The sequence below is a fragment of the Anguilla rostrata genome, chromosome 1 (assembly GCF_018555375.3).
Source record: "Anguilla rostrata isolate EN2019 chromosome 1, ASM1855537v3, whole genome shotgun sequence".
Taxonomy (NCBI): Eukaryota; Metazoa; Chordata; class Actinopteri; order Anguilliformes; family Anguillidae; genus Anguilla; species Anguilla rostrata.
Genome location: NC_057933.1, coordinates 78,960,556 through 79,032,644, shown reverse-complemented (window position 1 = coordinate 79,032,644; position 72,089 = coordinate 78,960,556). Strand labels below are relative to the sequence as shown.

The following is a 72,089-nucleotide window of genomic DNA, read 5'->3' as shown; positions in this document are numbered from 1 at the left end:
CCATTATTTAATTTAGTAATATTGTTACTCCAACATAAAAAGGTATAGGCTACGACGTCCACCTTAAACCGACAAGCCCACCATAATTTGAAGGTAAATGAACGGATAATTAAATATTAATTCTGAGCATTATAACACATCGTAGTGATAGTAGACAGTACTTGAACTTTTTGAACCAATGTAGTGGCCTCTAAACACAGCTATGGCCATTTTTAACCGTTGTTTTAACATCCGCTTGTCTGATTTGATGACACCTCGGAAAACAACCAAAATCAATGAGCACACATGAACTGTGTCTTTATTCTTAACGCCGTCTTATTTTTAAGTTCGTTTGACGAATTATGCAAACGAAAATAACAACAATTAGAAAACTGCTTACAGGAAATATATTCTGACTGACCTAACGGCGTTACTGACCTTTCGCAATTAGATGAAGTCGTTTACTCATTTAGGATGTACTGGACAGGGACCTGTCTTTCCCCCCTAAAAGACTGTTATTTATAATCCTGTTCGGCGTGTGTGTAAACATAATTTTTTTCCAAATGCATAGGGTAGTAATCGATTTGTTTTCGTTAATATCTCACATTATCTGTGCAACTATATGGCTTCCATGATTTCGCTACATGTGTATTTCTTTCCCCTAAACCAGACGGTAGCCTAACTTACTGCGAACCAATATACCGTATATATGTTTTATTCCATTTGAGTGTAGGGAATTAATTCTTAATTAAAGCCCATGTGCTTCAGCTAAAAAAACGTATTCCCCCACGAAAGTCTTGCATCTGGTTGTCGCTTCTCCTCCGAGCTCACACCTGTTGATCGCTCGCGCATCTCCTTTACCAAAGTTGTAAAAAATTGCACGTGCAGCACTCTGTAACTGCTCTGATATCGCGTTCTGAGATTTGAACTTACATTGTTTGAGTATCCTGTTATGGCGCAAAGTGAGATTAGTGGAGTTATAAAGTGCAAACAGTCCTTAAAATCAATCAGCCAGCACTTTGAAAAACCCTCTCCATTAAAATCTAGCTACGGCACAGTCGTGGATCAACAGTTCGTTTATGTCTGCATCTCCCCTTAAGGTCAAGAAAATAAACTGGAGCAAAAACCGTCATGACAGAGAGAGAAGTTATATTTTGTTAAACACCCTTAAGTAATATTTACCAAGTCCGTGGCGATCAGTCCAACAGGGTCAGGCTGGAAGAAGTTTTCTCACAGGAGTTCGTAAGTTTTGCAAATCAATGCAGAAGTATCTGAGGTGCCGCTTGAAGTTTATAGAAAGTTCTGATCTCATCAAAACGATTCGTCTTGTACGCAAAGTTTAAGATGACAACGTACAGTAGCTAATCGCTTGCAGTTATCGGCTATGTTCGGGAGGTATGCCGTACCAAGGGCTGCGATTCGAGCGAAACGCCTTCAAACACTGTCCTGCGGTCTGCGCTCAAACCGCCTCTTTATTGCAACCAAACCCTTCTACGTGCACATGCGCACCATCCAGCCAGCCCCCATCCAAAAAAGGAGCGCTTTGCTGTAAGATCAAATTTTAACATGGACCCAGAGCCCCCAGACGCAAAGAATTTGCTTAGGTGATGTAAACTGCTATATTTTAAGCAGCTGGTACACTCGTGGGGGGTGGGGTGAGGGGTGGGTTATAATTTCAATTAGACTTGTAAATTAAATTACAGAACGACTGTAACGGTTTATTTAAACTTAGCAACAACTGGCCCAGCGTTCTGCATATTGACATTATTTATAAATTTTCATTTGACAGTAAGTACTATTGAGTAGAATAGGTGCTTGACAAAAATATTTAAGGACAATGTATTTAAGTAAAAAAAAAACTAGTTAAAAAACGATAAATTTGAAACAAAAGTGAAATAAATTAACACAGTCTACCTAACAGTTCAGGCGTATATTTATGGATTTTATGAATAGAAATATTACTCATATTATTTCAGCTAATTGGATAAAATGCAATAAATACATTTTAAAAACCTTCAATCAAAACAATTGTTTATAATCACTGAGAAGTCAGTGTCTTTAACAATTAACAATAGCTTGCATTCACGGCTGTTTGTCAATAGTAGAAGGGATATTTTATCGAATTATTATTATTATCGTTATTATTATTATTATTATTGTTATTGTTATTATTATGCAAGAAAAAGTGTCTGATGGAACTGTCAAACTCTTTCGTCTGGAGGCAAACGTAGAGTCTCCCACGTCTGTTATGAATTGCCCCTATTAACGGGCTTGTGTTACATGAACTTTACAAGACGGGGTGCGAAAATTAAAAGAAATAAACTAGGTACATTCTAACTCGGGGATTTAAGTGAACCGCATTAAAAAAAAAATCCACCAGCCCTCCAGGTTTTCCTGTTAGGAATAGGCTCCCGTACGAGGTGGAAGGCTAACAAATCAACCTTCGCTTTTCTGTAATTAAGGTAAATACACAAACTGCCACTTTCGTTTGGGAACGGGAAGAAAAGAAATGGCGTTCGCGTATTAAAGGTCCAAAAACCATTATTCAATTTGTCACCCTTTGCTAAAATGAAGACAGATCTCGAGCATGTCTTTAATTTTGCATTACTGGGAAAAAAAAAACAAAAAAAAAAAATTTTGAACAGAAAAAAAATGACCGAACGCAGGAATGCACTTGGAGCCAACCATTGATTTTTCGCTGTGGAATATCCGTGCGGATTTCAGTGTTTACAATTTAATTGTATGGGTCACACTTGCATGCACTGTTCTCTGAAATAGATTTGCAAAATACAGTGGAAACATGTTCGTGCGTTACCCATACACGTGGATGCACGCATGCATGTGTAAAATTGATAAAATAAGAATAATCCAAAGTAATACATTTCTTTTTAACATGAGATGTCAATGCATTATTTACTCCAGAACTTTATTTTTGGTTGAAATCGAACATTGTCAGTTACATTTTTCCGAAAGGGGTCCACCCCCTCCCCCATCCCATTTAGAATGGGTAAGACTAGATCAACTGGGCATACTGATTTTATTATTATTATTATTATTATTATTATTATTATTATTATTATTACATTTTTACATGCAGGCCACGACTGTTAGGTTTAGGCTACCTTTTGTATTTCTTTAATGACAGTAACTGTTCATCACTATTATTATAGTGTTCTCGTGCCTTTTTTCAGATGTCTACAATTTGTTAAACTATTAGCGCGGGGACAGGGTTCAGGCAGTATCTGGCAGCCGTGATAAAAATGTACAAAATGTGCCACCTGCTGGACGCCTGGGGTTTTGTTGAATTTCTGTGGGAATTGATATTTATTTATTTATTTATTTATCTATTTATTTATTTATTTATTTATTTTATAATTGTTTTGCGCAACTTGTTCCGTAATATTTTTTTGAGATAACGGTCACAGTGGCGCACGTGTGCCTGTAAATCCAAGCGTATCGAATGCATCCGCGTGCATACGTTCGTATTTACACGAAAAAGCCACACGGAAATGAAACAAAGCCCAGTGCATGTGGTGGCTTACATTAAGCTCTTGGCGCAAAAACACAGTTTTTTGTCTGACCTTTAAATATCGGTCATCGCCCTCTAGTCATTATAAAGCTATGTCTGATGTATAGCGGAGGGAACATTTATTTTGCAAGGTCCTGTGTCACTTTTTGCCACATAAACAAATAGGCCAACGGTTAGTCAGCGCCTATGGGTGGCCTGTCTACCACCCCTGAAAAGTGTGTGTGTGCATGTGCGCACTTGTGTGAAAGAGTGCCCCTGTGTCGGAGGGGGTTGCACGTGCAGACCGAGTGTCCTGTCACAGCCTGCGATGTTTATTTTACCAGAGAATCGCCGGCGCGGGTTTTTTTTTTTTTTTTGCCGATGTTGCATCACCGAGCCAAGTTCAAGAGCGGATTGACCTCGGAATTAATCAGCGATTTCTGCCACAGAAGCACATCAGATATTTTAAGCCTGCGTATAATAAAAAACACAAGCGAGACATAATTTACATTTTTTTCTGGAGGGGAAGGGAAAACAAACTGTAAAGAATGGATTTGGTGCGAGCGCTCATGTGTCTGCAGCCTGCTTTCCGTGTCCTCACACATGACTGACCTCTCTCGGAAGGCCTTCCGCTGCAGCACGTATCAACACAGACCACTTACGTATCCTAACGGAATTATTTACTTAAGATTTCACTCATCCGTGCAGTTAAGTACAGTGCAGTGTCAATATACAGCGGATTTGCTCTATACAAAAACCGTTTGCTGAGCTTCGGAGGGCTGAATAAAGTTGGGGGGTAATTTATTAAAAGCAATTTTAAATTTTTAAACCAGATTTGGTTACAGGTAACCCCTGATTGTATCTTTCTATCAGTCATCTTTCTATCATATATATATATATGTGTGTGTGTGTTTGTGTGTGTGTGTATGTATATATTCTATATATTCTGGGTTTACATGGAGCCTAATATTCCGATTAAAATCGGTTTAAAAGCCCAAGCAGGATGAAAATGCTCCATATAAACACCTTAATCAGAATAAACAGGCCCAAACCGACTGAAATTTCAATCGGTTGCCGGGGGGTAGTTTAAACCTTTTCATAAACCGATCGAAAGAAAAATTGTACCATGTAAACGATGAAACGGATTATTTTCTGGCTCGTAAATGCGTGGTGGCGTACGTTTCTCTCCACTGATCAAACACGTGATGTATTCATCACTTTTGCGCATGTCACGCAGCTGTTCCGATTAAATGCGTCGGCGCATGTGAACACCAGACCGTATTAGATCACATCCCATGTAAACAGTTGAGCGAAATCTTCAACCCGAATGATTTCAATCAGAATGAAATAAAGCGTGCATGTAACCGCAGCTAGTGTTCTTGAAGTCCGTAGCTTTCAAATTCTGGTAGTGATTGTGATGTCAGCATTAGAATATTCAACAGACCCCGATCCTCATTTTAAACGCACGTATGATCTGCTGTCAAAGTTAAAACCACACATCGAGTGCGGCTTGTTGCACAGTGTTTGAGCGCGTTTGCGCTGTCCTGAAAGTGTTGTTATGTATGTCTTGAATGTGTGCCCTCCAGGGGAGGTGAGAGACACATTGACACTGAAGGGGGGGCAACAAAGTCTGGTCTAATCAAAGGGTAACCTAAGCTAATCTTCTCCTCTTAATTTGTGTTTCTCAATCTGAAAAACAGGACAGGCAAAATCATATTTGGTTGAAAACAATCCTTGGAAATTTTAAGTGCAGAGCTAATAGAATATTCGGCCTACTTCATTCCGTGACTGCTCCAATCCCTCAGTGGTATTGTTCCGTGCCCCGCTGCATACTGAACGAGCAGACGTCACGATCTTTGCAATGCAGCGTAGTGAAATTGTAAAGAAAACCGGGTTTATAACTCAAAGGGTGTGTGTCTGAGTCACAGCTGGGACACTGCTGGTGCACCCTGAAGCAGTGTACTTAACCTGGATTGCTACTATAAAAATATCCCGTCATATAAATGGACTGAATGTTAAAAAAAAAATCTGCGTAAGTGGCTCTGCGGTGCTAATGTATGACTGCAACGCTAACTGATGGAACACTGCATGTAACGATGACTGATGTAACATTGCGTGGCATTGCGTGTAACGTTAACTGATGGAACATCGCATGGAATTGCGTGTAATGATAACTGCTGGAATACTGCATTGCACTGAGTGTGACATTACTGCTGGAACATTGCATTGCATGGAGTGTAATTCTAACTGATGGAACTTCGCATGACATTGCGTGCAATGCTGACTGATGGAAACTGAACAGGCTCAGATGTGTGGCAGTAAAACACACATATCATTTTAAAATCAACAGCAGCCTTTTGAACAACTTTCAGCAACCCCACATCTCCTCGGACTCACTGGATGAGTGTGTCAGGTGACTTCACGACCAGACCGCCATTACACAGTCTTTGCTCCTCTTTGCTCCACGCCCCTTCTACCTGTTTTTTTTTTTTTTTTTAAACGATGCTGCGCCCTTCAGACCTTGAATCTGAGAGGGAAAGCTCAGCCGACAGGAGTGCTGATGTAATCGGGGCGCGGTGGAATCTGGTTGGATGTAATTGGGGTGTGGTGGGAGGGGATTGGACATGATTTGGGTACGTTGCGATATGACTGGGGAATGGTAGAATGTGATTGGGGTGCGGTGGGATGTGTTTGGAATGGGATTGGGGCGTGGATGTGATTGGATGTCACTGGAGCACAGTGGGATGTGATTGGGTGTGATTGGGGTACGGTGGGATGTGATTGGATGCGATTGGGGTGTGGGGGGATGTGATTGGATGTGAAGCAGCCTGGCCGCCGGGACACAGATTGCCTCGAGCAGTCTCCTGCTTTTCCTTGTTTGACCTTATTGCAAATGAGATGACTGCAAACCTGCTCAGAGGGCACCTGAGGGAGCACACACTGATGTTTTTTGACAGGTGACAGGTGTGTACATTCCTTTACCTGCATTTCACACGTTAGTCATTTACTTAGCAAGCAAGTCAGAGGTGTTTTTTTTCCCTTATGGCTGCGGAATCAGTGCCATGGTCAGACTACAGGCTCACAGTCCACCACAGTCCAACAAACATCCAATGGCAATGCAGCATAGCTACAGACCCACAATACTCCTGTAACAAGTGCAGCTTCTCACTCTGGATTGCGTCCACACAAATCAGTTTCTTATTGGCAGTCCAGAGATCTATGCAGCCGATGTTATCGTCAGTCGCAGACGTGAAGTGTGTGTTTTCAGTTCATCCTGAGCCAGGGTAAATGAAGCAAAGGCATGCCCTACACCCAAGCTGGCTTTCAACCCAAGCCAGCTGCAAATCAGAGAGCATACACTGTGTTTACGACATTTGGTTTATAAAGTTGTGCTTAGAGCGAACACGGGCCATCGTGCGCACAAACAAATAATATTATGGCTACTTATTTGTTTGGAAATATGTAAAAATACATATTTCCTCTGTACTGACATATGGCACATGTGGTATAGTGGTTGGACACTAGATTACAAAATCTGGTTGCAGCTTGAGCGGCGTTTCTAACATCAAATTTCAGAGTAAATAAACAATTTCATAAAAGACTGGCCTAAGATTTGTGTACACATGTAAGTAACCAAGAACAAATACATGAACATATACATGAATGGACAGAAGTTCAGGTGGATGTATAGATGATGCTTTTCCTGGCGTACTGGGGTTGCATTACCAGTTGTATCTTGCAAATGAAGCATTGAAGAAGGGTGCCCCAAGTGGTCGCCATGAGAATTACAGTTTTCTTATTGGAGGAACACTATTGCAACTTAATGACAACTGACGATCAAATAAAGACGTTTTTTTTGCAGAGTTAGCTGGATGTTTCATATAATTTCCAACATATTTCCAGCATTTTGTCTAAAGTATATAGAACATACAAGGTGAAGCACATGTTCAGTTGTTTCCACACTGAATGTTTTTTTTAAATTGTATTTTTATTTTATTTTTTATTTTTAATTTACCGCAGAATTATTTTAATAGTAAATGTGCTTGTGTTGATGTGGTTGTCTATTTAATTTAAATATTATATTCGATTCAACCATAGAACATTTAAAATCTCCCCTTTAATAAAATCAAAGTATTCACATACATTTTATGTCCTTATCTGTCTGTGAACATGCAAAAATCATTTTCGGTATATAAGGAGAACACCAGAAGGTGTTTTTTTTTTTCGAGCGTAGTCCAAATTCCTATAAGGGCTGGGCGCCCCTAGTGGTTGTTAGATGTATAACACTTGTCATCTAACCACTGAGTGATAAGAGAAAAAAGCCCTCAAACTCCAGATGTCTGCAGGCAAATAAAAATGCAGTAATATAATTAATTCTGTCCCTTCACTGTTATCAATTTAGCTGCATCTCATTCATTGTGCATATGACCTGTGAATACACAAAATAGCTGTTTGCCAAACAGTACTATAGACACGTTATGTATGAACCGTAATGTATCATTTTAATCATGAAAAATTTTTTTTTTCTTTTTTCCATGATACCAAAATATGCGCCTTTTCACCGTTATTAAATGAGGCCAGGTGGTAGATTGGGTGTTCAGTCGTATTGTGAGGTGTCACACCATCACGCTTATAAACTAACCTCCTACCGTGACCACCGAGCACAGAATTCAAACAGCTTCTAGGAAAACACCTGCATATTTTAGAGCCCTGGGAGGCCATCTTGGCTCAAACTTGCCTGTGTCTGTGCCAAGACCCCTGGAGCCTCCGCAGTGTTCAGTCCGTGGCCCGTTCCAGGAAGAGGAATTGTTCTCATCCGATATGAAACACCGCTCCTAAATCTCCCTTGCATTTCTGCGCGATTAATTTTCCTGTATGGCTCTCCGCTTGTCATGTCTGCGAGCGGAAACTGCCAAAGATTAAGTGCATGTACACCGGCGGGTGTTCGTTACTGAATTCCCTTTATCATAAAATCAATTAGGTTTAGCCGTATATTTGAGGGAAAGGGCCTTGACGTAGAGGCAATTTAAGGTCTAGCAAAGAGAAAAATAAAGACGAACGAGGTGAATCAGAGCTTGCAGAGGTACCAAAAAAATATGCACAGGAGAGCAACAGTTGCCAGGAGAGCAACAGCCCCTCTAACATCAACATTTTTGGGTGCTCAGCAGACACTCTTAACTGGAGGAACATGCACAGATCACATTCTTCACAAGCAATCTGTTTACTAGCCTGGACATTTACGTTTCCTATTCAGGATTAAGAACCTTTCTGAAGGGTGCCCAAGCTGGGAAATTAACCGTCAGCCTCTAAGCTTCAAGCCTAGCTCCGAAACCATCATGCTGCTCCACCAGCCCTTATATTACTGCACTCAGTCTTTTTTCATAGCAATAATAATAGTCATAATAGTCCTATAATAACTAAGAAAGGGAGAAGGTTTTTTTTGTTTCCCTTACCAATATTTAATCAGTGTCAGAGGATGAACTCTCATTGCTGCTACGGGACTTTTGGGGCCATTAACGAAAATATTATTGCTCGTGATTAGATTAATGCATGTAATGTATGTTTCTGTGTAATTGACAGGAACGTTAATGAAGTAGTGGGACAGGAACCCCACTACACCCAACCCCCCCCCCCCCCCCCCACCCAGATTGGGCTCGGTTCAGGAACACGACGTGTTTTTGTAAGTCTTGAGGAGAGCTTAAATACAGCGGGCAGGTATTAGCCGCCATTTCCCTGAGTTTAACGGGAAGGTAGAACAATATTACATCCCCGATCAGTACGCAATCTGATACGCAATCATGAGCAAACCCTTGATTGAAGTTATTGTTATTTTTATATTAATCATTGTAATAGATACTATGCTATGTCCTTGCTATGTCCTTTTAATTCTCAAACCCTTTTTGATCAAACACGGCAGATTTGCTGAGAGCTGAGAGAATGCCTCAAGCGTTTCTACGCACTTGTGCGCGAATATGAGTGCGCCCGCATGTTTTCACGTGTCTTCATGTGCATAGATGCGTGCGTGTATGTGTGTGTGTGTGTGTGGGTGTGTGCACTGTTTCTAATGTGCTGTAATGTGTGTTTCTGCGCTAATGTTCATGTGCGCATGCCCGCGTGCATCTCTCGCTCGCCCAGTCCGGTTTCCTGCCGGCGCTCGTGACAGACGGACGGACGCACGTCCCTCGCCGCGTTCCCTCCACGGCGCGGCGTCTCCGTCTCCCGCTCGCGGCGGCAAGCGCTCGCAGAGGCGCTGCGGGATGGCGCGGCGGCGGCGTGCGTAATGCGTTCCATGTGCGGCGCGGCGGCGGCGGCGGCGGCGGCGTGGGACCGACGCTCCAGTTCTGCGGAAGCCTCCGTTGTTTCGTGGAAAGCGTTCCGAGGGGCAGATGGGCTGAGCCTCGCGCCCGCCCCCCCTCCCCCCCCCAACCCCGCCCACGCGCTTTGTTTTTCATTAACCAGCCCCCGCCCCCCGCCCCCGCCCCCGGGCCCGCCGGCGCTCGTCTCCAGGAGGCCTGTAAACATTTTGAACATTTTGGAAGTGGGGGCGGCTCCGGCTCCTCTTTAATCTAAGCCGGGTTTTTATCACCCGCGAGGTGTGATGCGCCTCATTGTGTGTGTGTGTGTGTGTGTGTGTGTGTGTGTGTGTGTGTGTGTCTCGTTGATGTGGTTGAATGTGATTAAGGTGCGTTGGAATGTGATTGGGTGTGATTAGGTTATGGTGGAACGCGATTGGATGTGATTGGGATGTGATTGGGGTGTGGTGGGACGCGATTGGATGTGATTGGGATGTGATTGGGGTGTGGTGGAATGTGATTGGGGTGAGGTGGGATGATATGATTGGTGTGATATGATGGTGCTGTGTGATGTGAGATGTAGGGATTGTGATTGGTGGTGGAGGGTGGTGAATGAATTGGATGTGATTGGGGTGCAGTCGGGTGAATTGTGTGACGAGTGCTTTGGTGTTTGTGATTGGATGTGATTGGATGTGATTGAATATGAAGCAGCCTGCTTCTGCTCTTTCTGGGCTGATCTTATGCAAACTAGATGCCAATAAAGACATATTTGCCTTTGATTGGTTCATTGTGCCACCTTAACCCAAAGGCTTGGAGCCTGCATTAGTAAGCTATTAGGGAAATGTTTATTTATTTGTTTTTATTTGTTTATTTACTAATTATGATTTATATCAACATTTGTAAGATCATTATAAGCTACCATAATCAGTGAAAGACTGTCAGCACAAATAATCAAATACGTCTTAACTTAAATGGAACTGGACTACCTGTTACCTGGTAAACTGCGTGATCTGAACTCAGGTCACCAGTAAACTATGTACAGTATTTGAACTAGTAAAATTGCTGTGCTCTAGCAAAAGACAGCATTTTATTGTTTTGTAATGCAAGACAGCTGTCTATGTACCCCATTGTTTAACTTCACTTTTTTCAGCTAACTTAATAAACAACTTGAGACAGTGTTAAAATGGACATCATTTTGATGTAGATCCCTTACAGATGTTCCACACTCCTCTATATTAGTCTGCTTATGTATTATATGTACTGAGCATTACAAAATAAAAAAGATAAAAAGTTGCAACATAATTATCATATTTCTGGAATAAGTTATGTAAAATGTGAAATCAGTTATGCTTCAGCCAATGTGATCTTTGTGCTGTAATGCACAAATAAAATACAATAACAAGGTCAAGTTCTTAGGTCAGGCACAATTGTCTCAGTTAGCATCTTAGAAGAATTCCTTGCTTCAGTTACTCACAGATCAAAAACATGACACGAGAATATTAAAAAAATGTGTGTGTGTGTGTGTGTGTGTGCTGTATGGATGTGTGCAAGCATGCGTGCGTACGCCTATGTATTGTTTTTAAATTGGAGATACTGACAGCTGAAAGGGTGGCTATGTGGACGACGGTCTAGAGATGGACAAAATCCATTACGTGTGTTTATGACATTATGAGCAGAATTAACAGATTTGCAGGTTGGGAACAAGTCCTCTGATGTCGTTCCAGCATTGGGGCGGGCGGGGGGGTGTGGGGGGGGGGGGGGGTGGGGGGGGGTGTTGAGTTCGGAGAGGAGACAGGGGGCCGCGAGGAGCGACTGCGTTGCGCTGGAAGAGATGGGATAGCCAGCTGGCGCGAGGGCGCTACGCGGAGGGGTCTGCAGTTAGGAAGCGCGCGGTGCAACCGTTGCCTGAAGACGAGTCGGGGATGTGCTGCCCTGACGACTGATTTAAAGGAGGAGAGGACGAGCTGTCCTCGGAGGCAAGACCCTTCAAGACAATTTAATCGATTTAAAATCGAGTGCGCCGAGGCGCTTCCGAACACGAGATTGATGGCGTTGTCCCATGCTGATTCAGGTGGACGTTTTTCGCTTTTTTTGAGTTTAGCGTTCAGATTTTTTTTTTTTTTTGGCTTCTTTAAAAAAAGACGGCGGGACACGTTGCAAACAGGAAGGCCTTGATAATCTTACGTCACGTTTAGCAGTCACTCTCATCCAGAGGGATTTACGCAGAATTGACTGAGCATTTAGCCGAGCGTTCTGTTGAAACAATTTAGATTAAGTACCTCGTTAGAGAACGCAAAGCCAATCCCGCAAACTCATCGATCGGCGATCCCACTTCTGTTTTATCACGTCACGCCACTGTCCCGATAACGTCGGCATAGACGCCTCACTGCCCGTTCCAACACACGGCAAGCTCGCACCAGGGGCAATGTTTATCTTCCCCGTACGCCGTTGACACATTAACGTGATCTCACGGCTGCTTGTTTTTTATGACGTGCTTTCTTAACCCAATCGCTTTCCGTGAAGCCGTAAAGCTGGGATCCCCGAAAGGCAAAGAGCGCACACTTTTCCATATGCTGCGTTACCCTCCGCTTAGCGCTGGATGTTATGTGCGGAAAGTTTTTTTTCTCCCAGCCACGGAGGGATCACGGGATCGAGTCCAATAACCAAAATGTCCACCGAAAGGAGACAGACGGACAGGTAGGCTGTGAGCGCACTAACCAATAAAAAAAAGGGTTAATTTCTGCGCTGATGATGATGATGATGATGATGATGGTAATGGTGATGATAAGGGTGGCGACGATGATTATAGTGGTGAAGGTGAAGATGAGGATGGTGGTGAAGATGCTGATGCTGATGACTCTTTTTCTGATGATGATGAGGATGAGGATGATGATGGTGGCAGTGATGATGCTGATGATTATAATGATTTAAAATGATGATGATGATGATGATGATGATTGTGGTGGCGGAGATTGTGATGCTGATAATTAGCGATGAAAATTATGACGAAGAAGAAGAAGTCAGTGATGACGATCGTAGTGTCTGTGGCTCTTGCATTTTGGCCACGATTTGGCCTGCCGAACAGCATGCTGGGTAAGATGACTTGCAGGTCTGCCTGTGCTGCCGGTCCTTCTGATCTCCCGACTCTCCATAACCCAGGACCTCTCCACCGAGGCCTGCTTTTAATTATTTCATTAGCCTGATTATTCCAGAGGAAACAGCATCCCTAATGCAATCCTCTCCTTCCTTGAACAGTAGTTTCAGGAACAGGAAAAGGCCGATCTCTGGATCTTGTTTCAGGAGATTTCACAAAGCCAAAGTGTTTTTTAAAAAAAAAATTTTAAAGCTGGAAACAGACGATTGGCCCTTGCTAAATTAAAGGAACCAATCACAACCTTCCCCCATCTCTCTTCCTGGTGAAATGCGATGGGTGTGTGCGTGTGCGACACAGATGAGTTATAAAGTCAAACTTCAGTGCAGTTTAGTGGAAACAGAGATGGGACTGCGTCCATTATGGCTGAACACAAATCATTCCAATGTGAATTTTTACAGCGGTTGTATCTGGACTTTCTAGTGGTCAGTAACAGGTGAAAAGTACATTATCCACCCCCAACACACACACGCACACACACACTCCTCACCCCATGACCCCACACTGTGAAAACCAAGCCTCACTGTTATATTGTACTGTAACAAAGCGGTATATGACCCCATCTTGATGCAATTACATCAACAAGACATGGAATTAAATCAAATGGAATTAAACTTAACAGCTAAAACCGATGTTTGAAGTCCAGAGGTGGATTTAGTTTCCCAGGGAACTACTACGCAACCCGATCCAACACATCCGTTATAACGCAGCACACTTTAGATGTTTTTTTTTTTTCCACGTTCACTTAAAATGCGTTATTAGATTATGATGCAGACGAGAGACGAGGGAGCAACAAGCCCCTGAACCGGGAGCTTTTGAGGGGAAGAACACGTTATTTGAGTTCCCCCCATCGCAGGGCAGTTTTTTTGCATCAGCAATGTGGGCTTTTTGGTCAGTTCTGCTTGCCATTGCTGAAGTGGATCAGGCTGATGGGGGTGAGGGGGGGGGGGGGTTCATGACTCCTCTGTGCACAACTTTCTCTTTTTTATGGGGGCGTGGGGAAGTGTGTGCAGGAGGATCAAAGGGATGCTGAGAAGATGGAGGGTGTGTGCACGTGTGTGTGTGTGTGTGTGTGCAGGGTGGGGTGGGTGTGATGATCAGGAGCGGGAGGGTGTGTGCGTGAATGTGTATGTGCGCAGGTGTATGTTATGTGTGTGGTATGTGTACAGGTGTTTGTGTGTGTGTGTGTGTGTGTGTGTGTGTATGTGAGAGAAAGAGTTGGGCATAATCGGAGCAGTGGTTAGGCCAGGGTGGTGCATGTGAGCATGCGAGCATGCCTTATGTATGTGCACAGGTGGATGTGTGTGTGTGTGTGTGTGTGTGTGTGTGTGAGAGAGAGAGAGTTGGGTAGGCCAGGGTGGTGCATGTGAGCATGCGAGCATGCCTTATGTATGTGCCCAGGTGGATGTGTGTGTGTGTGTGAGAGAGAGAGAGTTGGGTAGGCCAGGGTGGTGCGTATGTGCGTGCGTGCATGCCTTATGTATGTGCGCGATGGGAAGGATGAGCTGCCAATTTTTTTAAAACCAATTTTACGAGCGGGGAGAGTATGAAAAATACTCAGTGCTACTCCAGCCCTTGGGGGAGAGGGGGGGTTGATGAGTATTTCAGCTGCTGATAGTGCACACAGAGACACAGACAGTGCAGAATATTCCTGCTTTTATAAGGCTGGGGGGGGGGGGGTCCCGATCCGGTCCCTGGAGATCTACCACCTCAGTAGGTTTTCATTTCAACCCTAATCTAGCACACCCGATTCTACTAATTAGCACCTCAATTAGTTCTCTAGGTGTTTAATTTAAATGCGCTTTGTTAAGGTTGGAGTGAAAACCTGCAGGACAGCAGATCTCCAGGAAGAGGATAGGTTTAGAAGTTTCTCTTTTTTTTCTTACCTTTTGTTAAAACTCCAAGCTTTGCGCCAACAGGTGCAATATCAGCCACTCACCACAGTTGTTTCACATATTTAATGTAGCAAGAACAAGATGGAGCCTGAGAAAGGCCGGCTCACGCCAAACAGCCTCTTCATCCAGCACACACTGCAAACAAAGTCCGTCTTAACATAGTGTTCGAGTCTTGCAATTAGACTTAAGATCTTATTTTTTTCCCTCTGAAGTAGACGATGCTTTTATTTATTTTTTGCTTGTCAAAGTGAAATTGTCTTACCCCACTGGCAAATCTTGGAATAAGTCAAACTGCCTCACCTCAGTGGCAATCTTTTTTGTCTTATTTTGCAAAAATAAAAATAAAAGGAATAGAAATGAGCTTTTCAGTCTAAATACAAGACACAAATTCTTAAGATTGACTTATTTTATGGCCTTTGCAGCCCACATGCCCAGCCAAGCGCAGGCCATCATCTGACACTGTCACACATGTGACCAATTTAACCGTTAGACACGCATCGATCCGCATATTCTCAGAATTCGTCTTCTCAAAATGCTGGGTCTCAATTCTAATAATTCCCCACATTTTCCACAGATGCTCATCACTACACAGAGGTACCGCTTCATTGGCCGTTTGGTCGCTATGACGATACGTATGAGCCAATTAAATACGACGAAGGAAAACGTTTAATGTATACAGTACATACGTTCGAGTGAATATGAATATGGATAAGTCGCTGAATACATCAGTTAGGGTTTTGAAAAGGAAATAGAGAAAGTGTAATAGAAAAATATGTTGTCGCAATAGGCCTTCTTAAGGACTATAATTTTCTTTTTCTTCTTTAATGAAATGGCTTACAAGCACTAGGGGCACATTAAACTATGAACATGCGTTTTACAGTAAGACTTCAGAATCTTCCGGACTCAAGAGCAATCTTTTTTTTTTTTTTGAAGGTTTGGCAGAGTTTCGGTGCGAATGGAGATCCAACAGTTTTAAATTACCTTTTATTAAAATGGTATATCGTATCAGACTTTTAAGGCTTTTGGGACGATTCCTCTGGAGGACTTGTTAGCGGAAATTGCACGACATCGTGTGAGCTCATTAGGAACACATATGTTAAAACGGAGTGGCGGTACGGGGATTTAAACATAAACAGGGTTCAATTTGCCGATCATTAAATCAAAATTATAATCTTCCAGGAAAAATGTCCAAGAAAAATTCTGTCACTGCCACCCAAAGCCTCGGGGTTTTCCGGAAAGCCGGGCGCTTCACGACCTGTCTGGTGAAGTCAGCAGAACGTTGGCCCTTTTTTACGATTCGAGGAGATTCAAAGAATCTGGAAGCAAAAAAAAAAAAAAAAAAAAAAAAACTGAAGGCAGACATTTATTTATTTGAAAGAAAAGCAACTCATTGTTTCGCGCAGCTGTTCGTGTTCCGCGGCGGTTTCGTCCGCTTGGTTAACAAAATAATATAAATTACGGAGGCTGGAGCCGTTTTAGAGTCGGGATTCATTTGGCCTCGTTTCTGAAACATCATTGGACGGGACAAGCGTAGCTTAAATGGAACATGTTGATATCTTTATTTAAGGGGAGGAGTAGCCCACATGAAATACCCTGTGGCCAGCAAAAATAAAAGATTAAAAAAACGCACACACACACACACGCACACACACACATGCACACAATGTCTAAAATCACACAAATCACAAAATGAACTCATCAAAACTTTATCACAGCATTTAAGAATCATCTCAATTTAGAGCAGATTGCCTTGATTTACATATAGGAAACAAACATATTTCACCTCTTTTAAGAGTATGTTTTTCTGGTATTCTCAATGTTTGTTTTTTGTCCTCATACGTCTAAGTCAGTGTTCTAGAACTCCGCTGCTTTCAGTTACCAGCAGTGATTGTGACATCAGCATTAGAATGTTCCATTGAGAACATTCTGATCACATATTTGTGATCTCACACCTCAAAGGGTTAATCCCTGTCTAATGCATTCCGACCTGTCACTCAGGAGTGCATAGCAAATTTGGTCCCACAAAACTAAATCCATGTAAATTTAATCCGTTCACTGCCATAGCAATATGTGATGAATTTATGATTTTAAATGCAGTTCAACATATGAATATGTGATGCTTAAGAACTGTACAGTTACACAAAATGATTTGGTTTGAGAAACAAGACCACCAACACCCAAAACAGAGGAAGGCCAAATCATACTTATGCACATGCTTGGTTCTGTGTTTTTCTGAGGTCATGCTAGGTCATGTAACCACCCTTTTTAAACGCTAGCAACACATAAAAACCTGTGAGTTACCTCACTAGTTGCTATATCTGAGAAAGTAATACAAGACATTATTCTGATAAAAAAAAATTTTTAAATGTAGGAGTGTTGGTACTGGGCTAAATGTAACCTAAGGGGTGTGTTTCACAGTTACTCATTTGATTCCATGAATTTACTGGAGCTCCAAATACATAACTCGCCACCCCACCATAAGGAGAGGGAACTCTAGCATTTTCATTACAGAACGCACTTAACCTAATTTGTGTTCAAATGATATACGGACGATCACAGACGACCTTGAAACTACGACTGCACACATTTATGTGCAAAGTTACACGGCTGAAATGCTTTCAGTGAAGTGCGCTTGCATGTTGTTTCTCTTCTTTTTTTTTTTTGCTTCGTAACCGGTGTCAGTTGGCCAACTCCGACGTGTGCACCAACCTCCTCCTCCCCCCCCCCCAGGGCTGTTTCTGCCTCATCTGGAGGCCAATGCAATTTAACTGATTCTGGGGTTCAAACTGCCCGGTTGAACCCTTTCTCCCGCTGTAGTAGACCTGAGAGAAAGGACTGACACAATTTTTCTGATGCCGCGCTCCCATCTTTTCCGATCGATGTAAAAAAAAATGTTTTTTTTTTTTTTAAAGAGACGGGAGACCTTGTGATATACGATCCGGGCATTCCTAAACGGCACCAGGTCTTCAGGACAGACCTTCCCCTCTACTGTGCAGAGGGAGCCTTTATGGGGGACTGTCTGAAGCGCAGAAAGACCCGGACCGAGGAGAGACAATCTGTTACCTTTCGGCACTACCGTAGAGAGACCATCCTTCACCACAGCCAGGAGAGCATTGCTTTGTGCAGATTAAGCGGAGAGGTGTTGTCTTGCTGCAGAGATTTCAGACAAATTATCCGTTTCAGAAGCATTTATCCATTCAGGAAACATTTCCATAAATAAGAATAAATACATAAATGATATAAATATGATCAAAATGGTAAAAGAAATGGAATGGGAAAAATATGGCTGGTCTCAAGCCAAGAGAATATGAAAAATGAAGACAGGTTCAGCACCCCTGTAGAGACAGGAGAGGATACGAAAAAGCTTCCTGTTCTACAGAATCTGAATAGTTTCAGAACAATCGGGGGGGGGGGGGGGGATGGGGGGTGTCTGGTTTTAGCTGTTCTTGGGATGTATTTATGTGTTTTAAAGGGGATTATGGGTGTTTGATTGTTGTAGAGGGGCATTTTGGTGTTGTAGAGGGGCATTTGGGTGTTGTAGATGGGTATTTTGGTCTGTGGTTATTGCTGTTACAGAGAGGCATTTTAATGTCTGGTTGGTATTGTGGCTATGAAAGGGTGTTTTCTGTTGTTTTGTTTTATTATCGCTGCTGTAGTGGGGTATTTGGATATTTGGGTGTTGTAGGTTTGGGGGCATTTGGGTGTTGTAGGTGGGTATTTTGGTCTTTGGTTATTGCTGTTACAGAGAGGCATTTTGGTTGGTATTGTGGCTATGGAGGGGTATTTGGTTGTATTGTCATCGCTGCTGTAGAGGGGCATATGGCCGTGTGGTTGTTGCCGTAGAGTGGTATTTTCCGGGTGTAGTGCTGTTTCCTCATGTCTGGACGCGGCGCTGTGTGTTTTCGGGGAGGGCTGTTTTCAATCAGAGCGTGGTGCGCACCCTTGCAGGTGCGCTCACGCCCACGCTTTCGGTTCTGGGACCCTCCGCGTCCAGGACAGACAAGCCAGGCCCGGAGCACACGCAGTGCTCGCAGTGCGGGCCAGCGCTTTTCCGAATTTATTTCCGAAGCGCATACCGCTGCGCGTTCTCACACACGTCGGACCCGCCCGGCCCAATTGCAACTGGCATCTCCTGTTAAGCACCGGGTGTGCAGAGTTTAAGAGATACAGCGCACAAATACATCACGTGTAGCAGCCTGAGCGGGTGTGCAGGTGTGCGGGTTTGCGTCCCGTGGTCAGTCGTGTTTCGCCTTCCCTCCGGGCACTTCTTCAAAGACCAAATAGCTTAACACGAAACGGAGATCTGATAAATGACCTCAATTGAAACTATGATTTTTTAAAATTTTTTATAAAAGATTTATTTTTCATGTTAGCATTCGGAGGTCTGGGAACTGTACGCGTATAAACTATATGGAAATTTCGATTACTGTTGACGAATCCAACGCGAAAGCAAACAGAGGAATCCCAGGGAGGCGAGAGAAGTGGTCTCAGATGAACTCCTCCTGCACAACGTTAGCAGCAACATTCTGACTCCGAGAGTTCTCATGGAAAAGCCTACGCTCGTTTTATTAGTGCTTTTTCCTTCAATGACAGCTTCAAGTAATAATTTATAGAAAAAAACAAGAGATAATATTTTTGGAGACTGAGAAAAAAAGAATGAATCACAGCCGAGCTCTTTGGAAGCAGACCAAGAGGTGATGATTAGTAGAGACAGAAGTAAACTCTGGTGCGAAATTGCTGGAATACGCAAGGAAAAGAGAGATCTCGGGACTGTGGCCAAAGGTTGGCTCAGGGTGATCAGCCCACATGGAGTGTGCATGGTAGAATCATTCCAGTCTACTGACTGCAGTACATCATATGTGCACTACAACAGCGACTAATTAACCACCTGCTTGAATGTTATTTTAAAATTACAACGGACATAGCAGGTACCGTATCAGAAATGCTAATCAGCTGCTTTGCTATTTCATTTTTCTTTTGAAGTTTCAAGTGAAAAGTTTTAAATGATAAGGGATTATTACCGGTTAATTTGTATGCAACATGCCTAGAACATTCTAGCAACATTTGCCCTCAATTTTGACTGTACTCACCAGTACTCCGAAGACGACCAAACCTGTTCATTGGATTCAAAATGTACTCTTCCTCAGATAATATGAATCACAGTGGCATATCTTTCTTTCAGTAAAAGGCGTGGACACTACACTCTCAGTGTACACAGTTATGTGGCTTGTCTCCATAGGACAAGCCTTTTTAGTGCTTTATGGAACCCGCTGTGGTAGGTGTGAAAAGTACGAAAACTCCCAGAGTAAATCATTTCACACTACAAAGAACCCGTGAACTACATAGGAGTTCTCTGTAGAGGCGCGGAGCCTTTTGGAAGGAAGGATTTCTTCTGAGCGTGAGCGTGATTGATGGCAAAAAGGAAATGAAGAAATCTTTGCTCGTCTTTTCATGTCTGAAGGCCGACCAGCATCTCACGCTACAAGGCTGACGTTAATGAAAATCCACTGTAGTTCTGCCATTTGAAATTTCACTTATGTGCTGTCACGCATGGACCCTGGCAAAATTCAAATAAAAATGCAAGTCCTCCTTTACATTTTCATTTTCAAAAGACCTGTCAGTCAAAGGACAGGGGCATTACAGGGGCAGTTCAAGCCCTTTCAAGAAGTCCCCCTCAGAGACCACAATTTTTTAAATATTATATATAACTGAATAGGGGTGGATAGCACAAAGCAAGAAGGTCCCAGGTTCAAATCCCATGTGGGATTTCTGTGTGGAGTTTGCATGTTCTCCCTGTGTTCCTGAGGAGTTTATTTCTCACTCCCACAGCCCAAAGACATGCAGATGAAGCTGTTCCGTAGGTGTAGGTATTAGTGAACGGTGTGTGATGGAAAGGCAATCTGACCAGGGTGTATCCCTGCCTCCTGCCCAATGCATGCTTGGATAGGCCCCAGCATAGCCCTAAGTAGAATGTATCACTCTAAGTAATTGTGTAGATGCCCGCAAATTATTGGAAAATAGGAATACACTAAAATTTACAGGACCCTGCTGGCAACAATTTGCTTGTAAGTTGCTTTAATACATTTCACAGTATGCTTACTGTAGTTACATTAATTATTTCAGTACTGTAATTGTTATTACAGTAAAGACACCGCAAAATGCATTACAACCACTTACAAGCTAATTGCTGCCGGCAAGTTACCGTAAATTTTACAGTATTCCCGTTACAGTGTAGTTTACTACATTACATGGAGATTTTAATGCCGACCATAACACTATGAGATTTACATTGTGAAGTTAATCAAAAGCCGACTGCCTGCAAGTGTCTTGAATATAACAAACGATAAGGGCCCCTGTATTGCCAGGTACTATAAATCACGTCGCGCGGACGCACTGCGTCTCGTTAAGAGATGAAAGGATCGGGTTCGGCGATACATCAAGTCCCGCCAGAACCTGCTCTTCAGCCGTCCGCCAGGCTCCGCCTCCCCCGGATGCCGGGAGCGTAATTTAGCGGACAGAAGCTCTGGGTTCGATGAAGGGAGCGTGGTACCTGTGCGTAGCCTAGCGGTACCGCTGCAGTCCGCTAATGAAAGGCATACGGCGCGGTGCAGCGGCGGCCAAACTTGTGTCAGGGCCACCGAGCACGCTCCAGTCGCACGGAGGACGTGATGCGTGCATCTGCGCCTGTGCATGCATGTGTGCATGTGTCCGTGTGCACGCATGTGTGCATCTGTGCATGTGTCCGTGTGCACACATGTGTGCATATGGACATCTGTGCATGTGCATGCATGTGTGTATCTGTGCATGTGTCTGTGTGCACGCATGTGTGAATCTGTGTGTGTCCCCGTGTGCATGCGTGTGCATCTGTGCATGTGTGTGCTGGACGGAGTGTGGCACAGTGGGTAAGGAACTGCGCTTGTAACCGAAAGGTCGCAGGTTCGATTCCTGGGTAAGGACACTGCCGTTGTACCCTTGAGCAAGGTACTTAACCTGCATTGCTTCAGTATATATCCAGCTGTATAAATGGATACATTGTAAAGTGCTATGTAAAAAAGTTGTGTAAGTCGCTCTGGATAAGAGCGTCTGCTAAATGCCTGTAATGTAATGTAATGTGTGTGCATGCATCTGTGCATCTGTGTGTGTGAGTGTGTGTATACATGTGTGCAATTGTGCATGTGTGCGTGCACATGAATGTGTGCATGAATGTGTGCGTCTGCGCGTGTGTTCATATGCAAGCACAAGAGGTGGAAAGAGAGGGGGCTCGTACGTGTAGGAACGGCGAGACAGCGTTTCCCATCCTGCGTAAACGGCACCGCGCGTGCTTCCATTTCTAAAACAAACGTTCACACGCCACCTGATCCAAGGGACGGAGAACAGAGAGATTTGGCAGTGACACTTAGGCGATGCTGCATCTGCTCTGCATCAGATATAAGCGGAGAGAGAAGAAGGGCTAAACGGAGATATCTTGCTGGCTGCCGAATGGCCTGCATCACTGCCAGGGACCTAACAGTAAAGAAAACCTTGAAACGATTCCTGAAAGTGCGCAGGTGTAACACATATACAGTGAAGCAGATCGCTTGGGTTTCAGAACCAAAACACCACGCATGTACAGTTGCGTGAATAGCAACACACAGTTTCAAATGCGACAGAAAGCTTCCAAGTGTAACACACATATATTTAACAGTATAATTTTATATATTATATATAAAGGCTCCAGTTTACACTTTCCTTTGGCGTTTGCTTTATGCTGGAACTGCTCAGACATGAGAGTGGGTGAAATATCACTGATCTAAAGTGCACACAATCAACAAGGCTTCTGGCAACAGACCTGTGATTATGTTATGTACATATGGCATTCTCAGAGCGCGCCTTGTACACAGATGCACACACACACACACACACACATTCACGCACACACACACACATTCATGCTCATACACACACACACACACACACACACATTCACGCACACACACACACATTCATGCTCACACACACACACACACACACACACATACACATGCATTATACACACATGCGCACACACACACACACATTCACGCACACACACACACATTCATGCTCACACACACACACACACACACACACACACATACACATGCATTATACACACACGCGCACACACACACACACATTCACGCACACACACACACATTCATGCTCATACACACACACACACGCACACACACACACACATTCACGCACACACACACACATTCATGCTCATACACACACATTCATGCTCATACACACACACACACGCACACACACACACACACATTCACGCACACACACACACATTCATGCTCATACACACACATTCATGCTCATACACACACACACATGCACACACACACACACATTCACGCACACACACACACATTCATGCTCATACACACACATTCATGCTCATACACACACACACACGCACACACACACACACATTCATGCTCATACACACACATTCATGCTCATACACACACACACACGCACACACACACACACATTCACGCACACACACACACATTCATGCTCATACACACACACACACGCACACACACACACACATGCATTCATACACACACGCACACACACACACATTCACGCACACACACACACATTCATGCTCATACACACACACACACGCACACACACACACACATGCATTCATACACACACGCACACACACCCACACATTCACGCACACACACACACGCATTCATGCTCATACACACACACACACGCACACACACACATGCACACACATACTCATGCATGCACACACATGCACATGCATGCATGCACACACACACACATGCACACACATACATGCGGTGAGATTTCAAATACTGTTTCCCACCATTTCCCTCGATGTATCAGTAATTAAAAATAAATAATTGTTAGAAATACATTATGCCCTTTTCACTGCCACCAGTCTATAAGTAACCTGAAGCAAGTACATAGGTGCTCTGCATCAAAAAGCAAATCCCGACAAATCCCCAAATCCCGATTACCTACAACGGGGCCTTGAGCAAATAGCTGGATAGACCAATAGCTGGCTTAGGCACACATGGTTGTACACTCAATAACCATTACTATAAACAAAAAAGAAGCCCAGCTCGTATATTTCCATACTTGATTGTTATCTCATTCCTTTTGCTTATGCATGCTACTGATGAGAGTCGGGGTGAAGACCTAATCTCCACTCTACACCATCGCGGCACTTTGTATTTATCCGAAAATGTCATTGCCTGGGTTCTCCACTCTGAAATATGGAAAAGGAAAATAAATTAAAACAAAATTATTTATTATCTGTGTGAACTCCATTTCACTTTTTAATGCCAGTGAAATAAGTAGCAGCTAATGTAAACAGCGTGATTCTGCGATGACTGATAAGCCAAACTATGCGCTGAAACATTCCTGGTTTATGCAGGAGCCCCAGAGAACCGTATTAATGCTGAACGCATTCCAGAGCAGCAACGCATCTGAGTATGAAACAAACGTATCCAAAAACAGACCACCACTCCCTCTTTTTCCCCCTCTCTCTCTCTCTCTCTCTCTCTCTCACGTTGTCTTTCAGTCTTTTCAGTGTCTGTCCCCCCTCCGTCAAATGTTAAACCAATTCTGTCTTCCTGACCCACTTAACATCTCTCTCTCTCTGTATCTCTCTCTCTCTCTCTACTTTTCTCCCTGTCTCATCACTCTTTTTCTTGATATCTCTATTCCGCTGTCTGTTTTTTTGTTTTGACTCTCTCCCTCTCTCTCTCTCTCTCTCTCTCTCTTTGTAACAGTATTGGTATGGGTAAATTCTGAGGTATTGGGCCTGTGCTGTAAGGTTGTAACAGTATTTCTAGTTTGTAAGAATAGTTTTTGAGCTCTGTCTATTCCTGTACTTAGGCTGTAACATGTTGTGGTAGATGGTGTAAGGAGTCTGAAGTATGGGTTTGGGCCTGTACTGTAAGGTTGTAACAGTGTTGCTGTGGGTAAGATAATGGGGTTTGGGCCTGTACTGTAAGGTTGTAACAGTGTTGCTGTGGGTAAGATAATGGGGTTTGGGCCTGTACTGTAAGGTTGTAACAGTGTTGCTGTGGGTAAGATAATGGGGTTTGGGCCTGTACTGTAAGGTTGTAACAGTGTCTGGTAGATATGGTTGGCCAGTGACAGTGTTGCTGTGGGTAAGATAATGGGGTTCTTTCTGGGTACATCTGTATTTCTGTACTGTAAGGTTGTAACAGTGTTGCTGAGTAGTAATGGGTTGGGCCTGTATTTAGGTTGTAACAGTGTGCTGAAGTAAGATAATGGGGTTCGAGCCTGTACTGTAAGGTTGTAACAGTGTTGCTGTGGGTAAGATGATGGGGTTTCGGCCTGTATTGTAACGTTGTAGCAGTGTTGCGGTGGGTAAGATGATGAGGTTCGAGCCCTGGAGCCGGTCCCAGTGGAGCTGAGCTTGTTAGCCCCAGCGTGTGTGGCTGCACCCCCAGCAAGGCACTCCTCTAATCAGCCCGCCCGTTCCGATAGGTCCGGTTTCGCCTCGGAGGACTCCCACGTATCCCTGGGTCGTGTTGCCCAATCACCAGGAATTTACACTCGGGGCAAACCTGTGACCTTCCAAGAGGGATTCGGTTACATGCGTTATTTACCCCCTCCCCCCCTTCTCGATGTTCTGCTATGACCCCGTCACTTCGGACCGAGGAGCTTTTCGACCACGTTGTGATTTTTCCTTCCGAAAAAATTCAAGATGGCGTGAATTTTGACAGCACAATGAATGCATCGTTAAATGACAGGAACGGTGTGAGAGAAGTTTGCAGAAGTTCTATTCCCCCTCCCTTTTTCTTTGTGTGTGTGAACCCCAAGATATGATGTCATTATTCTGAGGTTCACTGGTTCCCCACAGATTACATCTATTTACTTTTTTTTTTTTTTGCCTGCAAAATTACATACTTTTTAAAGGCATGGGCAGAGAGCGGTTCTCTAAACATTAGCTTTGGCTGATGAATTCCAGAGAATTAGTGCATTTACAGGACTGGTTTTATGAGCCAATGACTGATCTTCCTCAGCAACAGCAAACATAGCAGATCCTTCTGTTTCTGACGTTAAAAATGACACTCACGCAACAGATTTATCATCTCTGTCGACCACTGCGTCCCTACTGATGAGTTAAAAATGATGTGTATTTTGAGAATGAAGCATTTTCACCTTAAAAGGCGTGTGTGGGGGTGTGTGTGTGTGTGTGTGTGTGTCTGTGTGTCTGTGAGTCTGTGTGGAGTGACAGTAATTTATTTTTTGATTTTTAAATTCAGCCACGAGTGACCAGTGACATAGCCAAGAATTCATTTTGGCTCTGCATATTCAGTCCCGCCATTTGAAATCTGATCATTACCGCCTGTTTGTGGGAGTGAGTGGTCTAACCATTGAGTGAATCCAAATAATCATTTTCTCAGGGAAACACAACATGGTCACAGATGAGCTCTACGGAGGCACGGGTCAGAGCACCGCCCCCCCCCCCCGGCACCCGTTTCGCGGGGGCGCGGAACCGGCCCCCTCGTCCAAAGTAACCCAGACGAAGAACAAATAAACCGGGCAATTAACTTCCACTTAAACATCGGCTCCCATAAACCAGCCAACTGTGTTAATTAGTTAACGTCTGTCTGTGTTCTCTGTTTGCGTTGGTGTGCATTATCCCCCTGAGTCGGCAGAGTATTTATTTTATTTTTTTACATAATAATCCAAGTGTCTTTGGATGACAATAACATGTTGCACTGAAAATAGATTCAAAAATATAATGTATTTTATTTTCATTGAATGTCCCTTGCAGCGTAGGCTTCAGCCCAGTAGAATAGATGGTTCTTGAGATTAAGACCAGACACCAAAAGGGGCCAAAAATGAATTGCCTGGTTACCAAGTTCTTAAAATTGCACAAAATGCTTATATAAGTTTAAACTATTCATGCAAGTTTTTTAAAAAAATGGATGGAATTTATTCTAATTTAATTTAACACTGGGAGTTTTGCCTTCCCGGGGGGGGGGGGGGGGGGGGGGTTGAGCATCTGTTGGACGCTTGTCTGCGGTGGCGGAGACCGTGGTGGTGAGGGGCGAGCGCTCCCTGATCAGCGGACGAGACCGCCAAGAAGACGACAGTCGAAACGAAACTTTGATCGCGGTAACTAGGCGACGTCGGCGGGCCCCGCACCTGCGGTGTGTTTACTCGACAGGCGGCCCTGTAGCGCCTGGCGGGCTGGAGGCAGAGCGCGGCGCGGCGGTTAGGCGGTTAGCCATGTCGTAATCGCGGACGGACAGCGCCCCGCATCCCCGGAGGAGGAGGAGGAGGAGGAGGAGGAGGAGGAGGACGAGCAGGTGCGTGAGCGCGGTGATGAGCTCGTGAAGGAATCTCCAGCCTGGACGAATCTGCGCGTGGGTGGCAAGAGGAGTGTGCGGAATGGGCCGGGGAGAAAACCAGCTGCTAATTTGTATAAATAGAAATAACGTTGGCCATTGTACTGGGGTGGAGACTTGCAAAACTGGAAATGTGATCCACTTCAATGTTTCTTACATGTTTGTTCACAAAAAATTTTTTTTTAAAATACAAATACATTACACCACCCAACAGAGGAGGACTGAAAGACGTGTCCAAATACACCAGAGGGTTGCTATAGGATTCACGTCAAATATAATACAGCCATTCTCCATGATTTCTGGGGTTTTTTTTAACTTAGTGACTAATGTCAATAAAGCTATCCAATATCTCTGTTGAGATGCACGTTTCCATTCCTTGACTCACGCTGGTAAGACGATCCTTCGCACAACCCAGGCCAATTCCCTCAGCAATTTTCAAATCTTCATGGTCAAATGCCGATTGCATTATACGCTTGAAAACAAAACACGACGAAGGTTCCCCTTCGCAGGAACGGCTGTGATCACGTACAAAATGGCCGCCTTGCGCGCTTGCACAGCTGACGCGAGGAAAGGTCTGGAGATGGAATGAGAGTGTTAAGGGCCCAGTGAAACACACACACACACACACACAGCTCCCTTTCGGTCGATATTGTTTTTCGGTTAATGCGGACGCTTCGTTGTCTCTGGGCGCTGCTCGCTTTTCGTAGTTCTGCATCGCCCCTCGTGTTTTAATTTCGCGAGGGGCTCACGGAGGTTCCCCGTCGCTCTTCGTCGCCGCTCGGACGTGCTGAATCGAGGCGAGCCAGGTGTTTGGGTTTTAACGGTCGATTCCGATGGGCAATTTCCCGCATTGTTGTAATCAATGAGCTAATGACCGCCCCTGGTATTAACGTCCATCCCGGCTCCTAATAGCTTTAATCACTGACAAGCGCTCTCAATTGGGCGCAATTAGGGAAATTGGGGTAACTTCCAGCAGATGGAGCAGAAAGCTGGGCTCTGTGACTGCCGCCCCTTCTGGAACCTTCCTTAACGTCAGTCAGCGAGCTCTGTTATTGTTGCGGTTCGCTCCGGACACGGGGTGGGGGAGCGTGGAGGGGGTAGTAATACGGCAGCTTCGTTTTCGTTATATCACGTTCCAGTACGGGAAACACGTAGACCTCAACCTCAACTGTCTGTCAAGTGCGGAGGGCCAAAGGCCCACGGTGAGTCGAAACGCTCTTCAGAATTCGAGAACACGGCGAAAGCGGAGATCCAAATGTCTCTACGCACGAACTGTAATTCACGGTTAAATTGCAATTTTGTGCATGAATAGTTTTGCTAATGAAGCCAATTTACATCACTCCGGTTTCTCGATCTCAATGCTGGAGCTCGAACTCAACTATCGACCGTCTGAAAAGATCTGAATAGAAACAATTTATCAAGTTTCATGCAGCCATTCTGTTAACATGTAATAACGTGTAATACCACACACTGACAACCATTTTTATAATTAAAAACATAATAGTCATCCCTTCTATGCACCCAAAATTACTCAAGAATTCACAACTATAAGAACAGAGCATTCAGCCCAGCTTGGCTCACCATTTACTGTATGTTTTAACAGTGTAGATCAGTGGTAATCAACCCAGTCCCTGGAGATCGACCATCCCGAAGGTTTTCATTTCAACCCTAATTTGGCACACCTGACTCTACTAATTAGTAGCTCAAAAAGACCTCCAGCTGTTCAATGAGGTGTGCTTTGTTAGGGCTGGAGTGAAAATCCACAGGATGGTAGATTGGAATACGTTAGCACTGGTTGGAATTGGGTACCACTGGTGTAGATAAACTTCTGACTTTCCAACAATTAGAAGTGTTAATGATTTTTTTTTTCTTGAAAAAAATAATCATTTTAGTGCCCTCTTTTGTAGATTCCCTGAAATGTCGTGTTGATTGCCTCTGTGTGAAATAAGCAGGGACTCATTTGAAGAGGATTCCATATTTTTTTAAGGACGCATTTAGAATTTTTGGATAGTTTATGGATGGAGTGCATCCCCATCGTCGAACACCATTTCCCATATTTCCGGAGTGACAACGCAACTGGATGCCAACCCTTCTCCAATCATTACATTTCATTTCATTTTTGAATTATGAGAAACCCGGAGTTACAGATTATTACACACAATTCATTCATACGGGTGCATATTTTTACTAGAGTAATTCTGGTTAAATGGCTTTCTCATGGGCACAACAGCAGTGCCCCAGTTGGGAATTGCAAAAATTTTGGGTTACAAGCCCAGTTCCCTAACCACTACACCAGACCACTTCCCACAACCACAAAGCAACATAAAACTCTAATTTTGTGGAACGTGGAATGTGGACGGTTTTTCGAGTTTCGTAAGGGTACAAGATGCTGAGACTGACAGTCCCGTTCAAAATCTCAAGGACGACATCAATGAACCTCGTGTATCAGCAAACATCCTTTCGGGGGGGGAACTGTGAACCCTCACAGCCACCTTCTCCATCAAACAAAAAAAAACGTCATCTTTATAAAACACAGTTTGATGCATCGCCTCGAGCTTGGTAGGTGCATTAGTAACCCAGAAGGCTACGGGATCTGTTACACTTACATCCACACAAGGCGCATCCATCAAAACCCCTTCAAACGCCGCAAAAACCAGAAGCCCTCAGGAACACCAAAGACTTTCCTCCACGCTACCTCCGCCTCCAGTTGTTTTAAGATGAATTATAACATCCAGCCCCGTGTTTTTCTACGACTCGAGGAGCCGGGGTTTTCGTGGGAGGCCCCATCACACAAAGAAAAAAAAAGACATATTTCGGTCGTAACTTTTCTCTCGACAAAAGCGATAGCACTCAGTGCGGAAAGAAACGTGTTGAATTTGACACTTTCTCTAATATGTGCTCTGGCGGGGTAAAAGAATGAAAATTGGGAATTTAAAAAATAAATAAAAAACGTTTTATGGATTGCAGGCCCCAGAGGAGGAATTGGTTTAGATTCGCAAGTCTTTGATCTAGGGTCATTACGTCATTGCAGAGCTGTTGTTACCTTTGGTTCTAACCTCAGACAGGTTAGCGCTGATCCAAATGTTTTATTTTCTGGTTGCGTATTCATGGTGGGATATTGTAAAACAATGTGCCGATGAGTTAGTGTAAATGTGGCATTACAAAGGCTTACCGAACCACACAAGTGACCCGAGAGTGTTTTTCCACGTATCAGCTGTGGTGAACAAATAAAAAACATATTAATAACTGAGTGAACATGGAGGCAAAAGTGTAGTTACAGATACACCTCCTCTACATCTCTCCCGTTCTCCCTCCAGAACAGAACCTGGTTCAAATGCGTATTTGTTTTGGATTCATATACTTTTCTGTGCTCTGTTGATCTTGCCTGGTGTAATCAAGCTGGCAAATATAACCAGCTTCACACTTTTGAGTGGAGCCAGAGTAATAACTATGTTATACATGCGTTATGAAGGGTTTAGGAATACATATTTCTTATGAGGTTTTGCTATGTGTGTAATGTCAGATATTTTTAACTAGTTAATCAATCAATCAAATCTATTTTGTGCTGAAGAGTATTGTATGCTATAGAGATAAATGCTGGTGGATATGTTGTTTATACTGCGTATCTGTATGTGATATAAACTGCTCTAACCTCTACAGGGCTAGCACCCTGCATGTGTAACATGATCTGAACATCTGCCCAAATAACAAACATTAATAGTCCCTTTTTATCTTTCTAGATTTAATATTCAAGCTCCTTCTCCAAATCTAATATTAGTGTATTTACTTGTGGCCTCTGTGAAGGAGGCTTTCATGTTGGAATTCATTCATTCTTTTAGCCATCACAGTGGTGAATTGTGCAGAATTATTGGCATGCAATTATGTTTATCCCTCAGAAGGAATACATCAGCATCTTTTCATTTTTCCAGCTTTAAAAAAAGAAAAAAAATTTTTTTAAGTCTTTTGAACTTTTTCAGACGCTTCCTGATGCTTTGACAGAGTACCAAAATAAATGGACGGGGAAAAAAAAGATCATCCCAGTTTACTCACTTACGACATAAATTGAATTTAATGATAATCAGCACTAAGCAGCCCCGATTAGTGATGATGGTCCAAAATTTCAGTGTGGAACAAAACGCCCTTGTTCAATCTTCAAACAGAAGCCCAAATTGGAGGCATTTGAAACCCGTGGGGTAATTCTTTATTTTTTTATTTTTTTATTTGTTTATTTAACAGGGGACATGCACAACAAAACCATTGGGCCAGAGTTAGCTACATAGCTAATTTACATCTGCGGTCCCTCTGCATTTGTCCCTTCCGGGCTCCTGTTCTGAGGTCAGTGCCTTGGTCTAGGTGTAAGCGTGGTAGGCGTATAGCTAACCTGACGTGCATGTCTTTTGGCGTGCGAGGAAACCCGGAGCACCCGGAGGAAACCCGCACACACACGAACACTGGGAGCACACGCGAACTCCGCACGCAGAGAGGAATCCGATTGGCTGGGGCTCGAACCCGAAAACCAGGACTCCCCTCAGCCACCGCCGATGTGTAGCACCCACCTGGGTGATGCACGGCAGCCATTTTGCGAGAGAATGCTCACCAAACACCAGCTGAGGTGGAGAGGGACAGAATGATTTTTTTTTAGGTAATTAAATTAGGGGATGATTAGGTGGCATGTTGAGAGAGAGCCAGGTTGGTAACACTAGCCAGGACACCGGGGAACTCCCTTCTTTTTGCAACGAGTGTCACAGGATCTTTTAAGGACCACAGGTGAGTCAGGACCTGGCTTTAACGTCTCATCAGAAAGACGGAAAGACATGTTATGGACTCGCACGCATGCACACACACACACACACACACACACACACCCTCACACACACACACATACCCTCACACACACACACACACACACACATAGAAAAGACTGAGCACCAATGGTCATTGATACGTGTACACTCATGTACTCATGCACACGGGTATTCAGATGGTACTGAGAACTTATTCAGTATTACCCACGCATGCACACACTCATACACTCACATGCAATACTGAGTGCTAATAATCACTGACACATTCATGCACACACGGACACACAGATATTACTGAGTACTGAAGTTTGTTCACATGCACACACACACACACACACACAATGGAACTCATTAATTAAACAAAACTTCATGATTGATAACACTAGCTAAATCAATTAATAACCACAACCACAGGTGCCAAAACTGTCAAGAATAAATGTTTTTTTTCCTTCCGGATGACCTCCATATACACAAGAGCTTCAGGGTATCAGTGATCACCATTAACATAGGAGGACCAACACAACAGACATTCTGGATTATGGAATATTGTTTTCATAACAAGAGCAATGTCAGGAAATCAGGCAGCAAGTGTCACCACAGTGACTTCATTGCAATCCTCGGGATTAAGGTTCTGTTTATACACACTGCAAACATATTTCCCAAGTCCTGGAGCCTTGGTGTTGATTAAAATGTGCTGAGCAGGCAGGGTCTGCAGTTTTTTAATTGATGCAGGTGCATGCTTGTTCTTTATTAACGTAACTGAGTAGGGGTTTTATTTTTCTTCGACTCGCACATAAAATGTGTTAAGAAAAAAATAAAAATGTTAAAAAATGTGGCATGCAAAATGTGTGTGTGCAGGATCGCGGCCAGTTTCGAAAACATCTGCGTCCGTGTTCTGCGCGCATTTAACGGCTAAATGTCTTGGAACGATTCTCCGCGAAGGATTGAGCCACATGCTTCACTCAACACCCGCAGTGCCGAGCTCATTACGGAGAGATACGCTGTCGCCATGGAGATACAACACAAAGAAACACCACGGAAGGAGGCTTTGCCTGTGATGTCACAGTGCGCTGGCTCACAGGTAGGACCACGTGGAGTTTTTTTTTACAAGCAGCGATGAGTATTTCTATTCGCACATTCTCGTACTTATTGCAACTTTTTACAACGTTGCAGCAAGTTGTGATTTGGTATGGGAAAACAGCAACTTTGTAGCAACTCTTTTACAATGTTTATTTATTTATTTATTTATTTATTTATTTATTTTAACCACTCCCCAAAGCACAATTTTGCAGCTATGTTGTAAACACTGTCTAGGCCCCTCTTGTAACTTTTTAAGGATGATCTGATGCCGTAAACAGTCATTGTGAAGCCGTTGTGCAAGACACATGAACCCACTTTGAAGCAAATCACTCCCGTAAAAATGTCCTTTACTTCCTATTTTACACAGAGAAATAATGTGTAAAGCCTCAAGTATATGAATGTTTTATTGCGAGTTGCACAGTTGTAGAGGACTGCTTGGTTTACCTCAGTTTGAAAAACTGCTCTTCGGCATGGTCCTGTCCTGTAAATAGAGTTAGGGGGGCGGGGGGGGGGGGGGGTGAAAGCTAGAACAGGAAGAATAAAAGAGAATAAGTAAAAAAGACAAAATCAAGACACAAGTGGATGAGAAGGAAAGACAGGTTAAGAAGAGTTGTAAGAGGGCCTGGCTGTAGTTAGAGAGAAGAAAAAAAAAACAGAAATAAATAATCAAACAGGGCTTGGCTCGGCCAGCGAGTTTTCATCACCGTCACGGTTGCACAGCATTATTACAGATGATCCTGAGCAGGGCGTGAGGTCGCGGGGAAGACGCCGGGGTGGGAGAGAGCCGCTTTTTTTTCTTTTTCGGAACGTTCCAGGGGGCGTGGCCGCCCCGCAATCAGGGGCCCGAACGATGACAAACTGCAGCGACTCGACGCGACGCGAGAGCAGATGCCGGAAAAAAAAAAAACCAATCAGAGCGGCGCAGTTAGTTAAGACCGTCACGGTTTCCTGTAAGACGATGCGTTCGCCCCCTCGAGCACGATCATCGCTCACGCGCTTTTCTCCCACGGTCAGTGTCTTCAGGTGGCTTGCGATTCCTCACGAGTGCGAAACGCGAGGAATGGACGGAAAAGCGCACGGTGCAAAGCGGAGCGGTTTGTGTGCGAGACGCGCTCGCGGCAAGACGACCTCCCTTTCATCTGCAATAACGACAGTTCTCATCGTTGAATAGATTCTGACGGGTTTTATATGGGTCTAATTACAGGCCCGCCCAACTCCTGTTCGCGGGGCTGTGCTGTCCTGCGTCTTTTCATTTCAAACATGATTTTGCACACCTAACCTAACTCCACAAATGAGCAGCTCAACGAGATCCTAGATGTTGAAAGAGGAGCTCTTTCCTAGGTTTAACACTGCGAGAGTTGAATTGACACTGGAAATGCTTTCTGTGTAGGATTCAAGGGAAGAGTCATATATAAGCCTTTAGGTTGAGTTTGGTCCTGAAAGCCATCTGTGCCCTTAAGCCCCACAATGCTACACGGGATGCTAGTCCCTCACTGGAATGGGGACGACCATCTCATGGTTTTTTTGCGAATGTTCGGTCTCCTTCCCCAGGAGATGCTAGCACTTGTCCAGATACAGATTTATTAACTATGACCAACCGACTTTATTGCAGGAAGAAAAATAAAACTCGCACACGTACACACATGGTAAAAACATACGACGATGTTGACGTGAATAAAATAACTTGATTGTGCGAGGCCGGTGTGTATAGAATTGTTATTTTGTAAATTTGTGTGCAGTGACGAGAGGGACTTAAATCTGAAAAGTTTTCTTAAAGAAGGAAACGCACTTGAGAAATAGCTTCCCTGGGACATTAATATGTTTGTGCCTGATGAAGTGTATATCCATGCACTGTATACACGCACCAATGTGTCCTCAGCCTCGTTCATTTATCTTTGCTATAATCATAATTCTTGTCGCGTGTGAATAAAGTTTCTGACAGAGTTTATGTGAGTTTAATACAGGGCTTCCCAACCCTCTTCCTGGAGATCTACCGTCCTGTAGGTTTTCGTTTCAGTCCTAATTTGGCACGGGGTTGGGCAGCCCTGGTCTAAGGACCAATTCAGTTGTATATGAGGGAATACTTCAGGAAAATTCTTAACAGTAAGACTGATGCCGTAATGTAATGCTGACCTTAACATACAGCATTATGCATTCCCTGGCTTATCAACAGGGACCTTAACTGCATGCCCCACCTCAACTGAAGGTTTGTGGTATATTACATTGCAGGCATTTAGCAGACGCTCTTATCCAGAGCGACTTACACAACTTTTTTACTGAGCATTCACATTGTATCCATTTATACAGCTGGATATACACTGAAACAATGCAGGTTAAGTACCTTGCTCAATGGTTACAACGGCAGGAATCGAACTTGTGACCTTTCGGTTACGAGTCGAGGTCCTTACCCATTATGCCACACTGCAGCCCCCCAGTACAGGTACAGAACGCTGCCTGTCGCTCCAAACGCATCGCATTCTCACGTCCAGGGCACAGGTATGTTGCCACGCGGATGTGTGTGTGTGTGTGTGTGTGTGAACAGGAGACGAATTCTGCCTGAAAGCCGTGCGGTTTTAGGAAATTTTTATTTATTTTTTTTTTTTTTTAAGGGGACCGCACAAATGAATTTTCTCCGGTGGGCCCGGGTCCAGGGCTCCTGCTTCCCGAGGCACACACGTGCAGAAGAGCTCATCTTGTCAACTTGCTTTTCGGGAAAAAAAAAAAACCCCCCAAACGCAATAGCATTTCAGGCCCTTCTCTCCAAACCCCGCTCCCACGTCAGGGCTGCCAACACACACAGCAGAAGAGGGAAGATTCGGTTATTAGAAGCACGACCGGCAAGTGCGTACATAAATATTTCAACGACAAAAAAAAAAAATCCTGTAAGTGTTATTTTAGTGTTTCTGTGTTTGATAAGAAGTACATGGGCATGAAATTAGAGACTGTATGGTGCTTTGTGAATTCAAGCTTGTGGATGCATATGTAGGCACAAGCATGTGCGTGAGTAGTGTGTGTGTGTGTCGTGTGTGTTTGTGTGCACATGCACATTACATTGTGCGCATGTATGCGTATGTGTACGAGTGGTGTGTGCACATGTGATCCTGCACATTCCAGACGCTATGCCATTAAATGCTCTTCCAGGGCTCTTGAAAACCACACATTTTCATATGGGCATATGCCATTTGCAGTAATAAATGTCCTCTCACTTCACACAGCGTGAATGTGATCCGTTCGCGATATGAGAGGAAGTGTGACGCGGATGTCGCTCAGGCGGACCTCGCTGTAACTCGGCTAGCTTCATTAAAGAGCCATTGCACCTTCCCCCGTCCTCTTGCGGCTAAAGCTAACCGCAAACTTTGGCTCAGAAGTTATTTATTTATTTACTTATTTATTCATTCATTCATTTTGGTTTATACTGTTTGACATGTGATAGATTTGTCATTCATTATTGTTTATTCGATTTTTAACGTTTTAAAGCATCTCTGTTACTGTTCATAAACTGGCTCCCTACATCTGGCTGCCAAGTCATCAACTGCATCCTGATTGGCTGCACAGTCTTTATTCCCCGCCTACAGGGATTCCCCCAGTCCTCACGGTCAAAAAAAGAACTGATTTCTCATTTCGCCTACCTGGGAAATAAAGGGTCAGATCAAATAAAGAACGCCTTTACTTACGATGCCTGCCCTCTGCACATGTTTTAAGATTGACTGAAAACTAAAGGGAGAACTTAGAGATTCCGTTAAACCAGGGATACTCAAATCTGGCTCTTAAATTCAAATCCGGCCCTGGTTTTCTTTCCTCCCAGGTACTTAACTGAACAATTTTTTGCAACTGATTGGCCTGGCTGACTTCATACCTGACAACCTGATAAGGGAGAGTGGCAAACCTGCGGTTCTCAGCTCTTGAGGACCACGATTTGAGAAACAGGACATCAAACAAACATTTTAAAAACCACGATTTTCCATTTAACTCAAATGTGCCTGAGTAAAAAGGCGATTTTGATTCCGGGAAAATGTGTGGGTGTGTATGTGTGTGTGTGTGTGCCTGTGTGTGCGTGTGAAGGATCCACTGTCCTGAGAACTGGAATGCAATGCACTGACATCTACACACTGACCTAGAGATGAGTCCAGTATTCCCCACCATTCTCACACACACACACACCCGCACACACACACACACTCACACACACACACACACACTTCGCCTCTCCCACAATTTCCATAATTACATGAAAAAAACCTTCACCCCCCCCCCCCCTCCCCTTCACTCCACAACGTAGCGTTGCGTTGCCAGCGTAGCGTTAGCCTTAGCATCGGCGCTAACGCCGCGGCGGGGAGCGGCCGCGCCACGGTTAGCGGGATACGCGGCGCATGATGAACAACTTCCCCTTCCTGCCCGCGCGCTGCAGCTGCGGCGGCGGTGGGGGGGGGGGGGGGCCGTCCCTGGCGCCGTAAATCAGGCCCCCTCTGTGCTCCAGGAGGATCCAATCAGCCGCAGGTGCGGCCCGGCCGAGGCCCGGTCTGGGGGGTGGGGGGTAGCCAGCCGCGCAGCGCCGCAACCGCGGAGGCTAGAGGGGGCTCGGCGAGCGGTGCGGACCACATGCGCACCCCCCCCCCCCCCCCCCAATCCTCCTTTTTTTTTTGGGTTGGATAGAGAGAAGGAAAAAAACATGATGAAATGTGGCAAGGACCCATGGAATGTGATTTCAGGCTCGCACATCTGCAGGAAAGAAGAAACCAGTTCCTAATTTTACAATGATGATGTCAGTGAGAATACATGACAGTGAGGCTGAAGTGCCAAGTTTCTTTTTTTCTCCTTTCCTTTCCTTCCCTGTGTTTTCTTTTTTTTTCTTCTTCTTTTTTTCTTTTCTGGTGTGTTCTTTTTTTTTTTTTGGTGGAGCTAAGTTTTAAGTAAAGCGAGAGTTCCTTGGCTTATTATTATTGCACAGGGCCTGGAACTCACTGGGGACCTGGGGGGAGGAAGGAGGAGATGGGGGGGGGGGCGGGTGGACAAATTGAAAGCTGGTAATTACAATTTTAGGGAAAATTACTCATATTATATATTCTTAGAACAGGAACGGCGTCTTAATGAACACGTGCACTTTTTGTGCGCTTTGGCTTTGGCCTGTCAGTGTCAGAGTCCAGGATTAAAAACAACACCAAGGAGATTAGGAAATGAACAAGTAACACAAGAAAGGTCCCGAAACGCCAGGAAGTGGCCTTTACTATGTAAAGGGAAAATGTGGTCTGTGGGCTCTCTTCAACGGCGATAGATTTACGGTGTTTTCCTTCCTTAAGATCCATAGCACAGTGAGGGGTATGCACACTGTGTATTACCATGTTTATTGTTCCCTTTTATTCTTATTTTTTATTACTTCTATGTTCATTTTTGGTATTTTAAGTCTGTGCATGCACTTTTGGTCAACTTTGGTTGTTGTACGTGTGCTATATAAATAAACTTTGACTTGACTTGACCCAGTGGTCGTGTAGACACATAGGCCTGTGTAGTATGTGACCGATCAAATTCAATAGAGGAAGGGCCTGTTTTAAAGAGACCGTGATTACATCCATATACGTCTGCTCCCCAGTTCCTCTACTGCAAGGGCCTTCAGTGACTTCAAACTTGCTACTATATATGGACAGATGGATAGGTCTTTGTCATCTGTTGTACACAGACATTTTCATCGCCACATCACCGTAGCAGTCGATCTAAAGTCAAAAATCAGAAATAATAATATTTATGAAAGACGTAAAAGAAGCATGCAAGAGAAGGTGCCCGATCGCAATGCGGAACTCAGCAGATACATTTACCGTCCGCAGCCCCTTGGACGAAGTCCCGTTTGACTGGAGATGATGTGAAGTCTCCTTTGATTGGCTTTGAGTGGAGGATTGTGTGTGAACCACCAATCTGGAGACAGATTCCCTGCGTTCTCCGTGCCCCATTGGCTGATTGTCACATGCGCGCATGCTGCTGCTGCATGAGCATTCTCCTTTATGGGAAACAGCTTGCTCTGTGTTTCGTGGGAAAAAGTAACCTGTTTTAAAGTCTCCCCTCTCATCTGCTCTCTCTCTCTCTCTCTCTCTCTCTCTCTCTCTCTCTCTCTCTCTCTCTCATGCCTTTCCTTTCTGAGCATAGGGTTCTGCCTACATTCAGATCAGTTACATGAAACTAATAATAAGTTATTCTTGTCAAAACGGACACCTGACACCATAATTACCAAATCAATTATATATAAAACACGCTTGTCTATCTGGTAATATCCAAAACAGCATTAAGCACCTTAGATATAATTTAACGTATATAAAGAGTATGGCATAATTTTTTTTCCCAGCTTGTGCCAGTAGCAGTGAAAATATTTTTCTAATAAACTGGGGGAAGAAGAAAAAAGGAAACAAAAGTTCTTGCCGGCGAAACTGCAGTTAGGAAATAGGGCTTGCCTACCTGTGGGTCGGATTTGATTAACTTGACGCTTTGATCAAGTGGAGCGTTTTTCTCCCCCGTTTAAATGGCTGTCAGGACATAGAATCAGAGAGAGATTATACATACGCATTAAGAGAACCAGCGGCGCACAGGTTTGCGTTTATTCAACTCCCCCCAAATGAAATCATTTCTCTGCTTTGACTCCTTAAAAGTACAGCACTGGTGCTGCTTTCAGTACCAATCAGCATTAAAACTGAACTGAAGTACCAGAGAAGGTGGAACGGACTCACACACACACACACACACACACACACACACACACAAATACACACATGAACACGCAAACGCACACGTATAAATGCACACACACACAAATACACACATGTACATGCAAATGCACACACGCACACACAAACACAAATGCACACACGCATGCACACACATATTGACACACAAATGCACACACACACACACACACACATGTACGCACATAGATGGTGGCACACACAGACACACACACGAACGTAGACACACATAGACACACACACACACCCGCGCACACACACACACACACTGTGGAACACAATGATATCATTAGGCACTGACTGCATTAATGCGTCAGACCGGTTTCTAGGAATGAAAGGCCGGGCCGTACATCTGCCCACCACACACACCCACGGGCGGGGATCGCTCTCGGACGTGTGCTGAGGATGTGACATTTTGGGGCAGGGGGGAATATTTATGGGAGCGCGCACACGGGGGGAAAAAAAACTTCAAAACGCCAGGAACGCCGAAAAATCAGTAGCAGGTCAGCCCTGGGGCAGCAGAGGGGAACAGAAGAGAAGTTCTCCCGAAGTTCTGTGTGACACGACCCACTATAAAAAAAAAAAAACCAGGAGGGTGGATGTGGAGGATCAGTGGCCACAGCAGAAGCGGTGATACACCAGGGGGGTCAAATCTGAGACAGAGTAAAGGCGGAAGTCTTCGCTGTTTTAGTTTACCTTGTTAGAAAAAAAATGTCGAAAAGAATATGTTGCTTGATGTGAATGCATCAATATCATTTCTATGGAGCGAGAAAACAAACAGTCAAACACGCTCCGAAATGGGTGTCGATTGTCTTTGCATCATTAGTTCATGCACAAGAAAGCTTTGCCATGGTAGGGAAAAATTTAACATCGATGTACATCAGGATGCATACCTTTGTGGATTCATCAACACATTTAGTGTTGTATCTGACCATACTTTGAATAGCCATAGCAGTGGTTATCTTTTAAGAGAAAGTTAACTAGTCTGAGAGTCAATATTAATGCAAGTTGCAGAGCCTGTCGACTGTGATGTAATGGTTAGGGAACTGTCCTGGAAATTTTGGGTTGCAGGTTTGATTCCCTGGAGGGATAAAATAAAATAATAATAATAATGATTACTGTCACTTCAGCTGCTTAAGTCAGACCTTCATCATTCAAAGACCAACTGAGTAAGCAACAGCATAATTTATGTAGTGATGTAGCGCCACAGTTGCTTTGGTGTACTGTATGAGTCTCATGCCTGGGTTTGCCTGTCTTGTGGAGCACACCTGAAGGTTTCCATGTCAGGCAGGTCCTTTCTGGAATTCACATGTAGTTTTTAGGGTGAAGCTAACGCTGGCCATTTTACTGTGCAAGTTCCTATGCGATTATATATGCTCAAATGCACCCCCCTCGCAAAAAAAAAAAAAAAACTGCATATGCTCTGTGTTTTATAGCCTCTCACACTGTAGTTTCTGTTACAGGTGAAAAGTGTGCTTCTCGTCGGTCAGCCGGAGACTTGAAATGCCTTTGAAAAACACAGGTTCGTAAATTTTTTGGAAATCCCCCAACTGAAATGAGGGTCAAACCCATCCTGGGGTCCAGATTTCCAGAACTTTGATTCTGTGACTTATCATAACATTTTCAACAGATCCCCCCCTAACCCTGAACCATCTGTGGACTAAATCATCGCTGTGGTGCTTCAAAATGGTGCTTCTGTCCAAAAAAAAAGAGCTTCTGTTTTAGCTCAAACCGGGTTAAAGCTACTAAATCTTCAATCTTAAAAGCCATATTTCTTAGCCTTAGCACCTGAAATACTGCAGGAGTTATTATTTTGATTAGCTATCGCTGCACGTCATGCGCCACTGAACTGGAAATAGTTTTATGAAAATCGCAGCGAATCCCTTTGTTTTATGGCCTACATAAATAACATACCATCAAAGAAGATACATCAGTTAGACTATATTGCACATAGGAGTGTTTTAAAATTTTTTTTTTTTAAATCATCACTGGCACAATTATAACATACTGTACAAAACAAAATAAAATAAAACCACAACAGCCATGACAAGTCTTTTCAGGCAAATTGTGGAAATTGTATTCTCTGTTTACTGCTTAATATGCTAATGAGTGTTGTTTGCTTTGAAAAGCTTTAGTCTGCTACAGACTTGGGTCAAATACATATTTGTTTTGGATTTAAATACTTTTCAGTGCTTTACTGATCTTGTCTGGTGTATTGGAACCAATTAAGAACTCTCAAAAAGTGCAAACCCCGCCTTCTGGTCATGTTGGCAGGCTCAATTACACCAGGCAAGATCAATAGAGCACAGAAAAGTATTTGAATCCAAAACAAATACGTATTCGACCCAGGTCTGGTCAGCTATAATAAAATTTCAACCAATGGTGATGGATTTTGTCACTACATTGTAGCCGGACTGCTAAAAAAAACTACAGTATTTTCCCCATTGTGTTTGTTTTTTCCATCGTTGCTTGTTGCTAGCCATCTCACGTATGGGTCTGAAGGAGAGCAGTCCTGAATAAATTCAATGGTAAAAACAGCTTCGAGGTGTCATTAAGCAACATAATTGCATTGCTATAAATTAGTTGAATAAATCAACAATTCATTTATGTATGTGCTCTCACCTTTGAAGTTGCATAACCTGCTGTGTCCTCCTGATTATGAAACAAAAACATTTTTCATTTAAGACTTTATTGAGGCTTTAGGTAAGGATCTATCAGAAACTAAAAAAAACAAAACATTTATGTCCAATATATTAACGCAAACTATTGTGATAGGCATTGTGCATTGCCCAAACATTGGAAAAAACCTTGAAATTGTCGACCCGTTTCCACATGTGAGCTAGATACGAATCTGTTTTCTGTTTTCTGTTTTCAAAAAATACCATGTCACATTTTAATGACATGTTTACACATTTGAGACACACAGTTTGTGTTTTTCACATTTATCATTTACAAAGATAAATATCACTCTTCTCTGATTGGCTTTCCCCTTGACCCCTTTTCCACCAATCACTTATCAGTATCAGCTTTTAAAGCTTCAACATGATCTTAGCACAACTGAACGACTCAGGCTTGGGTTAGCTGGATCATATTGATTTTTAACAGGTATCCTGAAAGCGGATCAGACCAGTTTGGATTATCCAGGCTATTGAAGCCAGACAACCTGACACAAGCCTGCATTTGTCAAGGCAGATTTAGGAAAATCCCTGATCTTTCCAACCCCTCCTTTCCTCCTCCCTAAAACCAGATGAATCAAGACACAAGCTGTAAAACTTTGATACAGACCATTTGATAGCTGCCCATCCAGCTTCTAAGCGTGCATGCTTTTTTTCCCCCCAACAGCCTTTTACAATAAAGGCCGATGAATAATGTAACTGTTGGAGATCTTCTGAACTGTCGTTCCTCTCTGTAGCAGCACAAAGAGTCGTCTCCGTGCGCAAGAGCTGCAGGCTCACACGTCTCCCTAGCTTATGCACAGGCAGACTCCAGGAGGGCAACATGGAGACAGCCAAACCAGGAGGAATTGACTATTGTGGTGGGGGGGGATTGTTGGTGGGGGGCAGGAGGAGGCGGTGGGGCGGACAGTAGGCATACCGAGGTCGGGGGGGGGGGAAGGCGTGGGACGAGGGGTCGGTGGAGTGGGGAGTGGGAGTGTTGGAAGAGTCAGGCGGTGGCCCGTGATAGGCGGAGCGCCCTTCGGAGGGCAGTTTTATGGGCGAAAGAGTGTGGGAAACCATCGGGCTGAAATTCGGCAGGTCCCTGGAACCTCCCGGAGAAGGGCTCGAGCCTGTCCTCGGCTCTGCCTAGAACTGAACTAGCAAGCTCAGAATAGCGGTCTATACTGAACTTATTTATTTAAAATGAGGTCAACACCCCCCCCCACCCCACCCCCAAGCAAAACCAAGAAATGGTATGGTCCAGACAGGAAGGGAAGACTCAGGCCTTGTAGCTCACCTGCCTCTGGGCTGAAGTTTCCCCCCTGAATTCCCAAAAGGGAGACGCCCACTTAGCTTTAAAATGTATACCACCGATGCCTGGTTAAGCAATTAATGCCATTAGTTACAGTAAAGTCTACGGGAGAGACGATAGGAGGCAGAAACGTGGGCTGGTGGCTCAGTCCTGGGGTTCTGGTGGACAGCGCCCTTCAAGCCATCCATCTCACAGCGGAAGCCAGCGGATTGGCCGTCGGTCTCGTCCGGTGCTTCCCAACAACACCCAGGCAAGCGGGACTTCGGGTTCGGTTGACATCTGCTGGTTTCCAGCAGTCCGGACCCAGCAGGTGAGAGGCGAGGGGGGGGGGGGAGGGGGGGTGATCTGAGGGATCGCGTTCCTTTCCTGGCCCAGTCACACGGTCCCCGTAAACCTTCCTTTGAGCCTTTTATCCCATCTTCCACAAAATTCCTCAAATTTATTTTTTCCGCCGCGACTCAAGCTGGTTTCCGAAAAAACTTTTCGGTGCTTTTCGCGATCCCAGGGGCTCGTTTCCCCCCCCCCCGCTGCGAACATATTCATCAATTCGCCCCCAAAAAAACTGTGCGGATGGGAGCAGAATTTCTCACAGGGAAAGCAGATGGCAAACTTATTTTTGTGCATCATTTGTAAATAATTTCTAAATCTCTTTATCTGGTCTGAGGAGATTGCTGGAATCTACATCTGGGGTTTTTCTTTTTTACGTAATTGTTTCCATGTTGCACCGTGGACTCATCCAGGGGTTTGAAGAAGAGGGGAAGTGAGAGAGAGAGAGAGAGAGAGGAGAGAGAGAGAAAATCTAAGGGATCCTGTCATAAGAGATGTTATATCGCCACTGTTGAACATCATCGAATTGTTTAAGGCACTGCAGGCCTCTGGCGGTGGATTACCGTATTTAATGCATATCACAGTTTCTCTGACAGCGTAGGCCGGACCCTAAATTTAAGAAACAGCAGGCGGGGTCTGGGAGCAAGTGTAGGGGGTGGGGGTTTAGAGAATGCTGCTTGCTGTAGTGTACGGCAGGTTCTTCGCCATGCTGGGATTCTTCAGTTACCATCGCATGTGTGGGAAGTGTGTGTATGTGTGTGTGTGTGTGTGTGAGGGTGAGTGTGTGTCTGTGGGAAGTGTGTGTGTGTGTGTGTGTGTGTGTTTGGGAAGTGTGTGTATAGGAAGTGTATGTGTGAGTGTGTGTGGGATGTGTGTGAATGCGCATGTGTGTGTGTCTGTGGGAAGTGTGTGTGTGTGTGTGTGTGTGTGTGTGTGTGTGTGTGTGTGTGTGTGTGCCAGAGCTCATCCTGCAGCAAGGCCACTGTTTTCCCATAAGAGCTGATAACATTCTCAGCCGTGTTCCAGGATTAAGCCACAGAATGAGCAGGGGACAACCTGTCCTCCCTCCTACACCTGTACATCCATCAAAAGCCTGATGGGCTTGTGGGATTTGGGGTAATTTGGGGTTCTCTTGGCTTGAACTCACCAGCCCACCAGCTCGTCCAGTGCACCCGCCCAACTCTCCAAGGGGATGGGGGGGGGGTCCTTCTTCTGATCCATTCACCAAATTCGCTACTTCATAAGATCTGAAGCACTTCTAAAGGACTGTGACCTAGATGGGGGGGGGGGCGTGGAGGGGGTTTGTCGCAAGAACCCCCCCCTCAAAGTGCTTTCGAACCAAACCGCTGCGGCATTTCCTCTCTCCGTCGTGCCTGATGAAAACCAGAACAATAGGGAAACGCTAAAACCCTCCCGTCAGCATCGGTGGAGTAACCGCATAAAATAAAATAAAATAAAAAAAGATAAAAGTTTAGCCTTGCTGGGCAGACTTATTTATTGCTTAAAATGGCCTTAAAAATTCCGGCCTACTGATTTTTTTTTTTTAAATATATGGTTTTGTTCTTTATATTTGACAGCATGGATCGTGGCCACATCTGTGATTTACCATCAGTGCACATGGCAACTGAGATGCTGCCTATTTCCACTTCCCCTTTTGAAGTGTGCGCACGGTTTCCGTTGCACAGCTCACGGCACAGGAAGACAGTAGCCTTCACAGGAAAGAAGGAAGAAGGCCCACAGTTCCTCGGGGATGCATTGTAAAGTGTACCTATGAATAGGAAAAATCTGACAGCACTCTATGGTATTGTGCTTTACTGATTCCAACGGCTCACGCGAAGATAGTTTGTGCTGCTGAGGAATTCTATGGTATAATCTGAACCAGCAGGAAGTTAGTGAGGAAGATGGGAAGGGATCATTTACTCCACCTGAATTTTTATTGGGCTTCAGCATTTTGCCCTGTTTTATGGGCATAATGAGTGCTTGCATACCAAATGGGCACTATAACGTGGATGAGGACGTTGGGAGAAAAACATTTTATTTTTGGCATAAATTGGTATAGAAAGATTTGAATTAAACTGAAATTCTGCTATGCTTTTAGACTGATTGCTTTTGTGTCTTGAGGTTGGCAATACAGATTTTTTTTCGTGTGTGTCTTCGCCTCAGTAGTTGGGCCAATAGAGTTAACAGAAGATAGAGTGATCGGTTCAAAAGCGTGGGAACTAGTGTGGATGTTGCATTACCACGGGGCCTTCTATTATGGAATTATTTATTACAGAGGATACATGTTAATCACTTTTTCCCATTGAATCATTACAAATAATTTTTTTCATGTGTGTGTGTGTGAGGAAATAGTGTATTGCATACACTGAGCAGCACTTTACAGTTCATCCAGTCTCATCATGATAAGCCTCCTTAGTGATCAATCACCCAGCCCCTACCCCCACAGCATGCCCATAGCCATCATAGTTTGGAAGTGACTGTCCTATGATTCATAATCATAACGCATAACTAACACTAACCATTATACTGCACTGCTGCCCAGATAAATAAGTCATGATTCCTCGTCTACATGCAGAGGAGAACAGCATCGTGCCTCTGGGATAGCTCTGCTGGCAGAAGCAGAGCGACGCTGGCAACGCTGCAGCGCTTCATAATTGATAAAGATGGCGTTTTTGGCGGAGACTGGGGCCTGTTTCGCAAAACGCTCGAGGTGGGGAAAGACGTGTCAAGCGATTAAAGGTCGGAGTCATTTATTGCCTGAAGATGCTGAAGTGGAAATCATTTAGAAGTGCTTTTCATCTGTCTGTTTTTATTCTTATTTTTTTGGTTTTTAATTTTTTTTTTCGGTTTTTTCGCTGGTAGCTGCGATTCCAGTTATGACCGGTTTCATCACGTTTATTCCTGTGCTAATCATGCAAGGCTGTAAATAATAAAGCCAGGCATGCATGTTGAAGCATTAGATTGGGCCGCTTGCTGGGAATATCTGTGAATACACGGCATCGCTGTCAGCCAGTCATAATCAAATATTTCTGTCAGTTATGGTATAAATAGTATAACTACAAAATAAATGGAACAATTAATTGAAATATACGTGTGCCTGAGGTTATTTTTAGAAAAATAAGATTTAGGAGATTTAAAAAAAGAAAAAAAAAACGGACAATAGCTCTATAGGCTATATGCTATTTGGACAGGCTCCAGGCAAAGAAGGTGTTAAAAATGGCTGTTTTTGCTCTTTATTTTACTCAGTTGATACATTTCACGAGTTTAACTTTCGTCCCAAATGGGTTGAAATGGAGTCCTTAGGTACAACTGCCATGTGGGTAAAGTTGTATACTTATGAGATGAGAGGTGACATCATGTTTCTTCAGTGCCCATGTCATTTGAAAATAGGTTCCCATGGTGAGCTGAGAATCGCTCTGTTGTGACATCACTGCTGTTACTCTAACCATGGAACACTGGGAAAGAGGCACTTAATGCCAAACTGTTCAGGGTACTTATATTATACTTACATAGTTTGGATATAAAATACCGGTTAAAACAAGCCTCCATTTGTGCATTTAACCTCCTGAATCTGATCTCAAATTCAGGAACCATCAAGATAAAACTTTCTGGAAAAAAAACAACAAAAAAAAAGGAAAATGTTTCCCTGTTGCTAATGCTGCCAAAATATTATTTCTAAAATGTATTATACCGTCCTTGGAAAACAGTGGGGAAAAAAAAATAAAAATAAAAGCAGTGAATTCCGTAAAGCACCAGAAGTCTGCAAAGAGGCCAATGGTGTAATCATTTCCATATCAGCGCATTGATCGCTTTCTCAGAAATACAGGCCTCCATGTGCAGGAGAACAATACTTTTTTTTTAAAAATCTGTCAATCACAGAAGACAACGACAACACAATTTCATGGTTACACAACAAAGTTCACGAAAGACGACAACGAAAACAAAAAGCCTGCGAAAACAGCTTTGAGAACAGCTGCGCCGCAAATGCAGAAATGTCTTTTGACATGTTTCCACGGTGTTTGCCTGTCTGAAATTTTCATTGCCGTCAGTTTTCATCAAAAGCACACGCTGGCAGATTTCATCATTTAGGAAGAATAAAAACATGTCCAAAATGTATGAAATAACATGACCAGAATTATATTCTGTCAAGGGATCTCAATGCATTGCTTTCCTTGCAATCAGCAAGAAAATAAAAAAGATTTGACTACAGCTCAATTGATAGAACTAAGAAGCAAGAAAAAAAGAAACATTTTATGTGACCCAAAGTGTTCCATTTTTTTTCTTTACTTAAATAAATTAGATTTTTCTAAAACCTGAACAGTAGCCCCTCAGAGTTTAAACAGTCTTGGCAAACTCTGAATAACATGATACTTATTAAGCTTTAATGGTGTTGGGAAGAGTGCTATTCGTCTTGTTCAGATCTTCCCTGTGCATAATTAAGAGAGACATGAGGACTTAATCCCTGCAGTGTACGTCCAGCTAAAGGCTAATTTTCATTAAAAAAAAAAAAAAAATTTTTTAAAGTCTCTGCCCTTTGAAGACAATTTTAAATTCTCCGGGCACATTAAAGCATTTCCCTGCGATACTGAGTGAACAGCGAAGCATTCGGCATAATTCAATATGGGGAGGCCTGGGACGAAGCCGACTCCAGCCCCGGCCTCTGCGTTTATTCGATTTGCTTCTGAAGTGCGGCGCTGTTGTTTTGACTGCCCGATCAGGGCCTCTGTGTGCGCGGCAGCAGCAGCAGCGGTGGCACCGGGGACAGTCCTGTCGCCGCTCACGTCTTGGTGAAAAAGCGTTGTCGTGACGACAGACAGGACGGAGTGTCAGTGCAAAGGCCCATTTTCGTTGGCTACAGACGACAGTAAGCGGGACAGCTAGACCATAATGCAACTGTGCCTGCGAATGGGCTAAGAGTCTTGCGTACTGCGCCTTTAAGTGAGAGTTAGCGGTGGTAGCTTTTTTTCATGCATCATTATGGCTCTCGGTCATAACTTTAAACTCAATTTTTTGATTATCAGGTGGTTTGAATTTTCATATAATATGTAGGTTTTTTTCGTGCCATAAATATATTACATTGGGCATAAAAATGTGTTCCATAAAAATATCGCGTTTCCATTATTTTCTCCCTATACGGTTTTGCAAATTAAAGGCGCTGAAATATTGTTATATTCTTACTTATGTGAGCCCCGTGGAAGCACCTGGATTTAATAAATGTGTAGTGATACTTTAACTTGCAATTACTTACAGTGAATTAAAACAAAAATATATCTGTGGGACCACCCCGGCATTTTAAACAGAACCACATGCCATGTGCATTGTGCAAAACAAAAATAAATAAATAAATAAAATAAAATAAAATAAAATAAAAATCTTTAAATCAAACATTACATATAGTCACCCCGCCTTCTCCCTCTGGTTGCCTGGGAAACGTTTTGTTGTTGGATGGTTCGGAGCAGGGTGCCGTGGTTCTGTTCACAGTGGTGTGGACGAGTGGTAGCTGATTGTGTAGTATGCTGCTCAGAGATGGTGGGCATTTGGACAGCACTCGTATCAGTGGCCGAGCAGCTGACCCATCGTAGACCAGTAAACTCTCACCTCATATGCTAAAGTACTGTGACCTCATAGAGCAGCATATTCCTACCTCATAGACCAAAGTACTGTGACCTCATAGACCAGAGTACTGTAACTTCATAGACCAGAGTACTGTGACCTCATAGACCAGCTACTCTCACCTCATAGACCAGAGTACATTAGAAGGCAGAAAAAGCTGTACCACCAGCACACCTGTACTGTAATTGCAGTCATTACAATGCATGCCCCCTGGTGATATGCAAAGTGAGTAAGCTAGTGAACACATGACCCTTGGATCAGACGACAGCAAGATCGAAAACCACAATAATCTCCTCTCCTTGTGATGGCTTCTATTTTCAGGAAGATAGCCAGCACATGTAGAGCGAGAACAGAAACTGTGCTTCCAGCAAAACTGGCAAAAGTATTAAAACAAAAAAAAAAAAAGCAACTTAGCAGCTTCAAATAGGAACGAGGGGTTTTAGACAAAACAATGGCTGAAATCCCAACTAAAACAAGCCACCAAACTTATAAAATTCCATTAAGGTCCTTTAACAGGATTATATTGGGTATCCCGTACTGGGATTTTACCTTGGCGCTATTCCGCGGTGTTCCGTGCACTCTGGAAACACTTGATCGATATTTTTAAAGTATTGACCTTCATGTTCTTCCCCAAGAGTATTTGTAATTACTTTCACATCCATTGAGCATCATTTAAAGCAGCAGTAAAAAAATAAAATAAAACAAATAAAAAAATTTAAATAAAAAAAACCTATTGATCTGTGCATAGAACTGAAAATGCTGTATACTGTTAAGTTCTATATCGGCTTGTATTTCATGAGACCGCACACAAAAACCCAAAAGAAACCTAAAAGTTAATTGTGCTATTTTTCTACATGCCCTGAAGAGGGAAAGTGCCAACATCCACCCCTGTGAGGCCCGCCAAGCTCCAAAAATGGAAAAAAGTGGGAAAAAGACAACAAAAAAAAAGCTGAAAATATAGACATATATAGGACATTTCATTCTTTTCTATTATAACTTGCACAAATGTGCAGTTGTTGTTTTTTTTCCATTTTTTAAAGGGTGGATTATGCGTATTTTAATCGAGTGTCTTCATAAAGTAATCTATTCGGTTAATTTGATTAGAACCGTTGTGACCCTGGGCTTCATATCACTAATCAAATCACACAGCTTCCTCCATAAAAAACCTAAATAAATAAGTATAAAAACTCAGGGAGTGCTGGTGGGATTTCACACTACAGTCTATCCGAGTCTCTCTCAGTTTAAACAAGTCCTGGTTTATTAGATTTGGGTCGATAAAGCGGGATAGGGCTACAGTTTTATCACATGGGCTTTTGCTACTGAAATGAGAACTGATGTTTTAGGAAAGACGGACCATCAAGGATAGAAATATAATGGTTTACTTGAGCCCAGTATAGGAAATTAATTATGCTATTTGTGTTAGAGGTACTCTGTCATCGTTAATTTTACACTGCAAACGTTCCTTGTAAGGGGTTTACCTTGTAAGGGGCGGCAGTGTAGTATAATGGGTAACCTAACAGTCACAGGTTCGATTCCCGGGTAGGACACTGCTGTTGTACCCTTGGGCAAGGTACTTAGTCTGCATGGCTTCAGTATATATTCAACTGTATAAATGCAGTGTAAATGCAATGTAAAAACTTATGTAAGTCGCTCAGGATAAGAGCGTCTGCTACATGCCTGTAATGTAAAGCAATGGGATTGTTCTGTGTCTCTGAGTTTATTCAAATAACAGATTAAACATGCAAATACTATGCTTTCTAAATAATAATTTACCCCTCCTCTCCCAACATAACATGTCTGGCTGTCATAACCAACTATAGTGTTTATTTATTTGAAGGTTCTGTCAGACTAACATGTTCTTCATATTTATAGCAATATTTATTTGGGTGGAATCAGAAGGCTTCTTCACTTCATAACACTTTCACACAGTCAAGGGCTCAGTTTGAAATTGTGTAAAAGTAGCAGTGAAGCACGTGTGTATGTGTGTGTATAACACATGAGAAATCCAAATTCTTATTTTCACCTGAAAACACACTTTCTACGTGTGAGGGAAGTGTGCGTTCTTCAGCATGAACACAAAGGCCGTCTGTCTTTGTGAAGATGATGGGTTAATAATAATTTATCCAAAGCAAGAAATAAAAACAATACAAATACAAAGGATAACAAAAAGCATAAATAGTAGTAGTAATAAATGAACAAGAACAGGAATGCATTCCTTAAATCAAACATTAAATGGCTCTTCATGAAAAATCAAATCAAATCAAATCAAATCAGTTTTATTTGTATAGTGCTTTTTATGAAAAACAGGGCATATTTGTGACAGTTAACTTCATGTGTAGACAACAAACCCTGGGTGTTCCACACAGACTAAGAAGAGAGGGTAATAATAATAATAATAATAATAATAAGAATAATAATAATAATAATAATTCATGCATACATACGTACATAAAAAAATTAAATGTTTGTAAGTTGTAAGTGTGTGTGTGTGTGTGTGTGTGTGTGTGTGAGCGTGCATGTACTTCTGTGCGTGTGTGTGTGTAATATTACCACTTTTGATATATATATTTAATCTCAGGGTTTCCTGTCTCTGTATCGAGTCTCCCAAATGTACATGCGGAATCAATCCGGTAAACAGGGGCATGCAGCACCACATCACCACAGCCGATTTGCACCGTTAGCTGACCATTTGGCAAGACGTTGTGTTTTTTTAAGCAAGACAAAACAGCCAGTAGATTTCAACTTGCTGTAATAGCCATTTCTCCTATACGTACCTATACGTATTTTTAAAATTATTTTATTATTATTTTATTGTACTTTTTCAATACCTGGCTAACATAAAACAGGCACATAATTTGGCAGCTGACTTCATTTTTCTGTTGTTATAATTCAGGGCTGAATCAGGAAATCCAATCAAATGGGGCATAGAACTTCCCACAGCAAGGTTTTAATGCAAACATTTTAATGCATAAATCTTTTTTTCACTCAGGCATTAATAAGAATAATAATTCATTGTTCTGCTTATTTAGGCCACATTTTTTCATGTGTGCTCAAAAATGTGTGAAAAGTTTTAAATATGTCAAAAGAACAAAATGAAGGCAATATAATAAATGTATTAAATACCAAATAAAACTAAACTAAAATGATTAAAAACAAAATCTCAAGAATGAAAGTTATCAAAAATACATAGGATTTAAGTGATTAATTATTAAGGGCTTATTAAGCGCTTATTAAACACTTATTACTGTTTAATTAAGTGATTATAACAGTCAAGGCTGGTGTAAAGGCATCCATCAGTGCGGGAACAGGTTTCTCCACCCCGATGCGGTCGCACACCACACAGAACACATTTGGTGCTCACCTCCTGGTCTGTTTATCCAGATCTTTCTGTACAGCCTGAGACAGACAGAGATGCATCGGGTTTGGCAAAAAAAACGTCACAGTGGAGCAATCCCACAAGCCCAGCAGATGAAATCTGGAATTTTAGCATTTTTATTTATTTTATTCACCCCTTGAACATGTTGCTTGTTATTTCCAAACAAAAATAAATGAGCTCTCTAGGGGTTTATGTAAGATATTAGAGAATGTTATCCATCAATGAATCTGCGGTACCGCCCAGGTAAAACACAATGGTGCAGGGGCAGGCTACAAGGTTACTCTTTTTCGATATGGGACGAGGGGGAAAAACATTCCTAATAATTTTACGAAGTCACGGATAATTTCTCAGAATTACAATGTCCGCAACACTTCTTTCTGCAAAGTAATCTTCTGCGTAAAGATTGCAGATCACATGTGTCGAAATGCTGTTGCAGTAGCGCTCAAATACTAGGGGCAAACGGTCAGACTTAAACTTCAAACTCTTCTTTTTTTACCCCCATCTACATGTCTTTTGAATTTACGCTTTCTCCGGGAAAAAAAAAAAAACAAAGAAAAGAAAAGGGGGGAGGAAAATGCTTTTGCTTTAGCAGTGAACCAGAAGCGGCGAGCGACTGGATCTCATTTCGGGGTGAGTGGCGACCGTGCTGCCGGACAGACCCCGGCAGGTTCAGGCACATGTGGTTTGCGTTTCCAAGAAAAAGAGCTGTCGTTCACATTTCCTGATTTAAAATTTCCTGATTGATAGAGAGAGTGGACAAGAGGGGCTGGGGGGATGGGGGGGGGGACTACTTTTTTCTGCAGGTTCTCTTTCTTCAGAAAAAGAAGAGAGGGTGTAGATCTTAAAAATGAAGGGATGAAGGGAATTTTAAAAAACGAGTGTCGGGTGGGAAAAAAAAAAGTGTCCTGGAGAGACCCTGCCGGGCTCTAAACAGGGATTTTTACGACCAGGGGGTGGCGGTTTTTGTTTAAAACGCCATAACGTTTTATGAGGTGAAACATGGATCTCACTCTTACCTGTGAAAATAACGGCAGTTCGGGGTCATATCTGTATTGAAGCCATCTGTGTTCAGCTCCTGTTGCTCCGGCTGACCGGCTACCTTTAGACCCGGCTCCCGCAACCAGAGTCTAAACCACCCCGCATGCCCGCATCCTTCTGTAAACAAGAGGGACAACTGACACGTCCCCCAAGACCTAAAAGGTCATGTTCTCCATGCTTCATATATTTTTGGTGGGGGTTTTTTTTTTTCTTGGGCTACCGAGACCCAGACTTACGAGGAGTGTTGGAGACCATCGTGTTAGGAAGTGGAGCGCTTGCAAGAACCAAGGCCAGGTATGAAAAGGCAGTACCACTCTCACTATCTGTCATGTTTTTTTTCCACTCAGAAATTCCTTTTAACTCTTGTTATACTACTTTAATTCTTCCTATTAATTTCCGGCCCATTCCGCTTAAAACCGTTCTTGTCCGGTTCCATCGGTTGTTGTTTTGTGAGGCCGGTCTGAACTGGCTGCTGAATTTGATCTTACTTAGCTCTGTCACTTGACCTCACCCTTGCCCCCACACACACACACCTCCAGCTACCGCACGCTGGGGCTAAAAAGGTTAAACCTTCTTATTCTGTCAACATACTGTAGGGTATGACCCTGAAATATAGGAAGTGAAAGGAGCTCTTTCTAGACCCTCTCCAAAATATGCTGCATACAAAGTGAGATTAAGAAAATAAACTTTAACCCGATGGCTTTTGTGCCAGCCATTCCACATAAATAGACGTCAATAATAATAATTATTATTATTATTATATTTTATTGTGACAAATAATAATAATGACATGTAGAGTTATATATAGTACATATTTCATTGAGAACTCAAAGGTTTTTTTAAAGAGAGAAAAGGTCATAAACAGAAAAGACATTTTTTTTTAAATAGCATGCACAAAATAAATCACATCAACACGCCTCACTGAAAAGTTGTGTTTTTCAACATGACATTTTCAACTGATTTCGCCTGTCTCATATGTGTTAGGGGACAACAAATTATGCAGGGTTGTGCTTACTGAACAGGCGTGGTACCGACTTTAATTTGAACAAATTGACAGATCCAATGTTCGTCTTCACAATTTTGTCCATATTTATATAAGCCAACCTCTACAAACACTGCAAATCTCGGGCCTGTCTGTTCTTCAACTAACACGAGGCTGTGCCAACAGTTAATCATCACACTCTCCATGTTTAGCTACCTGACCATATGATGTCCAGAGAATTAAATTCAGGTGCTGCCCCGCTCAACCCTGGGCTATAGTGTCGATTAAAAATAAATCTCGCGTTTCTCCGTCCTTCCAAAGGTCAGACCTGAGTGAACGATAACAGTCACATGCCCCTGCCTCAAAACCAACATATTATATTGCAGGGCCTAACTCAGCCTCAGATTCCCACAGGAAATGAAATTAGGGTGAATGTAGTCACACTCCACACATTTCCAGCTATGTCCAGGGTATTTCTTTTTTTTTTTCTCTTTTTTTTTTAAAAAAAAGCAAGAAAACGCTGTCGTACACTTTCACAAACTCGCGTTCAGCTTCCCTCATCCCAAATCCCTTCTGGCCAATCCATTTGGCTCTTTCGTCCAAACCGCAGGCAGAGAACCTAGACAGTTGAAACGAAATCGCCCAATGAAACAATGGCTGGAATTGGAGCGTGAATATTTTTGAAAATAACAGCAATAACGGAAAACAACTGGCATTTGCGATGCAATTTAGTGTTTTTAAATTTTTTTTTTTTACAATCCAATAAATAATCAAGAATGCAGACTTTTCACCGTAAAAGTTTATGTGGTGTGTAATACGACAATTGGTGTCAGTCCACCTTTGTTTACACACAAATGAAAACTGAATTTCACATACTTCAGCTCATGATACGCATGAAACAAATAAAAATGGGACTCATCAGGACAGTGTCCTGTAATTGTTTTGTTAGGCATATTTTTTTCCCCTGCACTGAGTGGACTTTACTTTCAGGGGAAAGCGGGAGCAGAGGCAATTTACTGCAGAGGGGTTTTCTTCAGAAAATGAGTGTAAAACTTTATAGCGCTTGTAAAGGGCATGCTGTGAAGACTTGTGCTTCTGTGTGAGTGCAGCGAATGCACCATCCCCCCCCTGCCCCCCCTGCACCCCCCCCCCCCCAACACACACACACACACAAGAAAAACAAGGGATTATGGAACCACTCACCAAGGGTCAAGACTAGTAGTAAAAATCACTCTGAGCTACTGGGTATGGCTGTATTAAGCTTGTGATATATTAGTTTAATACTGCTACAATTCTGTTTTTGTACATTTATGTTTTTTCTCTGTGCAATTGTTATATGATGCTTTTAAATCTTTGCTGCAACCTAGGCCAAGTCTCCCTTGGATTTGGATTCCTTATCTTATCTCGAGGGAATTTTCTGGTGAAACAAAGGTAAAATATAATCAATAAAACACATAAACACACGCACACACGTGCACACACGCACACAAGTACAAACACACATACACACACAAGTACAAGCACACATGCACACACATGCACACATACGTACGCACACACACAAACATGCACACATGTACACTCACACACACTCTCTCTCAAACACACAGGCACACATACATGCACACACGTACACACACGCACACGCACATACACGCATACACACACACACACACACGCTAGCTCAAATCTTGCATTTAGAAACAAGAAAATGTACAATTCCAAAATGAAATATAAGGCCACATTACAGCTCAAACTGACTGAAGCTGTTTGCTATTTTATGGTTAAGACACAGATCAAGATAAATCAATGGAAAGCACGGTTATGGTATTTCTCTGCTTCCATGAAATCAAATTAAGTCAATTCTACATATGAACTCACGGTTATTCATGTTGATCATGTTACAGTCTGTGAAACATATTTACCCTCTTTGTTTTCCTAAAAAAAGATCAGTTTTATGATTGCTCCATAACTTTTTACCTATTCGCCATTTTAACCCTGAAATCCCTACAGAATGAATTGGCAAGCACCAACAATCCCAGTATGTATCAGACAGGATATATACTGTATATAGTATTGATACGTAGTCATACATTTCTGGTATAATCTTAAGATTTATATTGATAGAGTTGTGTTGTAGCACTATCCCTAGTCATCGGCCGCAAAGACTGCCTACATACCCTTCATTTGGAAACTAGCCGTACCGGCAGCTAATAAACACCAAACTGATTTTCTTTTCTTTGTTCCATTGTTTTATCTTTATTTGGTTCATTTCAATAGCAGAAGGCAATATTTTGCACAAGTATCTTGGTTCAGTTGCTAGCACTGGGCGCTAAGCTCATTCGGTGGCAAGTAAAATGTGCAGCACTTGATAAAGGTCTTTTGGACCTAGCAGCAAGTAGCGCAACAGGATAAAAAATAAAAAAAACTCAAGAGCTTTGGTTGAGGAGGCCGAATCTTTTTGCAGTGTCGCCTTACGGGTTTTGAATTCATAAAGTTCCCCTCAAAAACAAATAAATAAATAAATAAATAACTAAAAAGCAACTTTACTCCCAACATGCAGTGGGATGGTCAGCATTGATGTTCCTGCCGTCCTCCCTAAACTCTCTCAGAGGAAACAGCCTGACAGTTGATCTAGACTGACAGTTGTGTGCGTAACTCCAAAGAGCGTGTGTTCACGGGGAGGTTGCTTTATGGCTGTTCAGTGCACACACACCCCCCAGGAACATCATGTTCACATATGTGCGCCCTGCGGTGAGAAACACAGATTTGGGATGTTAAAAAACCATGATTTTATTTTGCTTTTAAAAAAAAAAAAAAGAATTTTGTGTACAGGTTGTATTATATTTTCAGAGGTACCTCCAAGAGAGGCACTGTAAAATGCCCAAAAGTGTTAAATCAACTCTTACAGAGTACATATGGTCCAGAGTGGGCTCGTTATGCACTTTGTTATTAACGAGTCAAATTAACACTGGACATTTTAACACCGGACATTTTACTGTGTACCCAATGACTAATGACTTATTTTACTTTGCAGAGACACTTGTTGCAAAAACACAAGCCTTCCATTAAACGTCCTCTAGGTACCAACTCCGGTTGAATGTGATTGTGATTAGCAAGGGCACTGCTAAGGATTCTGGGTAGCCTCAAAGAATATTGCTGTGCCCCCCCCCCCCCCCTTTTAAGGAAAAAATAAAACATATTTTAGCTGTGGGCCCCGAGAATCGTCACCACCGTTCACCCCACTAGCGACGGTCCTGGTGACAAGCATTCTACAATATGACAGAAGCCCGAACGTACGGCCCAAACACAAATCTGACTCTCACACAGCTTCCTCTCCGGCTTCAGCTAGTGTCCCACCGGAAATAAGGATGAAACTCTGTCATGTAATGAACAGGGTTCACGTTGAGACTGAGACAAATACAACTGATTTACTCTGTGTGTGTGCTGGTGAATAATGAAGTCCTGGTGTAGTGTTTCACTGACCCAGAATCAGTCTCTCCTCTCTCTCTCTCTCTCTCTCTCTCTCTCTTGCTCTCGCCTTTCCTCTACCCCATCTGTATCTTTCTATCTCTTTCTCTATCTCTCTCTTTCTCTCTCCCCTTCCCTTGCCCCCCATATCTCTCTCTCTCCCTCTCTCTCCCCTTCCCTCTACCCCATCTGTATCTTTCTATCGCTTGCTCTTTTTCTCTCTCTTGCTTTCTCCTCTCCTCTCTCTCTCTCTCTCTCTCCTTCCCTCCCCCTCTGTCCCTTCCTCTCTCTCTCTCTCTGCGCTAGGCTAACAGTATTTTGTCTTTGCAATCATTTTTCTCTCTGTGTGGTTGTTTCATACCGGGGCTCGGCTCGATGGTCCTAATTCGGGGGGGGGGAACTGAGAGAGGAAACTGCTGCCGTCCTAATTGCTGTGTTGCCCCTGTAATGGCCACAGAACAGAGATATGTCTGGAGGCCGTCAGTACATCTGTACCTCTCTGAAGTGCCCCCCCGTCCCCCCCGTCCCCCCTTCACCCCTGGGACGTCCCATTCAGTGAACCCTAATGATGAAATTCCTCCTGGGGCCCCAGTTAATTAAAAGGGCTAGAAAGTGGTTCTTTGTGGAGGAAGAAAGGCTAAGTGCACGGGTTCGAGTTCGGCTCGCTGAGGAATGGCAGCCCTGAACAAGGGGACCTGGACAAACATTAATCATTCGGACGAAAGGATTAGATCCAAAATTTGACCCACCTGCCAAACGCAGAATTTTCTAAATTGATTGCAGGTTTCCACGGTGGGGCAGAGTCAATAATTCTTTGACGGAGGAACGAAAAAATAAAAGGGAGGTTAGCGATTGACCATTAGCAGGTCTACAGGCCCCTGTGGCCACGCCAATTCAAAACACAGACCCTCCTTCAATTCCAGACCCGATCCTCTCATTTCAGAAAGTTTGAAAGGACAGAAAAAGATCTTGAGGAGCAAAGAGGAGGAAAAAATCCCACTGAACAGGAGTTTTCTCTCATTTTTTCGATTAACGGGCGTGTCTGTGTTTTGAAACTGGTCAGCGCCTGGCTCTGGTTTCAAATCAAAACTTTTAAACCCGTCCAACGATCGTGATGGTAAAAAAACCTGCAGCGATGCATTGTTTCTCTAGGGGCCCCTGAGAGCTCCGATACAGGAATCGGAAATCCAAAGGAAAGATCGACTGATTGCATCAACATAGTGATGGGAGGAGGAGGTATCATGACACCGAAAGAAATAACAATGGCTGGAGCAACACGTAGCTGTCAATCACTGTCTTGTTTTCTTGTTTCACAGCGAAACACAATGATTGGTTCAACTCAGTGAATTGCACTTCCTGTATGGTTCGGTACTTCCGCCCATTTTTGGTGTCAGTCACACTACTTTATTCCTCCCTCATTAGGGTAAAGGTCCTACTTTGGGTTTATTGTAAACCACAAATGAACTCCTGCTAGATTATAGATTATAGATAATAGATTTCCCTTAGCCTAAATACAGCCTTGGATGCTAACAGTCGCTTACTTATTTAATTTGTTGATGGATTCATGTTTTTACAAATGAGGAATTGGAATCAAGATAATAATGCAGTAATTATGCACCTAATTATTCTTTCACTCTGCGGAAAGCTGTGGCCTGTGGTTCTGCATTTTTGTGTGTGCAGCTGTGTGTGTGTGTGTGTGTGGACAGTCCCCCCTCCACCCGCCCATGCATTTTTTTTCCTACTTTATTCTGACGGGAGGAAAGCGGAGAGGGTTACAGATACTCATGGGATCGCAGAACAGAGGTTGCCAGGGTGGAGAATCAAACCCCCCATGCTGAGGGGATTCGTACGTGGGTTGAAAGTTGGCCGCCTTGCAGGACCGCACCACTCAGTTTCCACACGCCATCAATAGTAATACACGGACTTAATTAACCACAGCTTCCCGTCTTCTTCCCCTTACATTTTCCACCAAAGCCTCTTTATAATCCTCACGGAGTGGAATGCTCAGTTCAACTGGCCACCCCTTCTCACTGCTGCAGTTTTCTCCATCGGTTTCCGGGAAGTGAAGAATATGCAGCTCTGGGCAGGCCTGAGAATGCAGAATTTGAAATCATAACCGTGGTCACCGCAGCTCCCCCGTAAGCGCTTCCGGGGCAGTGGAGTCAGATAGGGTCCTGTTTGTCAGCGTATATGCAGTTTTGTTACCGGGGGCCTGGTAGCCTGGTAGGGTGGTAGGGTAGCCTTAGTGTTCGCCCACCCAAATCACATTACATTACATTACAGGCATTTAGCAGACGCTCTTATCCAGAGTGACTTACACAACTTTTACATAGCATTTTACATTCATACAGTTGGATATGTACTGAAGCAATTACGGTTAAGTACCTTGCTCAAGGGTACAACGGCAGTGTTCATACCCGGGAATCGAACCTGCGACCTTTCGGTTACAAGCCCAGTTCCTTACCCGCTGTGCTACGCTCCGTCCTATCACAGCACGGCAGGAAACACCCGACTTTTTACACTCGCACGCGACGACGGCCGTTCCTAAAAAAACGAAAAGCAGGAAGGTGGATGCCACCTGCGCCTCTGTAGCCTTAAGCAGCCCGGAAAAACGCCGCCATTTCATTAATCAGCGTCGAAACGCATACCCCTTAAACAGCTGGGTTTAAATTAGGCCCAAACACCCCCACTGCGCTTCATCATCTTGACTTAATTGCATGGCTTAGGAACACCTGCACATGGGAATTTCTACACCCCCCCGGCCCACCCCCCACCCCCCTGCCCTCTCAAGCGAGCCATTATGACAGTGATTACTCAAATTGCAATTTACAATTACAATGCCATGGGACAGGACACATGTTTGAAACACATGTGTTTCCCAAAAAAAAATCGAAACGGCTCTCCTACCAACTACCAACAAAGATTCTGCAATTTACAACCGGGTGTGGTGGTTCAGCCAAGGTAAATGGGAGGGGTACCAGGATGTTATTTCGGTGGCCGCGGCTCACCCTGACCCTGCCCGTGCCTACGCCCGAGCTGCAAACTTTAAGCCATCTGGAGGAGCAGCTGCGCAGCTCTGCGCAGATTGTAGCGTAAGAAGGACAGGGGGCTGCGCTGCTTGACTGCATGCAGTTAAGAACATAGGTTTGACCGTGCAAATCCTGCATGTGAGAGGAAGAGGAAACTGGATGTGGCTGCAAACTTAAATGGGCTTTTTAAGAGTGCGGTAGAAAAATACAATTGTGAAATATTCCAAATATAAATAAATAAATAAATAAATAAATCTAAGAAACAAGAAGAAGAATCTAAAAAGATTACAGAGTAGAATGTGTATGAATCTAATTCGCGGCTGACGCAGCTGATTTGATGACACGGGGGTCAGGTGATCCCTGGATGTTCAGAGAGCTGGGCTACTGAACGGGCTAAGTAACTCTGATTAATGCTAATAGCCTCGGCAGGCTAACACAGTCGCCCCCAGCAGACCTGTAACTCACCCGCATCCCCGGCGGGTCGCGTCAGACGGCGGGACACAGTCTTCCCCCTCCCCCCCCCCCACCACACACACCACACACACACTACCAGGATACACGGGGGGGGGGGGGGGGATTTGGGGAGGGGGTGGGGTTCACACAGCCCTGACCCCGTGGCTCAAGCTCATCGCCCCAGGGGTCCCACAGGACACAGCAGACTCACACACTGGCCTTAACTCACCACAGCAGCCCCCCCGCAGACCGGCGGGGAGCGGCAGCCGAAACAGGGGTCACATGCGCCGGGACGTTGGGGGTGGGACGGGGGTCCGGGCGTGTGACCCCGCGAGGTAACCGATCCGTGGTGCCATGTCGCCCGCAGATATTCGGGGTTACCAGCGAAGCAAGCGCTTTGCCCCCTAATCTCAGTTTCGCTGAAGGGGCAGTAAGCTGCAGCATCCAGGAGCCAATCAGGGAACGGTATTCCATTGTGACATCATCGGAACACGGCCAAAACTGAGGGGGAGGAGGAGCTCTTTAAATGGCCGCCATCTCTCCCCTCGGAGGTCACTCTTAACTTCGAGAAATATCATCTGATTCCTGTCAAATCTAATATATCCTTCACGTGCACGCTGGCCTTCCATAACACTTTATGACATGAGTAAAAAATACTCCCTTGATCATTGGAGCAATTTTTTCTTAGGTATTTAGCAACCAATTCAACTAATTCTTGAACAGCAGAAATTACAACTGCCAAACTATGCCTAACAAGGCAAAACAATTCATTGGTTTAAATGAGAACTTTTTGCTCAAGATGCATGAGTTAGTCGATGTCTTACGAACAACAAAATTTTGCCATTCATATATATATATATTGCATTGCTATTTCTTAAATTTTTTAAAATGAATTAGCAGTTTTTGTGCTGAGATGCACAGACGGCCGATCTTTTGTACACCAGGCTCTCCTTCCTCGGTCCTCAGCAGCCGTGTCCTCTGAACTGCGACGACAGAAGACGAGAAAGTCTGAAGCTGACTTCTATAAAAACCTAAAGTTTGGTTTTGCCGTGAATAGCCTCAAATTGACGGGTGACACGTTGACGTATTGTGTGTCGGGTAATTGCAGGCAGCTCTCGGCTGTGACCTCTACGAGGAAAAAACGACGCCGGAATTTCGGACATATTTCAACGTGTGTAACTGAAATTTGGAACCACCATTAAAGTGTGGAGCGGATACTAGCTATGATTGCAAGGGCCGGGGGTAGGGGGGGGTCAGTATTTGTCGAGGGGGGTAAGGCTACCCTTTATTTGTCAGTGCGGATCGTCCTGACGCAGGAACTGTTTGTCTTGAAAGCAATCCATCACTTTAAGAAATGGAATATTCCGGATTTTTTTGAAAATATAAGCATTAGCAGCGTAACACAAGTGCTGAAATACCTTGATAATATATTTTAGTACGCTGTCAGAATATTCCGTAGCTGTAAGGGATTCCATCCGGCGTAGCTAACCTCCAGCAGCCTTTGCCAGAGTCTTCCCTCCCGTTCTTTCTCTGTTCTTGTTGCTTAAGTTTGACTTCTGGAAACATCCATTTCAGACTTGAAAGTGAGCGAAACCAAATTTTTTAATTTATTATATATATTTTTTTTAATTAAAAAAAAAATGTTTTTAGTTTTTTTTTTTTCTTTTTTTGAAGAGCAGGCAGAACTATTCAACTAGAAATCACTGGAGTTTTTAAAAAAATAAATAAATACAATGATACGCGCACATACCTCCAAAGAGTACTTCAGTGACCCAGGCGATGTCCAGACACGTTAGGCTCAAAAACGATGGGGCGCGCGTTTCGGCTGGGGGGGTGCGTTTCGGCTGGGGGGTGCGCGTTTCGGCTGGTTACGCCCGCCGCCCTCATCGAGGGCCGTCCTGTCTCCCGTTTCAGACCGCCGGTCCGGAGAAGCAGGGGTCACGGGGTCATACGTGCCCGGCCTGACGTGAGCATTGTGTGCAAGATGCAGAAACATACCCCCCACACCCCCCTCTCCCCTCCCCAAACTCCCAAACCCCCCCCCTCCCCCACCACCCCCCTCTCCCCTTCCCAAACTCCCCAAAATCCCCCCGCCCCACCCTCGCCCCACACCGCCCCCCTCCCAAACTCCCAAAGCCCCCCCGCCCGCCCTCCCTCCCCAAACTCCCAACCCCCCCCACACCCCCTCTCCCCTTCCCAACACCCCCAAACCCCCCCCCGCCCGCCCCCCGCCCCCCAAACTCCCAACCCCCCCAGGGCCCCCGTTCTCCTTACCCCCTCTCTGTGTTTGGAGCGGGAGAACAAGATGACCTCACAGATTGGAAAACCTGCGGGGATCAGATTTGGACTTCGGTCCAAGGAAAGGTCCAGAAGGTCAAGTTGGCTGCTTTTCAGGAGCCATTAGACGCTGCCTGGTGCCTTTTTATTAATGACCGATACGCTGGCCTTCGTTTGCCTGCTTTTTGCAGAGGGAGAGAGGAAAGGAAAAGGGAGTTAGGTGCCATTAGTTCATCATCATGACATGCAGTTAAACTTTCTGAACTCTTCACCACACGTAGACCTTTGAAATGAATTAAATCAAGATAATGATGGGCAAGGTGGGTCGCAAAGTGTAAATTATCATGATTGTCATTAACTGCTGTACTGCCTATGCACTTATGTGATTTATTTGTAGTTTAGCACTTTGTTGTCTATGCTCTTGCCTGTAAATTAGTGTCTATATGAAGACCTTGGATATGGAGATATTTAGTTTCAGTAAACAGCTTTTCTCTTTCATCGAGGCTATACGGATTTAGCTTTAATGCAGAGCAGATCGTTTTGGCGCTCTCTGCGACCATGAATCACGAAATACCTTCGGTGATGTATTACATGGCGTCGTTGCCGCTAAAAACAGCATAGCTAATATTTCTCAACCAGAAGCATTGATTAACTTCTTGCTCTTTACATCCCTGTTGGCTTTGGCTTGCACGGTACATTTGGATGAAATTAACGCGCTGTCGCGAAGCATGAAAAGCCGCTTTTGGGGGAACATGAAAAAAAAAAATGCTAAATGAATATCGATATTTAATGCATCAGTTTGGTGAAAGAAGAGAGAAAATGAATCTGTGGAGCCTGAATGTTTTATGGACAATTTAATTCATGCTCGCTGCTTGAACGTTGTCTGAAATGCTGTACATCTGCATTTGAATAAGTCTAACCGCAAATCAGCCTCTCCGTCATACTCAAATTTTGTGCGGGACCGAAGAATGAAAATTACAAATACGTTTTTTTTCTTTTTTTAAATAACATTTCTAAAAGCAAATCAGCCGCGAAACCGTCCGTTTCGGATTTCCCGATCCCTCTGGCTGGCGCGGGGCCGGAGGACAGCCGCGCATGTACATGCGATCGGAGACAGTTTTATTCCTTCAGAAAAGTGAGAAACGACCATCTGAGCGCACCGCCGATGAAGGAGCCAGAGCGGAGCGTTTCCAGAAGTTTTTTTTTTTTTTTTTTTACGAAACCGGGCGGACGTTTTTACGGGCCGCGGCAGCGCCGCCAGCACGCCCGCCGGCCGCCGCTAGCACCTGCGCTCGGCTCGTCTTCGTCCTCTCCGCCGTCTCCGCCGTCCCTTCTGCCATTTTTCCCCCGAAACTTTATTTAAAACGCACGGCTCGAGACACCTTCGTTTCACCAGGCAAGCCATTAAGAACACATTCTTATTCGCAATGGCGGCCTGGCAAGCGACAAAAGCCACTTAAGGGAAGGGGAGGAGGGCTAGAAGATAAAAAAACATGTTATAAGCACAAAATACATCAATAACAACAACTAAACATGGGCACATGAAAACACGGGCAAGCAAACAACAGCCAACAAACGAGATATGGAGGGAAAAAAACCCCATGAGAGTTTTATGGGGATATTACACGGCCGAGATAGAGGTCAGGATTCACAGCGCGACAGCACTATGGTCGTCATGTACACGACCACACCCCTCGTTTGATTTTACGCAATGTTCTTTCTCGAAGAACATAAAAAAGTTATGACAAACTGCTTATGGTATCCGGAGCTCTTTTTTCCCCTCTGTGTCTTAGAGGCAGTATTGAAGCCAGGCCTGTTGAAGAATGCCCACCAGCCCGTTTCGCTACTGTTGGACATTGGCTCGTATTTACATACGGCACCTGGAAGTGGTTTCCAAAGGTGCTCGGGCATGTGGGCCAGCCCTCGGAGTATTGAAGACACCTGGAAGAGCAGGAGCCGTGCTATGCGGGCCCTGTGCGGAGCCTGGTGGAAGCTCACAAGCTCAGATTCGTATCCGAAAAACAGGATCAGGGCAAATCAATCAGCGGGGACTTTTAGGGGCCTGTCGGGTTCTTCAGAGGTCAGAGTTGTGTGTGTGTGTTTGTGTGTGTGTGTGTGAACCAACAGAGGAATGGCAGTAATTGTTTTCCATTTTCATCACTGCTAAGGGACACAATTAATCAACAGTTCCCCGTAGTTCTGTATCAATTGTGAATTTTTTTAAGGCAGCACTTGACAGATGAGTATATATTTATTTTTTCATTTCCTGGTTTCTTTGAAATTGCAATGTAAAAACAAACCGAGACTAATTTGAGATTAATGTTGTGGTCAGTGGGGACCCTGGACAGAGTGCATGTTGGATAAGAGCTTGCGTTAGGACCTCTCTGCAATCACGGACGGGATGCTGGAGTTCAGCAGGTTTTCGCCTCCTCGTTCCAAGTGAAGAACCGGGCAGCTTCATCAGTGGGTCAGAGGCGCTGGCGAGTCATCTTCCTTGCCCTCTAAGGTGTGAGGTCACAAACGGATGATCAGAATGTTCCTTAACTGAACATTCTAATGCTGATGTAACAACCGCTAATTGCACAGTGATTGAAAAGCAACGGAGTTCTAGAACACTGACTTGGAACATTCCATAAAACCGGGTCCTGAAAGGGTTAACCCTACGGAACTGCAGCGCATTAGACATGGCGTTATGTAAGGGGGGGGTGGGGATGGAGGGGTGGGGGGGGGGTAGGCTGTCTGCCTCGCTGCAGATTCCCACAAAAGAGAGGATTCGATATTCGTATTCTCCTTGCTCGCTCCTCGAGCGGCCACTCTTGGACGGGGCTAATCAAAGACAACACTCAGCCGGCCGAACCCGTCCAAACCGGCTCCCCGATCACTTGCGTGCTTTAGGCAAGTCGCAAGCGAATCGTGTTCCTAATACCACCGATGCTCAATAATTACTACCCCCCCCCACCCCCCCCGGGGAAATGGAAACTTGTTGCAGTTTGATATCTCCCTCCTACCGGCACCATCAGCAACCCCGCTCCCCCGTTCCCTGCTAGTTTGAGAACTGCTGAAGTTTGTGAGGTCAGCTGTACAGATTTTGGAGCTGGCTCAAACATTTCAACAAACCGACACTCCCAGGAAAAAAAACGGTATGAAAAAGTGCCTGGAAAGGTACTGTACAAACGCTTGTCACTGAGGTGGTGCTCTGTAGGTACATGAAATTGTATCCCTGTCCAGCTATATATTTTTCATTTGTACCTTTTCGCTTGTAAAAAGGTACTTATTAGCACCAAATGGAACATTATTGTACTTTCAGGGTACAATTGGGAAATTTGTTCCTTAGAGAAGCAAAATGTACCTCCAACTGTACCTTTATTTATGAGAGCAGGGGTAAGTTGTTGCAGCTTTTACAAAAAAAATAAAAAATAAATACTTTTTTTGGAATGAAAATTTGACAAAAAAAAAAAAAAGATGAGCGCCTTAGGGAAACTAAAAGACAAACATGCTGTAAAAAAATGTTTTATTTTATTTATTTTATTTTTTTATTTTTTGCCGAAGAATTATGGCTAACCCATTCTTGAGGCTTGTGTCCGCGCATTTAAATGTAACGCACCATGGCGTCTGCCAAGGCAGATGTTTAGGAGCACAGTGGACAATCTCGGACATACAGATTACCAAGCGTTATTTGGACTGCCTATCAGGCAACACATCTGTTTTAGCTCACGGCTCAAGAACAATTTGTGCGCAAATCTGATTCTACGAGCATGTTCTTCCGTCTCTCTCCGGACCCGGCGAACCACCGAGAACAATACCCCCGCATATCTGTGAGAGTATTTCAAAAAGCACGTAAGGGGATAGCAAAGCATTGCTCTTTTTTTTACACCTCATTTCGAGTAGCTTTTACTGCTTTGATCCCGAGATTAAAATGAAGCAGAAATTGCCCCTGAGACGTATTAGTGAGTTTCCCCCCATTTCCCCCAGTGCTAACCCTGCCTACATCACACCACCACAGTTATGAACATATACACTGCGCAGCCATTTGCAAGAACATTGATGCAGAAAGCACCTTTCCAAAAGTACCTAATGAAACACTAATACTGTGTCCCCTTACTCTCAGGGGGCCAAATAAAGTAGAATGGAAGACATATCATTGAATCCTACACTGTGCAACTACAGAGTGCCTGTGACACACTTATAATTGACTTTTAAAAATAATAAATCCAGTGATTGTTTGAATGTCTTTAATTCATTAATTGCTCTTACAGTCCAAGTGTTCCAGTCAGTTTGATTCAGTATCCAGGAGGAAAAAGGTCAAAGCTATTGTGACTACTTTTTTTTTTTTTTTTTTTGTATAATCTTACGATGAGAAATACTTTTAATGTGAATTGTGTTTTCCAAGAAAAACAGAAAAGGAAACAATTCCAGGAACTGTGATTAATTTATTCGATTAGAGCCTGCCGTGGAAGCGTCTCTACGGTATTGGATAATTCTTGACTTTCTGTGTCGAAGCCTAACTACTGGTGCAAATGGGTCATGATCGCAAGCATTCTGCACAGTGTCCTGATAATAATTAATTCGATTTTATCATCTAACATTTGCAGGAAGCAGGGATGAACACGAACTGAAACATTTTTTTTATATCTTCCACAACCATTTTCCATTTTAAAAACAGCACATTTGCAAGCTTAAGTAAATATATCTGCAAGAGTTTTTGATATGATAATAATGTATGTGAACTACCTTTTTGAAGTGTTAAAAACATCAGACCCCAGGACTAAACCTTGTGGAACACCATTTATCTTTCCCAGCTTAATTATACTGGGCCCTGGGAATCATGGTAAATGTTAATAATCTCAGAAAGAGAAAAATATGTTAATAAATGTTTCAGATGTTTTGCAGCATCAGTAAAAAAGGGTGGCACAATGTTTATATACAGCACTAAAATATGTCCGGGATAACTGTAATCTGCGAACTGTGAACGGCGATTCTGTAACTCTGATGCAATGTCTTCAAATTAGCACTGAGACTGTACTCGTAGAATGTACTACGTCTGTATAGCGGGTTTTTTTTTTCCTGCTATAATTCTCTGAGAGCAATTCGCTGTGAGTAATGTTGAGTCGAATGTACTCTGATTGATTAATGGGTTGCGGTGTGTGACGGGCAACTTTGGTGATGCATGTTTAATAATAAATACACGTGTACCTTTCCCCTGGTTAAATGGCTGAGCGTGTTTCAGCGCGTTTCAAGCGCTAAAGAGCTCACGTTAGCAGTCGGCTCCCCCCCGCCCATCCCCCCCCCCCCATTTAAAGATTTGAAGGGTCGGGTCTGGTGAGCATATGGACCCCGCTTTCATCATCCAAACTGCTAACATGCGACGTTGGATCCGCGAGGGTGCCGGGAAATATTTGTGCAGACTCCGGGCCCTAACCATTAAAAACACCGACGTTTCCGAGGAAACGGTTCCCGGCACGACTGCGTTGTGTGTACAGTGTGTGAGCGCTGAGGCTCGCAGCTGTAAGCCATTTTAATAATCATAATTAAAATGAACTTCGTTATTTAATGAATACCACCCCCCCCCCCCCTTTATTAGCCTCTTTCATCCGGCATGTTATTGTTTGCTCCAAAAAGGAAATAAATGAGAAAACGTAACTGCAAAGAGCAAAGTGGTTGTGTCACATATTCCAAACGATTTGCTTAAAATTGTTGTGTGATGTCTGGTTAATATTCACAGGCAGGCTCAGTGGGGATCTTAGTTGGTCTAATCAAGACTTGGTCCAGCAGAATTTTTCATTTCCATTTTTGTTTGCAGAGGTAATGCAGTATAGCTGTGTGTTCCCTTGCCTACTACCCTGTAACATATTGTTATAAGATATTTAAAAAGTGGCTGTGATACACTGTCCTGGATGTGATCAACGCAGGTCCTTGAGCTTCACTTACAAATACATAACTTAACCTTTTTATCTTCACAAACTTAGTTTAGAAATCACCAAAACAAACTCATCAAACTGTGTGTGTGAAATATATTTTTAAATAATATATAAAATAAAGAATTAAAATAATAATAGGGGATGGTCAGTTTGAGACTCTGTTATTGGGGGGGTGGGTGATTTGGGGGGGGGGGGAGTGATTTAGCATACACACACACTAAATAATTTTACTTTTACTTTATTCACAATAGTTTTACGCGGACGGTGCACACTGATAAACATTTCAGGAAAACGTGCCAGTTTATATCCAACGTGGCACATTTTCATCTGTAGTCCCTGAGCAGGTGCATCAAAAACTAGCAAGTAAAAAAAAAAAAAAAGCGCACACACACACACACACACATGCTATACAAATACATTAAAACGAGGTCAGCAGCAGTGCGTGAAGCGGTGCATTTTGGCTAACCCCTTTTAGCCTTCTCCCATCCGCGCTGCATTCTTATCGCCGCAGCGCTCCGACTCCGTCTCATCGCTCCCGGATGCCTGAACGCTGATGCGTCTCTCTTTTTCTCAGTAACGGCGAGTCTCCCGGGCGATATTTCCCCTCGCAACGGGGGGGGGAGAGCTGCAAAAAAATTGGGCGAGGCGTGTTGGCGTGGCGTCCGTCGGCGAAAAGAGAGAGAGAGAGAGAGAGAGAGAGAGAGCCGCGATCCTTGCCCCGGGAGCCTCTTTTCACAGAAGAGACGAGAGAAAGGAGGAAGAGGAGGAGGAGGGAGAGAAGGGTGAAGAGAGAGAGAGAGATAGAGAAAAAAAAACCTGCAATGTTTCCAGAACAGGCAATCAAGACGGGGAGATAAAGGTCTCAGTGCGCAACAGAACAAATAGCTTCCCCAACGAGTCCAGCAAAGCCAAACTCGGTTATTCGAAACACCGCACAAAAAAAAAACATCCCTGCATCCGGCTATCGATAGCTATGAGAAACAAATCTGGCAAGATTGTTTTATTTTCCATTCCACGAAAATCCTAATTGGTCCTTGGGTTCTTCTGTGATGATTTCACATGTCTGTGTTTTGTACATTTACACTACAGTCACTTAGAGGACACATTTATCCTGAGCAACGTGCAGAAGCAAGGGGGATCGTTGTTGCTTTTAGGAATACAAAAATGCAATATCATCAAGAAGACACAGTGTCCCATTCATAATCAAGTGTCACTTTGACCTCACGTCACATCTCATCGCTGTGGACTCCTGGGTCCTGCTTCATGAAGCAGGATAACTGACTGAGCTGGCTAACTGCACTGAGTAAAACCCGGAACCCCCCCTCAAATCTGGAACATGGACTGAAGTGAAAAGAGCTGTTCTGGATTTTACTCCGCTAACAGTTATCCAGCTAACTTGGTAATCCTGCATCGTGAAATACCCGCCTGGTATTTTTCGGCTAGTGTGTGCCTTTTCACTCTGTGAGTCACTGTTTAAATCCCTCCCCCCCCCCCCCCCAGTGCCTCCTGTCACCTCTTTGCCACCCCCCCACCCCCCCATTTTCCACAATATAGCCCACACATCACTGTAACTGCTCATGATGATTTTTCTTCTAAAATATAAAAAAATCAATCCAAACCACTTTCCAACTGGCATCCCCTTAAACGGCATTTTTCTTGTCCCCGATTGATGTTTTCAAAGAGGCAACGTGTGCCAGGGTGATTAATCTTGTCGTTATAAAGATATCCATTTCACGAGGCGCACCGCTGTCATACCCTCGCGCTGAGAGAAGGTTCCGGAGAGAGCT

General features: G+C 43.7%; 1 protein-coding gene across 1 annotated transcript in view; it reads right to left on the bottom strand.

Moving 5' to 3' along the window:
• The window catches only part of osr1 (odd-skipped related transcription factor 1), a 6,242-nt gene extending 4,822 nt beyond the window's left edge, over window positions 1-1,420 (bottom strand). The window contains exon 1 of the mRNA XM_064303152.1: window positions 1,162-1,420. The gene's annotated coding sequence lies outside the window, so the exon portion shown is untranslated. The remainder of the gene's footprint in view (window positions 1-1,161) is intronic.
• Window positions 1,421-72,089: the final 70,669 nt, after the last annotated feature.